At 38.9% G+C, this 72,089-nt stretch overlaps 3 protein-coding genes and 2 long non-coding RNA genes across 6 annotated transcripts; 4 read left to right on the top strand and 1 right to left on the bottom strand.

The window, feature by feature from the left end:
* The first annotated feature begins 14,951 nt into the window (after window positions 1–14,951).
* On the top strand, window positions 14,952–21,264 carry kcna2.L (potassium channel, voltage gated shaker related subfamily A, member 2 L homeolog). 2 transcript variants are annotated; one of them, XM_018244740.2, is made up of 3 exons: window positions 14,952–15,085; window positions 16,896–17,209; window positions 18,159–21,264. In XM_018244740.2, exon 3 carries the CDS (start codon window positions 18,298–18,300, stop codon window positions 19,795–19,797), a length of 1,500 nt encoding a protein of 499 aa, XP_018100229.1. In that variant the 5' UTR covers window positions 14,952–15,085; window positions 16,896–17,209; window positions 18,159–18,297; the 3' UTR covers window positions 19,798–21,264.
* An 18,179-nt stretch (window positions 21,265–39,443) lies between these two features.
* On the top strand, window positions 39,444–43,611 carry LOC121399642. Its single transcript, XR_005965232.1, has 3 exons — window positions 39,444–39,558; window positions 41,760–41,888; window positions 43,492–43,611. It is a non-coding gene; the product is annotated as an uncharacterized LOC121399642 (long non-coding RNA).
* A 3,097-nt stretch (window positions 43,612–46,708) lies between these two features.
* Window positions 46,709–59,048, bottom strand: LOC121399915. The gene is made up of 4 exons (XR_005965341.1): window positions 58,936–59,048; window positions 58,415–58,496; window positions 48,054–48,135; window positions 46,709–47,728 (listed from the first exon to the last, which is right to left on the bottom strand). It is a non-coding gene; the product is annotated as an uncharacterized LOC121399915 (long non-coding RNA).
* A 197-nt stretch (window positions 59,049–59,245) lies between these two features.
* Window positions 59,246–63,542, top strand: LOC121399914 (protein kinase C theta type-like). Its single transcript, XM_041581880.1, has 5 exons — window positions 59,246–60,161; window positions 61,541–61,699; window positions 61,805–61,896; window positions 62,517–62,579; window positions 63,190–63,542. Exons 1-5 carry the CDS (start codon window positions 60,024–60,026, stop codon window positions 63,344–63,346), a joined length of 609 nt encoding a protein of 202 aa, XP_041437814.1. The 5' UTR covers window positions 59,246–60,023; the 3' UTR covers window positions 63,347–63,542.
* Window positions 63,543–64,797: 1,255 nt separating this feature from the next.
* On the top strand, window positions 64,798–66,617 carry LOC121399641 (protein kinase C theta type-like). The gene is made up of 2 exons (XM_041581183.1): window positions 64,798–65,019; window positions 65,584–66,617. Exons 1-2 carry the CDS (start codon window positions 64,858–64,860, stop codon window positions 65,701–65,703), a joined length of 282 nt encoding a protein of 93 aa, XP_041437117.1. The 5' UTR covers window positions 64,798–64,857; the 3' UTR covers window positions 65,704–66,617.
* The last annotated feature ends 5,472 nt before the right edge of the window (window positions 66,618–72,089 follow it).

The raw sequence follows: 72,089 nt of genomic DNA, 5'->3' as shown, positions 1-72,089 counted from the left end.
GTTTTTTGATTCAGCACTCGGTGCAAAGCGAGTAGCACACAGATACAGCATCATACTACTGATGCTGTATCTGTGTGCTACTCATTTATAAAAGGAGGAGTTCTGATGTCACCAGAAGTAATATGCCTGGAATAAATAAAAACGTTGTTGGTTTGCAAGAAATCTCTAGTTCTCTAATTATTTGCTCAATCTGTCATTGGACAAGTACAGTCATATGAAAAAGTTTGGGAACCGCTCTTAATTCTCTGGAGTTTTGTTTATCATTGGCTGAGCTCTCAAAGTAGCAACTTCCTTTTAGTATATAACATGTCTTATGGGAACAGTAGTATTTTAGCAGTGCCATAAAGTTTATTGGATTAACAGAAAATATGCAATATGTATCATAATCAAATTACTTCAAATAAAGATCGACCCTCGCACACCCTTAGTAAAGTAGACAAATTGGCTCGGTGCTCGATGAATGGAGGGCACGGTAACCTCCCGGTAACTAGGACAAAAAAGAACACACCGGCACACGAGGCTTGTATCTGCAGGGCAAGCCCTTGCAAAAGATTTTTACTGCGCACCACCGCAGTAAAAATCTTTTGCAAGGGCTTGCCCTGCAGATACAAGCCTCGTGTGCCGGTGTGTTCTTTTTTGTCATAATCAAATTAGACAGGTGCATAAATTTAGGCACCCTAACAAAGATATTAATACTTAGTTGAGCCTCCTTTTGCAAATGTAACATCCTCTAGACGCCTCCTATAGCCTTTGAGGAGTGTCTGGAGTCTGGATAGTGGTATTTTTGACCATTTGTCCATATAAAATCTCTCCAGTGCAGTTAAAGGAGAAATCAACCTGTGTGTAAAAAAAACCCTACCCCCCCACCCCAGGTAGCCCTCCCTCATCCCCCCCCATGCTAACTGCCCCCCCCCCAGGGGAGAGATGCCCCATACTCCATATTTACCCCTCGGCGCAGATTTTTCCAGCGAAGTTCAATGTGTTCATCTTCCGGTTCCTCAGTAAGCTGACTGAGAGATCGTCAATATCCGTTTAATTCCGCGCATGCGCAGTTGTCGCAAACCGGCAAACTGCTCCAACTGCGCATGCACAGAAATACCGATCTCTCAGTCATCTTACAGAGGAGCTGGAAGATGGACGTGTTGAACTTCGGTGGAAGAATCTGCGCTGAGGGGTAAGTATGGAGTATGGGGCATCTCCCGGGGGGGGGGGTAGTTAGCCTGGGGGGAGGAGGGAGGGAGGGCTACATGGGGTGAGGGGGTAGGGGTTTTTTTCACCACAGGTTGATTTTTCTTTTAAATTTGATGGCTGCTGAGCATGGACAACCTGCTTCAAATAATCCCATAGATTTTCGAAGATATTCAAATCCAGGGACTGTGACGACCATTCCATAATATTGTCCTTCAACCACTGCATAAATGCCTTTGTAGATTTCGAAGTGTGTTTAGGGTCATTGTCTTGTTGGATTATCCAACCCCTGCGTAACTTCAACTTTGTGACTGATCCTTGAACATTATCCTGAAGAATTTGTTGATATTGGGTTGAATTCATCGGACCCTCGACTTTAACGAGGGCCCCAGTCCCTGAACTAGCCACACAGCCCCACAGCATGATGGAACCTCCACCAAATTTGACAGTAGTTAGCAGGTGTTTGTCTTGGAATGCGGTGTTATTCTTCCACCATGCAAAGTTTGTTCCAGAATGGTTGTGGCTTGTCTAAATGAGCTTTTGCATACTACAAACAACTTTGTTTCTCATCACCCTGCCACTGCGCTGAATTGTAGAATGATGTACAGATACACCATCTGCAGCAAGATCTTGCAGATCTTTGGAGGTGATCTTTGGGTTGTCTGTAACAATTCTCACAATCCTCCGCATATGCCGCTCCTGTATTTTTCTTGGCCTGCCAGACCTGGGTTTTACAGCAACTGTGCCTGTGTCCTTCCATTTCCTGATTACATTCCTTACAGTTAAAACTGACAGTTTAAACCTCTAAGATTGCTTTTTGTAGCCTTCCCCTAAACCATGATGCTGAACAATCTTTTTTTTTCAGATCTTTTGAGAGTTGCTTTGAGGATCCCGTACTGTCACTCTTCAGAGGAGAGTCAAACAGAAGCACAACTTGCAATTTTTTCATGATTGGACACACCTGCCTATGGAGTTCAAGGTTTAACAAGCTAGTCCAACCAATTTGGTGTTGTCAGTGTTGTCAGTAATCAGTATAGAGCAATTACATGCTTCAAATTAGCAAAAGTACAAGGGTACACAAATATTTGCACAGCCAGTTTTTCACATTTGATTTTATTTTATACAACTGAATACTGCTTCACTAAACATATTTGTTCAGAAAACCCCCCAGTACTCAGATGTTCCTGGGCAATAGAAAGACATAGCACTGTTATCTTTTTTGCTGAAAGTGGAGTAAATTATTATGCAGGCTGAGAGGGGTTCCCAAACTTTTTCATATAACTATATCTAAAGTGGTTGGTATTTCCCAGTGGTCCAGAGGATATGCACAGAACCACAGGTAATACACATTGCTGGGAGTTGTCCCTTAACTACTGGCCTCAGAAGGCACACAGTAAGCAGCATACACCTTTTTCACACTCTTTAGGTGGCACAAGACAGAGGACCAAGTGCTCAAAAGCAGGACTGCCCTTCCTAAAGCAGAACATCTGGCCACCCTAATCTCAATTCTAATGGCACCATCATGAACTTCAGGTATCCTAGAGATAAATGTGTTATAGAAGCTGATTATTTATAGGGGACAAGAAATTATATAACCAACATAATGGTTTCATTCTATCTTGTCAAAGAATGCAAAAAATACCTATGTTTAATGTTTTAACTACTGTACTTTGTTTCAAGTGCATTTTGCTAAATAAATCAAAAACATCAATTTACAACAGCCTAACAATAGTAGAAAACTCAGAATTGTTGGTACAATTTAACTTCCAAGTCAGCAGAAAAGAGTTAAAGATCTGGTTAAAGGGGAACTATTGTGAAAATGAAAATTTAATATAGGCCTCCTCATACTGAAATAAGAAACTTTGTAAATATAATCAATTAAATATTCTATACTGTTTCTGAAATAATCAAGTCTATGTTCACTCAGCATCCATTTCTCTTCATGCAGCAGTTGGGTGTCAGATATTCATCGACAGTTAGATCAAATATATCTTAGATCTTATAGGGGGAGCTTCTTTTCCTAGCAGATGATTAGAGCTCACTCAAAGAACTGATTCCAGTACAAACGAAATCTAACAAAGAAACTGCCATTTGCACAAATCCTGCATGTAGAGAGACACGATTTCTGGTGATGTATATACAGGTAAAATTTTAATTATTTGATTAAAAACGGAGTCTACAGCACGTGGCCTTTCCGTAATTCAAAGCTTTCTGGATTTTCGGGTTTCCGAATAGCAAATCTCATACCATAAAAATCTATAGTATTTAAATCTCATTTATCAAAATACTATTAAGTACAAAGTACAAAAACTGGTTCACATGTGCACCCTAAAAACACCATACAAATATCATTTGAGGCAAATATATAAATTATCTATTGGCGCACAAGTCAAGAGGAGATATCCGTTGCTTATAGGGAACATTGGCCACATTGCTCTGTGATTCTGGACAGTAAATAGTGATGGGCAAATTTGCGCCATTTCGCTTCGTCGAAAAATTTGCGTTTTTTTGATCCCGGGGCCCGTTTTTGCCGCGAATTTTCACGGGCATTTGCTTATTTATTCGCTGGCGGCGAATCGCGCAAATTGGCCGCGAATATGCACCTGGCGAATAAATTCGCCCATCGCTAACAGTAAACAAAAATAGATGGTAACTCATTTGTAGTACAGATCCAGACCACAGCAGATATACAGTTAGGTCCATAAATCTTTGAACAGAGACTTTTTTCTAATTTTGGTTCTGTACATTACCACAATGAATTTTAAATAAAACAACAGTTGAACTGCAGACTTTCAGCTTTAATTCAGTGGGCTGAACAAAAGATTGCATAAAAATGTGAGGAACTAAAGCTTTTTTTGCTGTTTGGTGCTTTGGTATAAAAATATGTATTTTACCTTTTTTGATCCGTCAGATCAAAGGAAGACAAACTTACTTTTTTCTACCTCTGCCCCCTCCAAAATGATTTAAATGTGTTGATTTTACAGTACCTGAAATGACAGACCATATGGAAGGGTCTTCATTTTAGGGCACCTATATGCCATGTGCTTAGGTAAACCTATACATGTTGGACATAAAACTGTTCAGAGGACCCCAGGCTTTCATATTTGGGGTGATTTATCCTGATACCTAATTGTATGTGGGAAATAAGATGCTGCAGGATGGAAGTTTTGAGGTGCTTTGGAGTAGAAAGACATGCATACTTAATTTGGATTTGGGGGAATGTGTACTTTCCGAAAATGTATGGTTTTCTGGGGGGAACATGCGTTTTTCTACCTTGCCCCCCCCCCCTCCAAAATGATGTAAATGTGTTAATTTTGCAGTATCTGGAATTACAGAACTAATAGCTTGAATGTGGTGTCTACATTTTGGGGCCCCTATATACCACATGCAGGGGCTTAACTATCACGGAAGCAGACCGTGCGCTGCAGGGGGGCCCCAGCAAGTATAGGGGCCCACGAGGCCCTAATTCATATACAGTTTCAATAAATATTGGTAAAATAAGTCATCGGCTAAACATTTTGGGGGCCTGAAAAATAATTTACTATGGGGCCCAGTAATATCCAGTTCAGCCACTGGCCACATGCTTAGGTAAACCTATACATATTGGACATCAAACTGTTCAGTGGACTGATATTTAGGGTGTTTTATAGTGATGGATGAATTCGCGCGATACGCCGCCAGCGAATAAATTTGCGAAACGGCCGGAAAATTCGCTGGCAAAAATTCGCCGGTGTCAAAAAAAATGGACGCCGGCGTCTGTTTTTTTGACACCAACGCATTTTCACCAAAAAAACAGATGCTGGCGTCAAAAACGGACACAGGCATCAAAAACGAGACGCCGACGCCGTTTCGCGAATTTTTCACATTTGCCCATCACTAGTGTTTTACATTTGTACCTAATGATGTCTTGGTGATATGATGCTGTAGATTGGAAGCTTTGAGGTCATTTTTCAAAAAATTCACCAATTTCTATAAAAAAAATCATAACTTTAGGAAAGAATAGCAATTTGGTAGTTTGGAGTTCATAGATATATTTACCCATTTTTGATTTTCGAGAATCTGCTCTTTCTAATTATGTGTAAGGTAAACCTACTGTACTGGAATGTTTGGCCTTGAAATCAGAAGTTTGTCGTTTTGTGGAGCGGTGCTTTGGAAATTTGGTAGTGTACAGCTTGAGGATTTTGATCTATACAAGTGAGACATATCCATAAAACTATATGTATTTGGTATTGGCGCGTTCAGGAGACAGAGATTTCTAAATCGACTGTGTTCTCGTACATAAAATAAATTATGTTTCTGATATATGTGATTGTTCTTTGTGAAACATGATTTTTTTTCATTTTATTAGACTTAGAAGCCTATATTTTTTTTACAGAAGTGGAATTACACCAAAGTTCTACCATATTTTGAAGCTCGGGTTGTTCTAAAAAAAAAAACCAATATATTGTTTTCCTGTGTAAACTAAAAGACCCCCTCAGGAAAGGCCCTTAAAGTGAAAGAGTAAATGTTCAAAATGTTCTGGCAATAAATGTTTAGCCAAATCGGCTGGCAGCGAAAGGGTTAAACTATTCCAGTGCAGTAACTATGCAGTAGTGGAAGACATATGCCCCACCCTTCATTGCTGTAATAAAGTCCTACGTAGTGTATATAATCACAACTAATATTTACAGGAATATTGTCCTTGCCGACATGTTTATTTTTAAATCCCAGCATTTTCTGTTATTAACCATTTTGCACTTTGAATTGTAAATTCAGTAGAAATGTTAATCTTTTGAAAATACATCAAAAATATAAACGTAATGCTCCAGCAACAAACAGTGTTGGCCAAATTTCAACTCCACATTCCTTAAAAATCCCTGGAAATTCAGCTGATTTATTTCAGTTCATTAAAGTAACAAATCAGAGACTCATTCATTCTGGCCATCTAATTCAATTTTTTTTTCTGCCTTGTCTCATATGTACATAAACCTTTTTCCCCATTGTTATTACCTTCTAAGCATATTACTGTTCATAACAAAATTTACTTTAATTTTGCTCTTGAACTTTGTGCAAAAATGACTCATTAAAATATGTTCTATTAAAATAATTAAAAACTGTCTTATCTGATTAGACTTGACACTATTATAGCTTTGTTTAAAACTAAGTTTTTTTTCTTAACATAACTTTCATGTGCCTTAATCTAAATGTCGCCAGCTTTTGATTCAAGACAATGACATTTTCTGGCAAAGATTCAGTGGAGTTTAAGGAGATTAAATTATTCGACAAGCATTTGAAGAAATTCATTCCATTTCTTTTCAGTGGTCTGGGTTGGCCGTAGACATTTACGGTTCAAATGTAATTGCTATGTTCCAGTACTTGGCTATATGATGCGACCATTACAGGGGGAAACTACAAACGTTTGTGAAAGCTGCCTTGTCTATAATAGCTTTGTTTAAAACTCCCTTTTTCTGAACATACCATTTATGTCCCTTAATCTACTGTAAATGCTCCCCAACAACTTTGTTTTAATGCAGTAATTCTGATGCCATCACTTGCCAAAAATGAGAAGAACCTCTTTCCTCTGGGCTGCAGAATCACCTGAAAGAATAAAGATTAATGTAGAAAACATCCTGATATTGGAAGGATTGAGGGAACCAGAATGATATAAGAATTAAAAACAACAAATAAGTAATTTAAGTTTTCTAGAGTTGTAAGTGAAAATGAACTATGGGGGCGCAAGAGCATGTTCATTAGTGCTCATCTAACAAGCAGTTTTCCCCAAGAGACTACACTCTTCTCCTTACACTAGACTGAAAATCAGATGCGAGGAGCATAGCCTCAGGAGGCACAGACCAAACCTGTCCTGCCACAGGGCCCCCTTACAGCCTGCACTTAAATACCTCCACGCGCCAACTCACACTAAAATAGTGCTGACAAGTACAGTCAGTGCTGCATTTGTAGGGGAAGCAGCAGATAATTTTGTAGCAGTACAAAAAGTAATGTGCAAAAAAATGGGGAAAAGTGCATTATGATATGTGAATGATCCTGGGAGGTCCATTTATCAATATTCTCATTTTAGTGGTTTTAGGCCATGGCCACACTGGGTTGAAATAAGCTAGGTGAAATATTCTGGAATGATTTCAACCCTACCACTTAGTAGCTTCCTCTCTCTTCAGTATTCAGAAGTGTTGAATCGGGCGCAGCTCAGACTTGCAGTTCAAATCCGCGAGTTTGCTTGCGCCACATCTGATTCAACATTTCTGATGCGGAAGAGAGAGAGAAGGCTACTGCCCGTGGTAGGGCTGAAATCAGCCAGCGTATTTCAGCAGGCTAATTTTGCCCCCCATGTGGCCCTAGCCTTAGAGGTTTTTGAAACTACAAATAAACTAATTTTCAGATGATTTCAAGCAAAAAATTTCAGAAAACCTCAAAAAGTCCCAATTAATTAAAAATGGTCAGAGAGGATAAACAAAGCTCCCATTGTATAGTACTTATATAGGACCTCGGTTTTTACATAACATTTTACTTTGTTTTACGTTTTTGTGTTTTTTTATACTTCATAAATCTTTAAAATTTAAAAGAAAACTAATTTTAAAATTGGATTTCTGATAAAATAGAAATTCGAATGTTAGTAAATAGGCCCCCTTAAGTGTTTTCAGCAGCTCAGGAACTAATAAAAGTTTAATGAGTTTGGTTAAAAAAATATAGGATAATGTGTACAATGAAAGAAAACAAAAGATAATTTAAATAGTGATAAGAATATGATGCTTACACTAGACAACAACAAAAAAAGAATAAAACAATGTGTTATTGTCTCTTTGTAAAAGGGAAATGTTTTCAAATGAACATATCTATTTTGAGTTTTAGATAAAGAGATTGGGTTTAGAAATTGAGTTTTATATCATCTTTCATGATGCCCCAAAGGAGCATCGACAAGAATCATCCAAAAGGATGATCCAAATGAGAATATCTGCTAAGAAACAAGAGGAAGGATGAATTGCTTTTATTTAGTGATCTCCCTTACTTTTATCCGCACTTTTATCCCTGATCTACTGATCGGTTTCCCTAAAAAGTCTCTGCAGGTTCATTGTCTAGATCAGGGCTGTCCAACTGGCAGCCAGTGGGGTTTTGTTACAATATTTTCATAATTTTGTATCACGAGTCACATACAGGGGCTCATTTATCAACACTGGGCAAATTTGACCATGGGCTGTTACCTATAGCAACCAATCAGATTGCTGCATTCATTGTTCTTCTTGCAGCTGGCTTTAAAAAGCTGATCACTGATTGGTTGCTATAGGTAACAGCCCATAGGCAAATTTGTCCAGTGTTGATAAATTAGCCCCTGTATCTTTTATGGAACATTGTATTAACACTATAAGTATAAGACACATAATTGTTTCACTGTGGAGTACTTAATGCACTAAAACGTTTCACTGTGCATTATGGGTAATATGGAGGTGAACATTTTGGCCCCTCCTTTTCTTGTGGGTATTTAAACACGTGGTGATATTGTTAATTAAAGGCTTGACAAAGGGCCATAGCATCCCGAAACGTTGCCTTAAGGAGTGCTGCTGCTTTTATTGATCTTCCCAGCTATAGTCAGGTGATCCCACTGGTGGCTAATAAAAGGGCAGCCAAGTTTGGGAGTTTTTCTTTGAAAGCAGCAAGTAAGTTGCAGGTTAAACTTAGTCCCTTTGTAAAATATATAATGAAGCAATTGAATTCTTAATGAATCAGATGAAAATTGAGCATAGGACTGGCCAGATATGGGATGACTTTGACGTAGTTGGCCAGCTAAAATATATTGCAATATATGGACAAACAATCCCTGTTTTGTTTAAAGGGTAAGGCATTTTTCAGTAGCAGTAAAATGTCTATGTCTTAAATATATTGATTATGGGTTGAGTGCAGAGGACTCTTGTATGTGCCAATAGTCCAGTAAAGTCATGAAAAACAAAATGTTTGAATATAAGGCCACAGAAATGAGCATATTGTACATATACAGATATAAAAGAATTGGTACAGCACTCACCAGGTTCTTTTGAATACAACAAATATAAGGATTCATTCAATGCACCACACAGTGTGCATAGTGCAAAAATATGGCCTATTGTGACCTTTGCACATTGCATGATACATTGTAAATCAGGCCTAGTGTCTTATTAGGTTAAGTCTCCTGTTTTACAGCTATCCAAGACATAAATTGCGGTGAAATACATCAAAAATGTTACTATAAAGATCTGATGTTTGAGATATTCTCATTTAAAAATGGCTCTCTAATAATTCTGTGTAAATATCTGCATATATCATAATGTTTTTTCCCAGAACAGCTAGTTTTGAAATAATATTGCACTTTTACAGCACAAGCAATGGCTGCCCAGAAGCTTTAAAGTTATATTTAAATGATTCCGAGCCTTAATAGTTTTATTGATCAACCCATACATTCTCGTTTGCAGAAGAAGCCAATATTCTGTTTCATAACTTAATATTAGGCCATGTGCAGGATTTGGCATATTCCTTAAACTGAAAAATAAAATACTGAAAAAAATACTCATAGCTAGAAAAAGTGGATATTTAAATGTACTTTAAAGTGGCAGAATACATTTGTGATGTTTAATACCGTGTGCTCTATCCAAGATGCATAGCAGAAACAATATATCTTTGTGTTCTGCTTGTCTTTAATTGCCGAGGCTGCATTTTATAGCACATTTCATTATCTCCTAGACAGGAGTGGTACATACTGTACACATAGTTCTCAATGTCACTTAAAACAAATAATTCAGCAATATGATGAGCATTTTTTATTAGGGGAAAAAAGATTAACGCTGATGTATTTGTGTCTCCTTGACAGTTTCACTTCCAATCATCAACAGATCTACTATTAATATATTAGTAGGATCTCTGCACAATTAAATACAGGTAGCTACTTAGGCATACAGTACAATTCTTATATTTATGCTGCTGATATTATTTTCCATGACAAAGAGATGTGGAGTGTTGCACTGAACACCCAGGATTTACTCACTCTGCAGTAGTGGTGCTGGTTCTCCGTTGACCCGACATGGTTCCTTAGCAACAGCAGCTTTTTGTTCACGGATCCGCACACACACAAATTTCTGCAGTGGGGAAAATTCCCCCTATTTTTTATTGATTTATATCACCAACATCAACGTTTCGGGGGGTACAACCTCCCTTCATCCTGATGTGCCACATGAGGAGTTGTGTGGGCCCATATGGCCACCATATTTCCAATATTGTCATGATGAACAAAGGGGATAGCAGCACAGTAATGTATCTACAAGGTACTGTGCCTCAAATGTAAATATTTTTAGGGTCTAGCAAACAACCCTTTTGTCCAGAGCACCCGTAAAAAAATAATTTGCTGGGTGCAGAGCACAGCATAAAAAAACCTCAAATGTGTGTAAGAGACCTGGTGGTAATAAATGCAGTAGCAAAAATAAGTGTAAAATAACATACTTCCCAACTGTCCCTTTTTTGGAGGGACAGTCCCTCTTTTTGACAACTCAACCTGCAGTCCCTCATTTGTACTGGAAAGTCTCTATTTTCTCTGCACTGAACAGCCAGAAAAAGAAACAAAGTTTCTAACTTAATTGGCTTTTAGCAGAGAGCACAGAACAGCTAACAGGTACAAATAAGATACTTTGTAACAATTTTGAGACACAAAAAAAACAGTTTAGATAAGGAGAATTATTTTCAAACTTTCATAACCTGCCAAATTTTGTAAAATTAACATGGTAATTAGGGGGTGTGGCCACAGAAAGGGGCGTGCCCAAAAATTTCATTGCGCTACGTGCAAAAAAAATTGTTGTTCCTCTTTTTACATCCAAAATGTTGGGAGGTATGAAGTAAAAATTATTTATTAGGACATAGTAGCCTAGCAAAGCAACTCATAAATACAGCTCTGCGAGTACAGGAAGAACACTGGATTTTATGCTCTTTTTTATCTATCATGCAAAAAATGGAGTTCTATCCTGGGCAGTTTGCACCCGTATAACGAATCAGTAAGTGCAAAGCCTAATGCAGGGGGAATACAGGATTCTGTTTTTATCTACCATGCCAGATAGAGTGCTAAGTGCAAAAATATGGTGGATTGCACCCCTTTTTTATGTACTTTGCACCCTGCCCTGCATGTAGTAAATGACCTTTGCTGACACTGTTTTACATGTCAGTAATTTCTTCTATTGAAATTATTGTTACACCAATTTAAACATGCCTAGAATTACTTCCATAATACGCAACACGAGGAAACTTCGGGCAACTTCGGAATACGAAGTGACGTGTGTGCCATGCCGCAGGCGATTTTTCATTTTAGCCGGCACAAGAGAGAGGTAAGGCATTTGTGGAGAGAAAAGAGGAAACTTCAAGCGATTTTGAGAGACTGGAGCGACATGTGTTTTACCACCAGCGATTCACATTATTGCCTATGGGAAAGCTTTTTACTGGAGAGTGCAGGAGATAGGTTGCCCAGAGAAGCAGCGATTTATCGCTAGCGATTAATCTCCTGGTGTGTTTCTGCCCTTATTGGAGACAATTAGAGGTCTGTTTGGTGATATCAGGGCCTATGTGACCCTTCTCTTTAAACCCAAAAGTGTTTTCATTGTCAGAGATGACCTATCTTTTGTATTAACACTAAATCCTTATCTTATTTTACTTTATAAAGATCACTGCTCCCTTCTGGGTTCATTTATGCCTTACACTTTCCAGCAAGATTCAATTAGTGGCTGTTCAGCTGATGCTATACTATCTCTGCCAGGATGTTTTACCAGCCAAAGACTGCCATGGCATGTTGGGAGTTGTACTTCATTAACAATACTGCAGTTTTACTGAATATCTGTAAAAACAAACAAACACAGTTTTGATTTGTGTTATTTTGTTTAGCCCTCCTTCTTTTAAAATAGACTGCCTGCCACAATAGCTAGAAGTGGGATTGAATATTGCCTACCAGACCAAAGAATATCCCAGAATCTATAGCACTTGCCATTCAGATTCTTAATAGCCAATTCTATAGACTCTACAGTCTTTGGGGCTAAATTTGGCACTTTTAAAATGTTATGCCTAGCAGTATTCACACTGCATTTAGTGATATCAGAACCGTCTTTTAAAAAATAATAGGAACCTTTAAACTGGGGAAGAATTGATGGAACGATACGATTCCAGTATTAATTAATATTACAGAATATTTTATTTTGCATCTTCATTTTCAAGCCCTTTCACATTCAGTGAACTGGTATTATTATGTGAATTATTTACAAGGGGAGGAAACATAAATAGAAGTAGAAAGTACATGGTGCTCTTGAAACCTTGGTGTACCCTTGAAGAGAAAATCTCTGGTTTGGGATTAATTGCATATTTTTCTTCACATTTTACACTTATTTTTAATGTTGAACTATATACTCACGACATGAAAATTATAGGGCATGGTGCATCATTAGAGATTACATATTTCTTGCCTTTCTGAATATCCATTATGACCATTATCACTTAAAATTTGTTTAAGGCATAATAATCAAATTTTTAAGCAAAGTTCACTAATCTTCATAGAGATCGAAGGGGTAATTTAGCAAGTCTATGACGAAGGGTCAATAGTACCTGGGGGTCAGGTGGGTTCACCCGCGACCTGGCTTTCGTCTTCAGTGAGCACTTTTAATAGACTCCCTCCTTCCATTGCATCATAGCCAGTGGGTAAGGGTCTATAAATACAGAGGCATGCCAGGTTATGGTCGGATGCTGGAGGGCGGGTTATGGTTGAGGATTTAGGGGAGTGCAGGAGGTACTCCAGTCAAGTGCCCCATGGAGAGACATGCAAGTGTAATTTGCAAATCAGAAAGTGGATGGGGATTCTGGAGAGTGGACAGGGTCTGGGCAGGCATGGGTGGGTTTTTCGGCATAATGGACACATCTGGGATGCCTCAGGGGCAGGGCCATGCATGTGCAGGGTATGGGTACTCAGCAGATACTCGTGTACATAATTCCTGACACCAATCCCGAAACATACATACATCACTGACAAAGTCATCAATTAGTCAGGGGCGATCCTACCCAATTTGCCGCCTGAGGCCGCCTTCGTTTTTGCCGCCCCCACGTCGCTAGGGCAGAGAGCGCAATTGAGTTCTCTGCACTAGAAGAGCAGAATTTCAGGGTTTAAAACCGTAAATGCGGCTCTTAGTTACCAGGAGCGGCATTTTAGCTGCCCCTGGCAACCAGGGGGGCACTGCCACCTGAGGCGAGTGCCTCAACTCACCTCATTGACGGAGCGCCCCTGCAATTAGTATTGCAAAAGACAATTCAGCAGCACTCCAAAAAGTGATTTATTTGTGCAAAAAACAGGCAAGGTTCCCGGGGCTTTACATCAGCCATTTATCAAGCCTAAAAAATCTGTGCAAAAATCAGCAATTAATAAGTGCATTGGGGGGGAGGGGTCACCTATCTCCACCCCACAGATTCAAGCCTAAAACTCCCATAGTTTGTCATGAGACAAAAATCGCATTTCACAATATGTTCTAATATATTCTGAAAAGCTAAGTGGGATATCGTATACTGTATACAAAATGGAATAGTGCAATAAATATATGTTGTAAACGTTATACAGGCATGGGAGCCATTATCCAGAAAGGCCTTCCCATAGACTCCATTTTATCCAAATTTTTAAAACTGATTTACTTTTTTTTCTGTAATAATAAAACAATACCTTGTACATAATACTTGACTAATATATAAGTTATCATAATTGGAAGCAAAACCAGCCTTTTAGGTTTCTTTAATTTGTACATGATTTTCTAGTAGACTTAAGGTATCAAGATCCAAATTACGGAAAGTTCCGTTATCTGGAAAACCCCAGGTCCCAAGCATTCTAGAAAACATACCTGTACAATAAAATCCAGAAAATTGTTGCACCCTCCAATGTACTTATAAATTGCAAATTATTATATTATATATTCCATATGCCTATAATTTTTCCAGTCTCTTATTCAAATCAATGCATAGTTGCTAGGGTAATTTGGATCCTAGCTACCAGATTGTTTATACTGCAAATTGAAAACCTGCTGCATAAAAAGCTAAATAAGCTAAATAATGATAAAAAAATTAAACCCAATTGCAAATTGTCTAAGAATATCACTCTTTACATCATACTAAAAGTTAACTCAAAGGTGAAAAACCCTGTTAAAGTATTCCTTTTCTGGAAAACTTCAGGTACAGAGCATTGTAAATATTAGGTCCCACAACTTTAAATGATGCATTCTAGATAATACATTCCGTACCTGCATTAAAATCATGAAATAATCGTATTCCCTCCTTCAATTGGAATACATGTATATTCAGTATATGCTACATAATATTATTTGCGGGAAGGTGAATGTTGCTCTTAATGTAGCCAGACTGCTGTCAGATAGACAAGCGATGCCACAGTGCAGTAAGGTCTTTATGTATGCACTGCATGCCTTACTGCAGAACCAATTGTAAGCTTTGCCTTTCCCCCATTAAGTGGAGTTTATCGCAAACTGGGAAAATGGATGCTTCAGATACTGAATAAAAAAAAGGGTAAATCAGATATGCCAATTTTAAAATTGCATGCAGGATTTTAACCTGTTGTAGCCTTTAATATATATACACATAACAGCATGAGAAATGTGGAATGCAAATTGCATACTGTTTGGCCCATTGTCATCAACACTGTGCATGCTGCTGAGATGAAATGAGGTTGATTTGCATGGATGGAGACAAGCTATGGTTTCACAGGCCATTGTACTGTAGATGTAAGATGCATGGAGCCTTTAACCTGGGGCACAGAGCAGCAGGGGATGGAACAAAGATGAACAGGGGGCTGCACAAGAGATGCTTCATTTCAGAGGACAGCACCAAAACACTGCTTAATTATTTAAGGGGAGTAGAAAATGTGAGTATATATTTTGCTTAAGCTAAAACCTATGCTCCAGATTAAGCCCTTGCCTTTTTTTTAAAATCATGAAACAACAAGCTTGCATATTTAGATTACAGTTATGAAAGATCTCAGACAGCTCTAAGATATTAGGCACACATAAATGGTTTATTTCAGTAGAGGCTATAATAACTACTGATGATTCTGTTTTTTTTTTTTTTATTGATGATGCTAATTCTGCATGTCTGGATAAGTGATTCCTGTAATGGAGTCTATAGGGAAACCAGAATATGCTCCAAAAATAAATGTTAGCCTGCTGGTGAGAGGAGCTGCACAAGGACTGTTCTATTTCATGTTGATGTATTGGAAAGGGAGGTGAGAATAGGAGAAAAGGGTTTGTTAGGAGTGTGTTAGGAGAAATTTCACTTGGAATAAAAATATCAGCAGGAAAATCAAAATGTATAGCGCAATAATGAAATAAAGGATCAATTCAGAAATTACATTTTAGATATTGAAAAGCACCAGACAAGAAAACCCTACCTGACCCATTTCATATTCTATAATCCCTGCTGAAAGCAGTGCTGTTTATGTAGGTGTTGTACAGCCAGGGATTGTGTTTAACACCTGCGAGCCTGAATGTGAGCAACACATTTTAAGATGTCTATTGTGAATAAACTGTATGGCAGGTCAATGCTTAGCAGGCTTTCCCAGGAATCCCAGTTGCTATATGTTAAATGAAAGAGAACGAATTTGGGATTTCCCTATTCTAACGTCAGTCCTATGACCTCAGCTGTATAAAGAAAAAAAAGCACACAGTGGTGTTTACTGCATGGGAGGTTTCTATGTTTAAACTGTCTCTGCTGTAGTCGTGATGCTGTTCCTGTTGGCACTAGTTTCACACAGGGTGAATAATGCAATAGATGGAATATTAGATTTGCTAAGATTCTTTTATGATGGACCATATGTCAGCTTGCTTCCTGCTGTCAGTAAAGGTATCCAATTGATTCAAGCCTTGATAATCAGGCAGGTCATTTGTCATGCAGAATACACTTGAATACACATTTCATTTGTCTCCTGTGACCTGGTGGGCAGGAGGCACAAGACTGTATCATGCAAATAGGGTGGAGATCAACCTCATCCCCCAAACAACAGAATGGGTGTTGGGTTTGCTATGTGACATTGTCTTAGTATTACTCCATGGAAACTTGAGAGCATCTCTGATTTAACTATGGTCTATGGGAATTTGTATTTTAACTTTTATAATGCCAAAGAACCCTGACAGGACTTTCCCTTTCACCCTAGAGAAAGTTGGCCATTGCATTCGCTCTATAACCTGAGCTTAAATGTAATATTGTGTCAGAGCAGCACAGCCACAGTATGTGTCTCCCTTTACTATCTATTTTATAATATTATGCAGTCATTTTATGTTATGTCTTACATAAAATCAGCATTTGCCATAAATTGTGTTTATTGATTGTTGTAAGTATAATGAATAAGCTCTGCATGCTATTTGCATTTATATTGTCATTTTATTAGTGGGCTCAGCTGGCAATGCACCACCTTTATAAATCTTAAGGCATGAAACACTATATAGCTTTCCTTCGACAATGCTCTTACCCTCTGTTCCATCACGGTAGCTTTCCCTGTTAATGTGGGATGTGCTCTGAATGCTGCCTCTTGCTTTGTTGCAGTGCAGAATAGTGAGGCATCATAAAAACAGACTGGCAATGGGGGAGGCTGTGACTATTGCATCTGGAAATTGGGTCTCTGCAGATGTTTCATGATGTACCAGCTTTACCTAGCTCCTGTTTTTTCTCTTTCTTACCAGGCAACGTCACACCCCCTGAGGACACCAAAGCAGTCTTTTTTTTTTTGCTGATCTTAGCATCTAGCATATTATATACTTTAAACAGCAGCATATCTGTTGTCAAGCAAGCCTGTGAGCCCAATCCTGCCCTTCCAGTAGCATGATTCTCTCTTTCCAAGGACACCTCTCATTTTAGAATCATTGCCTTTTATTTTTTATGTTTAGGACAAACAATTTATAGGATGAAATATACCCTGTTTTTGTGTCTTGCATTTCCTGGAGCACTGGATCAGCTTTGGCTTGTTACTAAGAAACCTCGAGGTTTGCTTCCGAAGGTAAGTCATTTGTATTCAATTGTTACATGTTTGCTTTCATTTGCATGAATTCCATTTTGCTATGCTGTTGCATTTTCTTGTATCAGTAGGTGCAGCTGCTTTTTTAAGGACCATGATCGGTTTTATTTGGGCAGAAAGATCCATCATTTGTTGCTGTGATTAGAGTTGTTACAACCATGGTTTAGCATAATGACATGTTGTTCCTGTCACTTAAGACTGGTCTGTCTCCTATATTATGAAGTATACATGATATGATTAGCATGATTGGGATATTAGAAGCATTATATTATCACTGGTTTATAGTCACACTTAATATGGAGATTAGCAGTGTAATAATACAATTTACAACATACACCAGAAAATATGTTCCTTTTTCTCTTGCATGCTGACATAATTCCTGGAGTGAATAGCCATACATATTTGAAATCTCCAGTAATCCCAGAAATGCTAAGAAAAAAAATCTAAACTTAAAATCTTCTCTTTGGATCATAATGCCTTGTGGGCATTTTATTTCAGACAGGCAATGTATTCACTAAGTAAGCTTTTGTTTAATTGTTCCTTTGTCCTTGGATTGTTGGAATGCTGATACTTGTATCCCTTGAGAGATTGAATGAAATTAGAAGTAGATAAGGAAACTGATATCAGGGGGAAAATACTGTAAAACTATGATCTTAAATATAACTAATAATAGTAACACACGCACATACATACACATATACAGTATCTGTTACTATACTGCTCTATCTATCTATCTTTAGCTTTCTATCTTTAGCTTTCTATCTATCTTAACAACTTTTTAATTTGTTAGGGATAACCTTGTGCATTTATTCATGATAATGTCATATGATGTACTTACTGTAAATTTTTATTACTGTTATAGACCACAAAACTCCTTTAAACCATTGAAGAAATAATCCATATATACAAATCATTTTCTTTTCTCTCCTAGGTGAGAAGCTGTATACTTCTCATCTCTTCTAGAAACCATTTCCGATCTTGACTGCACATATTTCCTGAGTGCCGGAGTCCAATCCACTGCCAACAGTGAGCCAAAAATACCAAGCAAAGCTTTTATCTGGCCCCTAGCTATGACCGTTGCAACCGGAGATCTGACAGATGAAGCGTCGGCTTTGCCAGGTCACCCACAGGACAGTTATGACCCTGAACCAGATCATGAGTGTTGCGAAAGAGTGGTTATTAATATTTCAGGACTGCGGTTTGAAACGCAGCTGAAAACCTTGTCTCAGTTCCCTGAAACTTTACTCGGGGATCCTAAAAAAAGGATGAGATACTTTGATCCCTTGAGGAATGAGTATTTTTTTGACAGAAACAGGCCAAGTTTTGATGCTATCTTATACTTTTACCAGTCTGGTGGCAGATTAAGGAGACCTGTAAATGTGCCCTTGGATATATTTTCAGAAGAAATCCGGTTCTATGAACTTGGTGAAGAAGCCATGGAAATCTTCCGGGAAGATGAAGGATTTATTAAAGAAGAAGAACGCCCTTTGCCAGACAATGAATTTCAAAAACAAGTGTGGCTCTTGTTTGAGTATCCTGAGAGCTCGGGACCAGCCAGGATTATAGCTATCATATCAGTTACGGTTATATTAATATCAATTGTCAGCTTTTGCCTTGAAACTTTACCAGTTTTCAGAGATGAAAATGAAGACATGCACGGAAGTGGAGGAAATTACTACTCATACCCCAATAGCACAGTGCGATTTCAAAAATCAAATACTTTTACAGATCCTTTCTTCATTGTGGAGACTCTGTGCATCATCTGGTTTTCTTTTGAGTTTCTGGTTCGTTTCCTCGCCTGCCCAAGTAAAGCTGTCTTTTTTACCAACCTCATGAACATCATTGATATAGTTGCAATCATCCCTTACTTTATTACATTAGGCACGGAGCTGGCAGAAAAAACTGAAGATGGGCAACAGGGCCAGCAAGCAATGTCTTTAGCAATTCTTAGAGTTATCAGACTGGTTAGAGTATTTAGGATCTTTAAGCTCTCTAGACATTCAAAGGGTCTACAAATCTTGGGGCAGACTCTGAAAGCCAGCATGAGGGAATTGGGACTCCTAATATTTTTTCTCTTTATTGGCGTTATACTCTTTTCTAGTGCAGTGTTTTTTGCTGAAGCTGATGAGAGAGATTCTCAGTTTCCCAGCATCCCAGATGCCTTCTGGTGGGCTGTAGTTTCCATGACAACAGTAGGCTATGGAGACATGGTCCCTACAACAATAGGTGGCAAAATAGTAGGCTCTCTGTGTGCAATTGCAGGCGTATTAACCATTGCCTTACCTGTCCCTGTTATAGTATCCAACTTCAATTACTTCTATCATAGAGAGACAGAGGGGGAGGAGCAAGCACAATATCTGCAAGTAACCAGCTGTCCAAAGATCCCTTCATCCCCTGACCTTCAAAAGAGCAGAAGTGCCTCCACTCTGAGTAAATCGGACTACATGGAAATTCAGGAAGGGGTAAATCATAGCAATGAAGATTTTAGAGAGAAGAACTTAAAAACTGCAAATTGCACATTAGGAAACACAAATTATGTTAATATAACCAAAATGCTAACTGATGTTTAACTGACTTTTATTTTCACCACAAATGTGTCTGGGAGAGTTTCAGAGTTTGTGTAACGCAATAATAAGTCTTATTTCTAGGTGTCTAGTTCTGCATTGGAAGCAATATCTGTGTAAGTGACGTCACACTGCATTCCTAACTCACAGAATATCTGTTGGCGGCATTACTGCAGTTGCATTGTTTCCCAAAGACGAGCACATTAGATGTAATTTGAGGTCACATTGTCAAAAACTCATGCAGGTCAGTACTAAAATGCCAAAGCTTGAGACCTCATGAGGAAAATATTTTTTTGCACTTTAGAAACCTAATGTACAAACCCAGGAAGTTACATTTCATGCTTTAATGTTTATTCCTTTGGATACCAATCCTTTAGGTCTTAAATGAATGCAAATGCAATGGTGACATGTCCAGGAGATACATAAATATATATTTCCCCAAGGGGTTAAATTGCTATTTGCTATTCTGAGTTTTCTCGAATAACATATATTTTTATGGTGTTTGTATATTAAAATGCTGATATTATTTTTAAAGAAAGAAGGAAAGCTGCTTCACTGCCATTGCAGTGTGTCTGTGCAGAAACGTGACACAATGGCAATCCTGAAATCGTATGTGCTTTATCATGCATACTCAGTGTATTCAATACCACGTATCTAAATGCTTAAAGCTGGTCGGTCTGTAGCTAGGCCTGCCACAATATCCACAACCAGTCTTAAATAAAAAGACAGGGTGAGTTTTGATACAAGAATGTATGAAGAATGTTGGTGGCACATAAGTCTAAATAGCCGATAATGGATACAGCAACAGTTCAATAATTAAAACCAGAACTAAATCAAGTGGAAGTGAAAATGTTGGGTTGCACATATACGCCTTTCCTATGTAAAATAAGTATATGCATGTTATCGGTTCTGACAGTGATTGTCTAGCAGGTGGAGAATATGCGTGTAATCATAAGGCGTCATGATCCCTATCAGATGGGAAAACTACTTTGACTCATTCCAATTATATTACTTGGGAGGGTTGTATATTATATCTTAAAATCCAACGGATCTCTAATTCCGATAGCTTTAGAGATGTCCTGTTAGTAATATTGTTATATCTACTCGATTGACATTCCATGTATTAAGCATTGCATATCAATTAGGAATGATGCATGAATATATATTGCATGCAGGCAAACATAGTTAACCACACTCTCTTGCACACACATATTTTTTTAGCAGAAAAATTATCAGCTATCTGTGTCGCTTTGTCCACTTTTATATTATTTATACTCTTTAAAGATATTATTTTGAGAATTTTCCTTATAGGAATAAATAGGTCAAATCAGGAAAAGGGACACACTGATTGTACATTTTAAGAGACTAAAGCTATTTCTGCGTATATTTTGCAGCAAGGAATGTACAGGGTGTTTTAAAATACATTGATATATATATATATATATATATATATATATATATATATATATATATATATATATATATATATATATATATATATATATACACACACCAGGCATCAACACAAATAATGTTATTTGCCATGATGATGGCATTTTATGCATTGCACAATGTATATATCTTTATGTATGTATATATTTGTTTATACATATATACATACTGTATATGTATAAGGGTGTGCATGTAGAACTCTGGTCTACATCAAGAGAACAGTATCATTTGGCAACAGAAATTTCTTATTAAAAAAAAACAAAAGAAAACTCCAGTAATTGGATAATGCTTTTTGAGGCTTATCAGTTGAGTTAATGTCAACCGCATTACATAAGTATATATCATTTTCTTGGTATAGTGCTATTAATGCATTCAGGCTGACGGTGAACTTGCAGGATGCATCGAAAGCCTGTTATCCTCCAAACTTGCAGTTAATGTTTTTATTGAAAGAAATGATGGAACAGGAGTCTGATTTAATGCTGCAAAGAAGTTAGTTTAGGGGTTTCTTCAGTTCCCTAGCACAATGTATACATGGTATATGGATGGAGTTAACAGTAAACGTGAATAACTATCCACCATGAATTTATACAGCATAACATCCATGTGGTCGGATAATTAACCAATCACAATAGTCACGCAACTGTGAGGCATGCTTATGCTGTGTAAAAAGAGGAAAACAGAAACCAGTTTATCTAGTAAAATTTAGCAAGATACATCCGTTGTTACAACTTTAGTGGTAATTCGAGGGGTCCCTCAGTGAACTGTAGCAATATGCACGGCAGCCTTTCACTCAAAATATCACACACTAAGGGAAGGTGATACCATTGCCACTATGAACTATTTAGCTGCAATTTGCACCCGATTTGTGCCAAAAAGTTCATAATTTTTTGATGGATCTATTGCATTGGACGCAACTCCCCACGTGGCTGCAATAAGGCTGGAATTGTGCAAAAAAGCATTGTGTTGTGCTTAAACCATTGCTGTTAAAAATGTTGCATTTGCACACTGCTGTTTTGGTCATAAATGGCCCCTTTTTACTTTTTTTTTTCCTAACTGGAGTTAAAGGGATACTGTCATGGGAAAACATTTTTTTTTTTCAAAATGAATCAGTTAATAGTGCTGATCCAGCAGAATTCTGCACTGAAATCCATTTCTCAAAAGAGAAAACAGATTTTTTTATATTCAATTTTGAAATCTGACATGGGGCTAGACATTTTGTCAATTTCCCAGCTGCCCCATGTCATGTGACTTGTGCTCTGATAAACTTCAATCACTCTTTACTGCTGTACTGCAAGTTGGAGTGAATATCACCCCCTCCCTTTCCCCCCCCCAGCAGCCAAATAAAAGAACAATGGGAAGGTAACCAGATAGCAGCTCCCTAACTCCCTGCCTGGTAGATCTAAGAACAACACTCAATAGTAAAAACCCATTTCTCACTGAGACACATTCAGTTACATTGAGAAGGAAAAACAGCAGCCTGCCAGAAAGCATTTCTCTCCTGAAGTGCAGGCACAAGTCACATGACCAGGGGCAGCTGGGAAATTGACAAAATGTCTAGCCCCATGTCAGATTTCAAAATTGAATATAAAAAAATCTGTTTGCTCTTTTGAGAAATGGATTTCAGTGCAGAATTCTGCTGGAGCAGCACTATTAACTGATTCATTTTGAAAAAATTTTTTTTTCCTATGACAGTATCCATTTAAGCAATGTTTTTGTAAAGCAAGGCCTCTGTGTTTGGCCAGTAATGTCTGTGGAATGGTTTTGCAGTTTGAAGGGGTTCTAATTAAAGGGTGGTTCACCTTTATGTTAACATTTAGGGAGTTAATTACTAAACTCAAATTAATCTGGTCGGGCTTTTTGTCGCAAAAAAGTTTTTTGTGAAAAATCCCTGATGCTACAAAAAGCCTAAATCCGAAAAACCAACATCTCAGACCTGTCAAGGTTATGTATAAGTCAATGGGAGATGTACCTATCCCAATTTGAAGTTATCATGGTTTCCGCTGACTGGTTTAGTCTGATAATCAGATATTTTCTGGGTTTTCGGGTAAAAACTCGAAAAAAAATCAAGCAATTTGGGAAAAAAGCCAGAAAAAATAGAACGATTTTGTTTTCATTTTATCAGGTTTATTCCCGATCCAATTCATTTGAGTTATTTTATAAATAAATAAGGCAAAATCAGGCATGGGAGTTTGGCCGAGCTTTTTTTTATTCTAATTATGAGATCATTTCAGATTTAAGTAAATAATTCTCTATGTATATTGTAGAATGGCTAATTCTAAGCATTCTTCTGACTCGTTCCATCTTTCAAATAGGGGCCTCTGACCCCATCTAAAAAACAAATGTTCTGTAAGGCTACAGATTTATAGTTATTGCTGCTTTTTATTACTTATCTTTCTATGCAGGCTTCTCATTTTAATTTCCCAGTGTCTTGTTCAAATCAATGCATGGTTGCAAGGGTAATTTGCAAACTGGAGAGCTGTTGAATAAAAAGCTAAATAACTCAAAAACCACAAAATAATAAAAAATGAAAACCAACTGCAAATTGTATCAGAATATTGCTCTCTACATCATATTAAAAGATACTTTAAAGGTGAACAACCTCTTAAAAAAAATTGGTATGCATATAATATAGATTTTTTAAACCATAAATGATTGCATATTTTCTCATTCATGAGAGTTCATTGATGTTACACGAAGGTTTCCACACCTGAGAATAATATGTGTTAACCAAATCTTTAGTTGTCTTCTGACTGTCAGCATTATGCAATTAATAAGCACAGTGTGACATCAGCTGTTAAACTCAAACCGTGTCTTCATTTAACACAAACTGTAATTAATTACCTTTTTTACACTGGAAGTAATTTAGAGACAACAGAAACAAACTTAAAGGAGAAGGGAAGCTACGGAGGCATTTTATTGCCAATAGATTAGCTGCAATAGTGCAAGCTAGAATGCTATGTTTCTTCTGTAGAAAGCTTTACCATACCTGAGTAAAAAGCTCTAGAAGCTCTCTGTTTGTTTAGGATAGCAGCTGCCATATTAGCTTGGTGTGATATCACTTCCTGCCTGAGTCTCTCCCTTCTCACTTATAGCAGAGAAGGAGGGGGGGAAGAGGAGCAAACTGAGCATGCTCACGACAGGGGCAAGGAGGTTTAAGCTGAAAACAGTCTTGATACAGAAGCCCACGTGTACACAATAGAAGGAAATACATGATGTGTTTCTTCTGCCAGATGACTCAGAGCAACATTACTTTGAGGGTTTACTGGTATATTTAGGTGGACCTTTCTGATAAGGCTTACTTAGTTTTAACCTTTCCTTCTCCTTTAAAGCATTTCCCTAAAAAAGCGATTCAAAGCTGCTACAATTAAGTGCAATTTGTTGCCAAAACTTGGTGCAGTTAGTTCCAGTTTTACATCAAATGTTGCCGAGCTGATGAGATCATGTTACACAAAATCCTGACTCAGAATGAGATGTGTGAAAGTGGGTGCCAGGTTATTGCTCATACCTGCAATTGGATGTTAAAGGGCCAGTTCACCTTTAAATAAACTTTCAGCATGACATAGACATTCATATTCAAAGTCTATTTGCAACTGGTTTTCATTTTGTATTTTTATCGCTTTTGAATTGTTTATCTTTTTGTTCAGCAGCTCTTCGATTTCGAATTTCAGAAGCGAGCTGGTCGCTAGGGCCTGCTTTACCCCAGCAACCAGGCAGTGGTTGATGAATAGGAGAGGGTCTGGATAGAAAGAAAAGTATTACAAATGAATAACAACAATACAATTGTTTTTTTGGCTGCTAGGGTCAGTGACCCCCATCTGACAGGTACAAAGGGACAGAATAAACAGCTGCACAATTCAATAGGGAATAAATAATGAAGACCAATTGAAAATGTGCTAGGAATAGGACATTCTATATCATACTAAAATGTTTTTAAAGGCGAAAACCCCTTTAATGTATTTGGTGTGCTGTGAAGTCATTTGTGATCCACTGCATGGCAACCATAGTGTAAAGTAATCTCATTCTTCCCTACAGGTCTTAAAACAACAGGAGCAGAGACCAGCAATAAACACAAAAATAGCTGATTTTTTTTAAAGGTTGCTTTGGTCTCCATCCATGTGGGTACTGACTTGAGGAAAAGAATTACTTAATTTAATACCAGCATTGTTATGCAGTGAAGCACATAAGGCTGTACTACACAATAAATGCAGTTGTGCCTTCTCTTCTTTCTCAACCAATAAACCTACCACATATCATATACCATGTTGTTTTCTGTGTGAGATGAGGCACTAACACTGTTAATATCTATATACATCTATATAAATCAGCATTGCTAAAATAAGAATCAATAAGAAAAGCAGACAAAAATTGCAGAATATTAGTACTGTAAATGACTAAGACTCTAAATCTAAAGAGGGTTATTTACTGCGATCAAAAAAAACATAACCAAACCCCAATACCCAATTTTACCTTATTTATTAGTAAAAAGATTTTTTTTTTTTAGTTTTTTTCCTGAATTGCACGATTTTTTCAAGATTTTCAGGCTAATTCCAGTGCAGACCACAGAAACTTCAAAGTAGGACAAGGGTCCAGGACCTCTGCCATTGACTGATACACAACCTTTGGCAGGTCTGAGATGGCAGATTTTTGCATTTGTGCTTTTTGCAGCATCAGGCTTTAATAAATCTCAAAAACGAGTTTGGCCCCAAAACACCCAACCAGATAAATTCAGAGTTTAGTAAATAATCCCCTAAATTTAGGATGCATGGTCATAGCTAAAGGGAAAGCTAACTTTAGTATTGACTTTTAGTATGATGTAACGCTGGCAGGGGCCCTGCAATTCTTATTTAACAAATATTACTAACACCACACTAACAGCCAAAGGTTGCTGAGGACTTGGGCTCATGTGTAGGGCATTATAGCAACTCTATTTTCTTTATTAAGATCTTGGACTTGTATAATGTAATGTAATGTATTTGCTGCAACATATACATCCATTCAACGTTATATTTCCCGCCGTATGCAAATTAGCCTGAGCGAGGACCTCTAACAAAGTTGCGCTAGGCATAATTGAACGCTAGCGCATCTTTGCTTTGATTGCCGAAGTTAAGCTAGCGAAAATTTGCCAGTGTTTGTCGCCCAGGACGCAACTTTGCATTTTAGTAAAGTAGCATTGTCTGGGCGGATTTTTGCCTGACGAAGTGTAACGATGGGTGCAAAGCCGTCGCTGGCGAATTTTTACTGCTTAGTAAATTTACCTCCTGGACTTTTGAATCTCTATTCTATCTTTTCCCAGTGACTTACTGTAGCTTGAGTTATCATGCATAATATTAAATAAGGCTCCATATTATCCTGCAATAATTCGATTTCCCAAAATTTCATAAATTGCAACTTTCAGGGACCTTCCTTCTTGTGGTATACATATTATTGTAAAGGATCTTATTTATAGCCCACAGAATCAGCCTGAAATGTACAGTTGGAGATTATCTGCATGATCAAATGTGGATCTGTCATTAGTATTAGAGAGATTCTTGAGTAAATCTTTGACTGATCCACTTGTTCTCCTGTAAGTATGTCTATATGTGGTCTCGATGAATGACTTTGACACTAATATGTTCTACTGTTGAAATGTAAATATGTGTGTGTGTATAAAGAAAAACCTGTATGTATGTCAATAAACATACATATATAGACAAGCATGCACATGTGCATATATATATATTTCTAAACATGTTAAAATAATTTTATTCTTACATACCGTTTGTAAGATTTATTTACACCATATTGGTCCATTGTAAGTATAACCTATGTAATAAATAGATACAATTAAAAAATGTATTGCGTTTGTGTATAAAATCGCTCACTTTGACAATTGATTTTGTCTTGTGTTGTAACTTTTGGTATATAAATCTTTTGACGGCACTGTCACTTTAAAATAGCCTCATTGTGGTCTGAACCAGAGATAAGGGATCTGGATGACATGCCCATATCTTAGGTTCTCAAAAATTTGAAACTGCGTGTGCTGTACAAAGTGATGTTGCCTTAAAGTTAACTTTTAGGGGGTTATTTACTTAACTCCGAATGCAAAAATCCAGAACAATTTGTGATTTTTTAAATAAAATCTGACTTTTAAAAAATCACGAATTTTTCAGAATTTATTCTAAATTCTGTTATAAATCTGTTATAAAAATGTAATAAATTCTTATAACATTTTAAACATTAAAATTACTAAGGGTTACATAAATAATTTTCCATAGTTTCCCTGTGTTGAAACTCAACCCAAACGTATTACAATCGTGTTTAGTGTCACTTGAAGACTGGTTCTTACCAATTTAAATGCTAGTTAAATTAGGGATGCACCGAATCCATTATTTTGGATTCGGCCGAACCCCCAATTCATTTGCGAAAGATTCGGCCGAATACCGAACCGAAACATAATCCTAATTTACATATGTGAATTAGGGGTGGAAAAAAAGTAATGTAATTTCCCACCCTGCACCTAGGATTCCGATTCCAATTCCGGTTCGGCCTGGCACTAGGATTCGTCCGAATCCTGCTGAACAAGGCCAAATCCTGTCCGAATCCTGGATTCGGTGCATTCCTAAATTAAACAATATTCACACCCAATAGATTAGGATTACATTTATAATTGAAAAGTCATCATTCTTAATGGAGGAACCTCTCTAGTTATTCTTGGGTTAAGTGTACTGAGCAATTGCAAACAGAGACAGCAGGGCTTATTTATAAAGGGGCAGAACTGAGTTTCTAATACCAGCACCTCAATGTATATAGTGAGGCAGCCAGATTCCTGTGCAGGTATGGGATCTGTTATCTGGGAACCTGTTATCCAGAAAGCTCCAAGTTATGGGAAAGCTGTCTCCCATAGACTCTATGTTAGCCAAATAATCCAAATTTTTAAAATGATTTGCTTTTTCACTATAATAATAAAATAGTACTTTGAACTTGATCCGAACTAAGATATAATTAATCATTATTGGAAGCAAAAACAGCCTATTGGGTTTAATATTCAAATGATTTTCTAGTAGACTAGTAGACTTAAGGTATGAAGATCCAAATCACAATACTTCTATAAAAATACAGTTTGTATTATGTAACAGAAAACTGAAAAACACAAAAAATCTCTAATTAGGTAGAACAGAGATGCAGCAACGCAGTCTCTGCTTCTCATCTGTTCTAAATTCAGCCATGGATACGATGAGAATTCTCTGGAACATGGCGATGCAGTTGGAAAGGTCAGGCATTTTCCCAGGGGGTATTCCTATGCTTTGAAGCAATAATAAAGCAAAACAACAGACAGAAGCAGCACCCAAAGCTTCATTAATCAAATGCTTTATTCATGTTATGTTTTTTTGAAAAGTATGTCATAAAAAAAGAGTTTCTTTGGGGGGGGGGGGGTTATATATTTCTTCAAGGGGGAGTGGTTGCATGAAAAACTGCAATTTATTTAGTAATGGTATGGGACTGGTTATCTAGAATGTGCAGGACCTCTTAAAAGGATTAATATCATACGATCAAGTACAAGGTATTGTTTTATAATTACAGGGATAAAGGAAATCATTTTAAAAAACGTGAATTATTTGATTAAAATGGACTGTGATGGGCGTCCTGTAATTCGGATCTTTCTGGATAACGGGTTTCTAGATAACGCATCCCATACCTGTACAATGAACTGAATCATAATAACTGTCACCGTGTTATAACAATAGATGCCATATCTACCTCAAAACAGATGGGAAATGGTAATTTTTTCCAGAAAAGCCCAATTTTTTTTAAATTTTTCCCCAAAACGTCTGAAATAGAATAGGGACCCTTCCGATTGACTTATATACAATCTTGGTAGGTCTGAGATGCCGGATTTTCAGACTCAAACTTTTTCCATCCTCTGGGTATAATAAATTTCGAAAAATTCTAGGTTTTTTTCCATGATAAAATCGGATTTATAGTAAAAAAAACTAAATTTTTTCGAGTTTTCGGAATTCAGACTTTAATAAATACCCCCCTTACTGCATGGGTAAGAGCCCCAGCCACTGAAATACTGTAGCAGTATTTATCACCCTCCTATTTGTACCTGTAAATATTCCACCCACTTAAATATACACACATTCAATGTAAGCTCTGGAGGGCAGGAATCTCCTTCCTACTGAGTGTCTTAAATTTGTCAGCAACAAACCTACTTCTTACCAAGATCTAAGCACCTACAATTATTTAATTTTAATTTCTATAAATGAAACCTTATTATATTATTCACATTATTCAGTTACAATTTCTAACTGTCTTTGCCTTAGACCTACATCATGACCTTGAAGACTTCTTTGCCTGGTCTTCCTTATTCCTCTTTTCTGACTCCTCATCCATCATTATCAGGGATTTAAAAGTATAATCAGGTGTTACAGTATCCCTAAGGATCAGGCATCTGCAGATGTCCCTGAAATAACCATACCTTTGGAGCCATGATTGGCTCCCAGAATGTTCTCGCTGTGCTGATTAAATGGCTTTATGGGCAGGCCAGGTACCATTGCCCTACTCAAGAAGTATCTGAATGTTTATTTTGAGACTGGCACACCCACTATTTTTTAGTACAAGCATTTGTGGACATGAATATTCCTTTAAACATTATCATGAGTCATATTAATAATGTCTCTGCTATGAGTAAATTCATTTCACTAACAGTATTCCACTTACATGGTGGTCTAACCCTCCAGCCTATAATTCATAAAAATCAATTGATATTGTGTTGGTCGTATTTTGCTGATTTTACAGCTTTAAATAAAGTCATCTCTAACCATCAATATGGCAACTTCTACCTCAACAGGTACTCATGCACTGCTCTGACCCTGACACATATTTATGTTTCCAGGCTCTCATAACTTTATGTCCATACTTCTTACTTACCTCAAGAAATCTTCTCTTCTTTCAATCCCCTTACTTCTCACTGCCCCTTCCAAAATCTGACTTCTGTCGTTAATATAATGCCAACCATTTATACATAAAAAAAAGTTGCTCCTCCCGTAATTTCTCTTCATGCTCATACCATCTTTTTTAACCTCTGTGTCCAAAGCCTTTCCAGTTCTAATGTTTTCAAATATAATATTATGATTACTTTATAATTTGTTAGTTTGCCTTCCCCACCATAGACTGTCACCTCTTTATAACATCACTGACTCTGCTACTCATTACACTGGGCACTGCTACCATTCAAATCACTGTAACAATGCAATTCTCAAATCATGCCACTTTTAGGGGCTGATTCACTAAGCTCGAGTGAAGGATTCGAATGAAAAATACTTCGAATTTCGAAGTATTTTTTGGGTACTTTGACCATTGAATGGGCTACTTCGACCTTCGACTACGACCTTCGACTTCGATTCGAACGTTTCGAACGAAAAATCGTTCGACTATTCGACCATTCGATAGTCGAAGTACTTTCCCTTTACAAAAAACTTCGACCCCCTACTTCGGCAGATAAAACCTACCGAAGTCAATGTTAGCCTATGGGGAAGGTCCCCATAGGTTTGCTAACCTTTTTTTGATCGAAGGATTTTCCTTCGATCGTTGGATTCAAATCCTTCGAATTGTTCGATTCGAAGGATTTAATCGTTCGATCAAACGAAAAATCCTTCGATCGATCGAACGAACGTTTAGCGCTAAATCCTTCGACTTCGATATTCGAAGTCGAAGGATTTCAATTCGAGGGTCGAATTTCGAAGTATTTTTAACTTCGAAATTCGACCCTTAATGAATCTGCCCCTTACTCTACAAATAATCAAGTACCCACCACTAGATCAACTCCTCCTATGACACATTCTTTCAAGATTTCTCATGTTGTAAATTTTCTCTGGCATTGTTTTTCATTGTGCTTTTGTGATATTGCTCCAATTTTTACCTGTAAGCAGTCAGTATATCCAGGCTGCCTAGCTTGTAGTTCTCTCTTCCTATATGAAGCATTACTTCCCCTGCTAATAATTTCCCCAGATTTAATCCAACAGACATTTTAAATTTCTATTAGATAGTTTTTCCCCCTAAATTGCTGTAATGAGCGTTTCCATTTTCACTTCTTTTACTGAGTTTGTATTATGTGTTATGCACTTTTAGAACACTGTAAAATATATTTATAATAATAACAATATTAAATGGCAAAACTAATAAGCATACATCTTTATTTGTGCTGATTCGGATGCCAGAACTAGTTATATTAAAGAACATAGTTATTTGGTGCAACACAAATATGGCATATTATATTTGGAGGATATTGATGGAGAGAGAGTGCAAGAGAGAGAGAATAAATAAACAGCTTCACAATAAATTCATAGCTGTTTTAAAATATTACTTTTTGTTTTTGGATGCACCTTCATTTATTTTAGGTATTCCAGGTTAATGCAACTGCAGATATTTATAATGACTGGTTTGAGTTTGTTATGGGGAAAAATATTGTATCAACGAATAGACCTACACACAAGCTCTAAATAAATAATTGACATCACACAGTGAAATGCATTATTAATACACTTGTTCCTCATGACCTGATAAAGATAAAAGTCACAGAACAAGATAAGCAGGAATATTTAAGAAAGTTATTCTACAACAAAGACAATCTGTGTGTGTGATTTTTGTTAGCAAAACCAAAATGAAGTGGCTAAGACACTATTTAAATACTGTGTATGCAGATGATCTTTCAGAAAAAATACAGATGGGAAATTTTGCAACTGTAAATACTCAAGGGTGATTTACCACCTCAGAAGAACAACTCTACAGAGCTTTGTCTCACTAGACTAAAGGTATGGGTCTCCGAAAAGCCATAGGTGATTCTCATGCTTCCTTTAGCCACAGCTCCACTGACCCTGAGATGAAGTTAGTAAGGGAGTCTGGAGTACCTAGTAAAGGTGAATTCTTAACAGGCACCCGTGTAGAGTATGGGTAAGCAGGTCCTCAACTTGAAAAATTTAAATCTGTTTTACTAGCAATGAAATAGGCTAAAGATCTAGTTAATTTATCCTTGGCCCCCAGTTTCTTTGAGAAATACGAGAGATGGGTAATCAGAAGTTGTAAGTAGTGATAAGCGGATCTGTTCCATTTTGCTTAGATGAACAATTAGCGAAACTGCTAAAAATTCACAAATCGTTTGAAGTCAATAGGCAACGATTTTTTTTGGCCCGTAACAAATTTTTACATGCACAGCTTTTTATTCTTGCTCAAAATGCATTAAAGTCAATGGGTGTTTTTTCTTGTGCTGACTTTTTGTCTTGCCGACTTTTTTGACTTGCCGACTTTTTGTCCAACTGGATTAAAATCAATGGGCATATATTCTTGTGTCTTGGCTTTGTTTTGACTTTTTTGATCAAATGCATTAAAGTCAATAGGCGTTTTCTCTTCGCTATCACTAGTTGTAAATGCTACTAGAATTTAGAAAATGACAACACAGCTCTGATTGATCACGAATAACCACAATAGTGCAATTTAGCACCGACGGTATGCTAGTAAATATGTTCAATGTGATTTTAGGGGTAGGGGTAAAGGTCACAATTTAGTGTTAGACAGTTCTTTGCAGACGTCAGGCGAAAAAAAATGTTGATGTCACTGCACATTTTACAAACCCCTTTGGTTACATCAACAGGCCTATCCCACCACTTCTGGTAACATCTATGACTACCCTCCATCTATCTCTGATATAACTAGAGGGGGTAGGGCAGTTTAGGTTAAAAAAGGCCAATGGATACATCAAACCATGTTGGGTACAAGTCAGGAGCTGTGGGTTTGGAGTGGGCACAGGGCAGGACATTCCTGACTCATTTAGTGCTAATCTGATCCCATTGATAACAACAATGTAATGTAACTTTAATTAAAAGACCTCCACTGCTGTGACGAGCAGGTGATATTGGTGTGCCATACATTAGCCAATACTCCACCTTATATGACCAGCTGGCTCACTGACCAAATTGACGATACTGTAGGAGTGACTATATACAGTATGTACATTGCAAACTTCTGTTGCTCTTTTCCTTTGGGCCAACATATTAAACAATCAGAAATGCAGTAAGTAAAGAGGAGCTGCAGCTTCTCTTCACTTCCTCATTGGCAGATGAACTGGGCTTGTTGAAACGGTGCTTTGACAGATGAAAATTTGACAGGGTTGCAAAATGATCTATTGAAATGCCCCCTCAACTGACATATATGTCAAGATGGTTAGGCAGTATATTCAAAATCAGCCACCCAACCAAACCTGGGCATGTGTGTACAGTATAAGGTAGTGGATTAAACAAAGGTCACCCTTTAAGGTCCAGTATCAATGGTATGTTGGAAGAGAATACCCATGTTTAATGCTTGTTTACCATTATCTCTTTTATGTGTTAATAATCTCAATTTGACTACAATTAGCTCTCATTCTCTTTTCTCAATTAGCACTAATTGTAGGCTAATTGCTTGTCATGTAAATATGTACATATCCTCAGTTTCAGATATTCACAGAAATCCCATTTCCTTTTCTACGCTATTGTTTTCTTACATTTTAAAATTTCTTTTTTTTTCTTTAATTGGTCTTCAGGTTACTTAGCCAAACTGCAATCCATTTTGATCTTGACTTTCAGATGTTCATTCTCACCATGCAGTGTGGATAAAACTTTTCTTGCTCTATAAACTAGGTGATAAGCAAATATGACCCATATTCCAGCACCATCTTTCACTGTCTGCCTTCCTTATTTGGGTAGGTCTACTCGCTAGGTTACTGTTTCTACTTGTTAATTGGTGGAAATATATACTGACAAATTAGCCTCTGTAATATGTAATATGTTATACAGGTAACTGGCAAAACACTTTCATTTACCAAAACAGTGTACAGGGCAAAGTGATAAATGTTAACGCAAATTGTCATACAGTATTTTTACTCTTCTCTTGCTAATGCCAACAGTGCTGCTTTCCTATTGGCTATAATAACTGCTATCATTGAATGATTAGCTTATAGTATATGTTGGCTGCCTTTCAGCCACTTTTTACTTTACTCACATGGCATAAACTGTAGAGTGGATTGTAAGGTAGTTGATTGTAACTATGTTTATTTTGTGGTATTCATTTTGCCACTGGATGATAGTATTGATTACATTGCAGTGCTTTATACCAATTAAATGCTGATAATCAGCTTTATGATGAAGTGAAATCACTGCACCAAGAAAGTGCAATCACTGCACCAAGAAAATGCAATCACTTGATCCACTGCTATGTGTTGAGCTTTGTGTGCCCCATCTAGTTCCATTTAAGTTCTGATTTAAAAGGAAAAAACAAGGCAGGACATTGGTTATAAAAATATTCAAAGAGTGTTTGTTGCAAAACAATTATAGAGCATAAGATGTGTGATTTTATTTAATGAATGCATTGCTTTGGGATTGCTGAAGGAGAAGGTATTGACTTGCTACTTTTGGATATGCCAGTTTTCTTTTCCAGTACAATTGTAATCATTTCAGAAGCCTTAAGACAGGAAAGGCGGCCAGCGTATCAATCACAAAACCTCAATACCGCTTTTATCTAACCAATCAATAAGAAGATGTGTTGCTCACATAGAGCCTTCAATGATTTTATGAGGCAGATCAAGTTCTACTCTCTAGAGCCTTACAGTATGGAAGACAAACAGTTTGCTATGTTAATAGACAAAGAAGTAAAATGGCTAAAATCTGGACCTGCAACATCAATTTGCAATGATTTTTATGAAATGATTTTCTTGTCCAGTGCATGGAGTCATCATTTGGAATCATTAGGTAACTACTTGGTGAGTGGTGTTTGAAATCCATTGTGTAGATGCATTGTTTGCTAAATGTTAGGGAATAGTTCAGGTCAGGGTAATATTTTAGATACTTGCAGTCTACGTACCTTTTACAAATAGATTAGTGTCTCTGATGTAGCACACAGGGCTTGGGCATCTAATCTGGACCTCCATATGAAATTAAAAAGGCTAATCACTGAAAATTTTCAGATACTATTGATTTTAAAGAGAGCCACTAAAAATGTATGAAAAGGTTCCCGGAAGGGAACTACCGGGGTTGCAGGGGTTCTACTGCACCAGCGCCCGCACCCCTCTGGGCCACACAAGCATGGAAAATGTTTCTTGGTGATGCCAAAGAAGGGCTTTGATAGTGTAATTGCTAGCTCCACATGGACTCCAAACATGCAAAAAGCTCTATTTGGAGTAAACATGTCTTTATGCCTTCAAAACTTGCATTCAAGCCAGGAATTTAAAAACAAGCACATATTTGTAAGCCACTGGGAGCAACATCAATGAGGGTGGCTATAAGAAACTGGTTGGGGACCACTAAATGGTGTGTTAATTGGGAAGGATCTGGGGATTTTGTGAATAAAAAAAATTGTGCAAAGAGGCAAAAAAAGAAAGCATGTAATTCCTTTTTTTTAAATTTACATTTTATTCATTTGTTTCAGAATTGTAAGAGACAACGCTTCTTTAAAAGTACAGATTAAATGAACAGACATCATTGCAAGTCACAGTGTCCCACGATATTGCAGGTCATATATCAGCAGCAGTATAAGCCAGCTTGCATACATTGATTGCTGTCAGAGAGAGGAGTAAAGAAGAGAGAAGAATAGGTACAGTGGAGAGAAAGAAGAGAGAAGCCTTGTTTATTGATCGAAGGCAAATCATTCTATTATAACAAATAAAACATGAAGACCAACTGAAAGTGGAATGGGACATTCTTATTATACCAACTTAAAGGGGAACTATCACGAAAATGAAAATGTAATATAAGCTTCATCATACTGAAATAAGATATTTTAAATATAATCAATGAAATATTCTGCATCATTTCTGAAATAATCAAGTTCATGTTCACTATCCCTCTCTCAGCATCTGTTTCTCTTCATTCTGTCATTCTGTCATTCTGAGAGAGGATTAGTGAACATAAACTAACGTTTAGAATGTCTCAGAAAAGATGCAGAATATTTCATTGATTGTATTTAGAAAGTTTCTTATTTCTGTATGATGAAGCTTATATTCAATTTTCATTTTCGCAATAGTTCCCCTTTAATAGTGAACTATCCTTTTAAAGCAAAATTGCTTGCTTGTTACATTTTTTCTATGTGATTTCTACCCCTGTTAGGTTGCTTTTTTGGAGGTTCTAGCAAAAAGAAAAAATAGCACTTGGACAGTCAGTTCCTGAACTCATTCGAGTTTTCTGCAGTCACCTACTTTACTTTTTTTTCCCATGAGTGACTTTTTGCAAAAAAAATAAAAGCTTGCCAGGTTTTCCTTTAGGGAAAACTATACAGTATATATTTTTTGATATTGTAAATGGGTTTGGAAACAAAGGAAAATGCAGTTGAAACATATGATTTCAAGAACAAACTTTTTCTGGCATATAAATCAGTCCTTTGTTTCTGTAAAACCCAATAAGAAAATGCACTACATTACATTTTTGGGAAAGTTAAAAGTAAAAAAAAAACCACTGGTGCTATAAATGCAATGCAAGACACATGACCGCAGTATGGCTCAATGTCATTCCAATAAATTACTCACAACACAAAATCTTGGTTGAAAAGGCCGCCACTTTTTCTATTATTAACATTGTAATAACATATTATAAGTTAACCCCAAAACATACCAACATTATAATAACCATCCATAATGCGAGGCTTGAGGTAGTACTGCATAGTCTACACCAGGGGTCCCCAAAGTTTTTTACCCATGAGTCAAATTCAAATGTAAAAAAAAGTTGGGGAGCAACATGATCATGCAAAAAGTTCCTGGGGATGCCAAATAAGGCCTGTGATTGGCTATTGGTTAGCCCCTATATGGACTGGCTGCCTACAGTAGGCTCTTTTTAGCTATTCACTAGGTTTTGATGCCACAAAATTCTAAAATAATCACCTGCTTCAAGGCCACTAGAAGCAACATCCAAGGGGTTGGTGAGCAACATGGTGCTCGCGAGCCTCTGGTTGGGGATCACTGTTCTACACATATTGTATTACCAGGCCTTTCAGATTCAGAACATATCAAAGCAGCACTCTTCTGACCAATAGGTGCCCCAGATGATCAGTAATATATATTTAAATCTCACAATACCAATTAGGAGAAGTGGAAGGAATAGTACTGCACTAAGTGGGCGGATTGCTGGCTTTATTGTGACTTGTAGAGATTAGTGTTCTGGAGCATGATAATATTAACAATAGTAACTAATAATCTAAGGCCAAGGGTACACTAAGTGGATTGTCTGTTTTCCGCCGCAGGCATTTATTCTAGAGGTGGAAGAAAGTGGATCCATTCTTATGCACACACCTCATAGCTCCAATGGTAGGCCATTGTCTGCCTGTGTGGAGTTACATGGAGTGCATATCAGAGCAAAAATGCAAATGCATACATTTTAGTGCTAATATCCACTCCATGTAGCTCCAACTCTGGGCCTGTTATTTGAGCTATGGAGATGTTCACATATTAGTAGATCCGCTTTCCTCCGCCTCCAGAAAAAAGGCCTGTGGAGGAAAATGGACAACACACTATGGGGCCGATTCATCAATAGTCGAATATCGAGGGTTAATTAACCCTCGATATTCGACTGGGAACTAAAATCGTTCGACTTCGAATATCGAAGTCGAACGATTTTGCGCAAATCCTGCAATCGATCGATCGAAGGATTAAATCCTTCGAATCGTTCGATTCGAATGATTTGAATCCAACGATCGAAGGAAAATCCTTCGATAAAAAAATCACAGGCAAGCCTATGGGGACCTTCCCCATAGGCTAACATTGACTTCGGTAGGTTTTATCTACCGAAGTAGGTGGTCGAAGTACTTTTTAAAGAGACAGTACTTCGATTATCGAATGGTCGAATAGTCGAACGATTTTTACTTCGAATCGTTCGAAACGTTCGAATTCGAACGAATTTAACCAATTCGATAGTCGAAGTACCCAAAAAATACTTCGAAATTCGAAGTTTTTTACATTCGAATTCTTCACTCGAATTTTGTAAATCTGCCCCTTAGTGTGTCCCGGGCCCTTATGCATTTAATCCATTGTTGTGCTGTTTTCTAACTCAATTGGAGTGTGCATGCAGTGATGCTAAAATGAATAAAAGCACTCCCATAGTCTGCCCCTTTCTGCAGACTTTGCCCACTAGACTACTTGTACACTACTAATATATGTATTATTATTATTATTATTATTATTATTATTATTAATAACACTTATCTATTATATTGGAAACTATTAATAGGTTTATAAATCTTTTTGACTTATTTGTGGTGCAACATGATCTAAGAACACTGTAACTGTATATAGTGGGTATTTGCACAAATGGCAGAAATGGCAATTCCCAGTGTAACTTCAAGCAGGTCTGCGCTTACGTTTTATTCACAGCAGAGTTTTTCACACAACAGGGCATTTTTCAATTTCATATGCAAACAAATTATTCTTCTAAAACCCCGAACAGATGCACATTCTGAATATCTAGGACACCTGCTGTCTGAAAGTGCCTCAGACACTAGGGCAACACAATCCAGTAGTTAAATATTTTACCCAGACTTTTGCCATTTCACCTCTAAGCTGCACCAGTCTTGCAGTGCTGGGGTCTTGAGTTTGATTCCAGCCAGAGCATTCTTTTGTGGGTTTTCTGTGTGTACTTCAGAATGCCAAAACATACAGATTAAGTGACTCCTAGTGTGTGAATGTGATAGGGAGCTTTGAAAAAAGAGCTAAAATAGATGCTCAGCTATCTATATATATTCAAAGTGGGCATGCAGGCCCTGATTTGTGGTGAGGCCACAAAGGCCCGGGCCTAGGGTGGGCATCAGGACCGCCCACCGAATCCACTATTTTGGATTTGGCCGAATTTGGCCGAACCCCCGAATACTTCGCAAAAGATTCTGCCGAATACCGAACCAAATCCGAATCCTGAAAAGGGGAAACCCTTTTTTACTTTCTTGTTTTGTGACAAAAAGTCATGTGATTTCCCTGCCCACCCCTAATTTGCATATGCAAATTAGGATTCGGATTTGGTTCAGCCGGGCAGAAGGATTTGGCTGAATCCTGCTGAAAAAGGCCGAATCCCGAACAGAATCCTGGATTCGGTGCATCCCTGGTTATTTCCAACTTGATGAATACTGATCATACTAAAACCTTGTGTATCCTATCTTGTCCTCTCGTTATGCTTTATATACAGCATAAATCTGAATGCAGGCATTGGTTTTTATCTTGCAGATGTAGAAGGTTTTGATTCAGTTGTGACAGTGGGAGAAAAATGAAGTCATCCGACTGCATCAAGACCTAAATCCAGTGGGAGACGTCCTCCATCCCAGTCACTGACATCGGTATGTCTTTCCCTTCTGTATAGTAATAGTGAAGGTCCTGTTGTATTGTAGCTGGGCAACCAGACTATATTATATCATATAATCATATTCTTTCTGTATAGTCTATGAGTATGCAAAGCTGCGCCTCACTGGAGACACCATCTGCATATTCATCTACACCTGTAACTCTTAACATAGAAACTCTGTGGTTGAGCTGCTGAGGCAACAGCCATATATTAGCAATTTAAAACTACTAATATCTAAAACAAGGCTTAAAATGTAAATTGCACAAGTTGCGAGAAGCGTACCTTTTGGGGCTATAGATGCACTTTCAGTTTCAAATTAATCATGGTGCAGTTTTTACATGGCCAAATTGTGTTTTTACAAAGGTGTTTAGAATCCTCCAGGTTGGGACTGTATAAAACTTTTACGTTAAGTCAGCAAACATAGCTTGCCTGCTGTATTCACAAAATGCCAAAGGGAACTCTGACACAGAGATTTCTTCACAACTTTTGCCTGCTTAGAGCAAGCTGTAACGGAAGGTACTTCCGCTCCTTGCTGAAGCTGGTACCTATGGGGATGGAAGGAACTGTTCGGGGTCGGACTGTGGCTCCAGTTTCAGGGCCCTCCTCCGGACTGACCCCCCTACAACGCGCAATCCCACACGCAATGTGGTTTTGCCGCGACCGGCCCGTATAGGGGAGGTCGCAGCTGGGGGAAGAAAACCAGCGCAGGGTGTGGATCTGGGCCCTGGAAGTATTCCAGAATACTACTTTGTGACTTCATGCATGCCAAGTGTACTGGTCTTTTCATGCATATGTACCTCACACTAAAAACCTTTGTAATACAGATTATGCATCACAAGATAAATATTCTCATGCAATTCCCCTACAAGTTGAATGGTCCAGGTACTGAAACTTATAATAGGTTAAACTGGGTAGAAAAAAGACCTTTCAGCCCTTCCAAATAATCTTCAGTGCACATAACATAAGTGCATATGTCTATACAAACCTATACTGACCTACCTATACACTCTCATATATAAACTATATACTGTCAGTAAAAAAACAAAAAAAGAGCCTATGATTAAGGGAATTGATCCCAAAACGCATTAGGCCTTTCCCAGCAGTTTTGCCAAAATAAATTTTGTCCAGAAGTGCCGTCTATTTGCTGAATTTTGTCGTTATAAACTATATATACCATGTCTACACTAATTGTAGATTTTAGTATCACAATAGCCTATGGTATTATGTTTGTCCAAGAAAAGGTATTAATAAAATCTGCCATCAACATCACTGTGAAGAACCACCTCTGCTGCTTCAAATAAATGCTCTGTTCCTCTAGTCTAGTGATCCCCAACCTTTTGAACCCGGGAGCAACATTCAAAAGTAAAAGGAGTTGGGGAGCAAACATGAAAAATGTTCTTGGGGTGCCAAATAAGTTCTGTGATTGGCCATTTGGTAGCCCCTATGCGGATTGTCAACCTACATTGAGGCTCTGTTTGGCAGTACACCTGGTTTTTATGAAACCAAAACTTGCTTCCAAGCCTGGAATTCAAAAATAAGCTCCTGCTTTGAGGTCACTGGGAGCAACATCCAAGGGGTTGGAGAGCAACATGTTGCTCACAAGCTACTGGTTGGGGATCTCTGCTCTAGTCTAAAGGGGTGGCCTCCGTTGTGTTGATCCTTTTTATGGGAAAAAGATCCCCAAACCACTGGTCTTGTAAAGAGTAATCATGTCTCAACAGCCTAACCTAATAATTGAACTCTTGCATCTCTTTAACCAATTTAGTTGCACGTCTCTGCACTCTCTCCAGCTCATTAATATATGTCTGGATGCCAAAACACTTCACTGCAAACTCAAATTGAGGCTTTACCAGGGACCCACAAATAGTAAACATTTTGTTTTCATCCTTTGAGTCAATGCCCTTAACAGTAGTCTAATACGGCAGCTGGTTTCACTTGCATGATTAGGCACAGACTTCTGCTAGTATTCCTGCCAAACCAGTACTAAAGCTGTCAACATTCACCTTTAATTACAGTAATACTTGTACTATGAAGCCCCGCATTGCCAGCCCCCTGTATTTTGTTTTATTCAAGATTATGAGCATTTCCAATGGGTCCGATAGAAAGAAGATAATGGTCGCAGATATACAATATATACAGTATATTAAAGCAGGATGAAATACTGTATTCACAATATATTTTTTCTACATTTTGCAGTCTTCCCTATCTAGTCCAGATTTCTTTGATTCCCCAAGCCCAGAGGAAGAGAAGGATGAACTTGCAGCCTTGGCGCAGAGAGCAATAGAGGCTTCCAAGAAAACATCTAGATCTGCCACAACATCACAAGTAAGTGAAATTCTACACGCTGTCCCCATCGCTTTAATTAGTGCTAGCCTTTCTCTACTTACATAGGATAGGTACCAGCCTTCCCACAAAGGGAAACTGGTTTTATAGGCTTGTTCTAGATTTAGGGTATACCTTGTATCATATTCTGGAACCCCCTGGCCAATGTACCTATAGTCTGTCGATTAAATGGATCACTATTCTTCTCCCCAAACACACTTATTTTCTTGCTCCCAATTGGTGTGTGTGTGTTTGGGGAGAGTGACAGAAATCCATTTGAGGGACAGAGTTTCAAGTTATGGTATAAAGCATCTCTTCTCATTCAGTTGCAGCAATTTGGTCTTCATGGCCCTAAATATTCTCATGCTTCCCATGTGCATTTCACAGCCTGTTTTCATGTGGCTGTACATTTGGTGTAGGTCTGTCTTTGGGGAGAGCTATAGCAATTTATTTGAGGCATAGAGAGACACCAACATATCCCTATTTATGGTATTAGGCTCCAGTCTTGGCCCTACAAACTCATCTTTCTCTCCCAGTACACTGTATACATATTTGGTTGTTATAAAGGCATTAGGTGTCATATACTCCCCATGGATAAACTAGATATAATGTATGCTGTTTTCTAATTGGATTTTTATTCATTGTTATTAAAAAATGTTTTAATTGAGTGGGTTGGCAGCCTGTTTCCTAATTATCACCCATGCTGTTAGTGTGCCGGTACTTTATTTAAGGACTACTTTTTGTTTAATCTTCTTGAACTTATGCCAACTTTTGGAAAGTGCAGACGACATAGTAACAAACCTTAAAGGAATAGGCCATGCAAAGAATAGCCACTCCCAGCTCACCTTCTGTATTTGTAGATCCTGCACAGTCCTCAGGCTTCCCCAATAGCTCAAATGTACTCCTCAAGGTTTGGACAGCAGCACATAATCCAATTATAGTAAAATAATAGTCTGTATTGGCTCCACATTAAATACAGGCAAGAGGATCAAGGTCTGGCGCATTTGGTTCAGTTATGCGTTTAATCATAGGCAACAATAAGGCCTTGATCCTCTTGCCTGTTTTTAATGTGGAGCCAATAAAGACTATTATTTATATAATATTATGTGCTGCTGTCCAAACTTTGAGCAGTTATAAACATTACTTGGGCTGGAAAAGACAAACTTCAATCAAGTTCATTGTTGGCAGTTTGTGCCCCTCTTTGTAAACAGATACATAATTACACGCACACGCACGCACACACACACACACGCACATACATACAAACACACAACTATGCACATACACACAGACACACAACTATGCACATACATACAAACACACAACTATGCACATACATACAGACACACACTTATGAACCTTTCATTAAAATTGTATTACACATTACACAATGATTTTAGACACATATACCAAGGTTAGTCCTAAGATATTAGGGCTTATAATTATAAACATGAGAATTACTTGTTAATACACTTGATTTTTCGATGCACTCAATGCAGTGTTGCATTGTGGGTAAAAGGCATTACAATTTCAATCTGGACTTAGTCCACTTTTCATGGCTTTTGACAGAAGGGCAGAACTAAAGAGAATTTTACTTATTTCCCAGATGCCAGATAACAGAACTGTTTTGCCACCCAAGCCAGGAGGCTTGATTGCCAGTGTCAGTTTTTCTCATGGGGCATCCGGAGCACCATCAGCATTCCATACAGTTGCCGCTGGCAGCCACTGGTCGAACTCTCCATCCTTCTCTAGTGCAGAAACAAGACAGAAAGCTGATCACAGTCAGAATTAGAGTTACAGTCACAGGTCAAGGAGCTGAGATCTATCATTGAAACCATAAAAGACCAACAGAAGTAAGTTCCCCTTTTTACTAATTCTCCTGCTTAAAGGGACACTGACTTTTATTCTGTATAGGTCAGGACCTATATATGTATGTCATATAAAAGTTATTTTGTTTGCCTGTGCCTGCTAAGCTTTCTTATGTCCTTGAGTCTCCTTGTTCAATCAGTCCTGATCTCTTACAGTAGGATTTCTGTCTTCATTTTTAGCTCTCCCCGTACAGGAATTTCTTCCATTAAGCAGGTGTCTCAGTGTCTCATTTTCAGGCATCCCATGCTCCCTCCTTGACCCTAATAGGAACTTTGTCACTTTCCATTTTGCTTTGTGTTGCAGAAATCACGTGACTCCATGTATATTGTTTTTAAAAACATGCTATTTTGGACTTCCGGGGGGCGGACCCACAAGATGGCCGCATTTTACCGAGCTCCTGCGCCAGCGCTCTGATTTTGGATTACTCTCTGCCATTTCTCCTCACCGTCGAGGTGTTTTCATAGCGGCTGGTTACAGGATATCAGAGGGGTGAAGAGCAGTACTCCATCAGCCGGCTTCTCCTCACTTGCAGCCCCGGAAGACGGCACATTCACTTCGTGGACCCGGACTGACGCGCTGCCCCCATTTCACTAGCGCCTTTGCGGCGGACACCTAGGCGAGACGATCGCCTCTTTGGGAGGGCAGTGCTGGCCACGGGAGGACGGATTACTTTCGGCGCTTGAACAGCCGGCACAAATATTGCGGCAGCCCGATGCAGGCCTCAGCCACGTGGCCGCCTGCACATACTATCACGCGCCGCCATTTCCTACACAGACACAGTGAGTACTGCGGCATACAGGGGTTACTACAGAGCCATACCGCTTACTGGCTGAGCGGTACTTTACCTCCACTAGCGGGGACCATCACCCCCCTACGGCTCTCCTTATTTACAAGCCTGGCATCTCATTTGGCGGCCACGTTTCCTTCTACTACTGGGAACTGTATTAGGCCACTCTCATCTGATATTAATGCTGAAGGATTACCGTGGGGCTACAACAACTAGCCCTATCTGTTGATGCCTACGTCTCCTGACTTATAAAACACATTTTGGCACTGCTGTACAAGTCTCAGCCTTTACTCCTCACTCTGTGTACTTTTGCTCTATGTGCCTATGCCTGCCACTTGTTTTGAAAATATTTAAAAGGTGAACGACCTTCTCGCTTTACCCTTACTCTCTCTCTACAATATGTGACATACTAGATGAACTCTATTTTACCCACCGCCTAACAGCTATGTCTACGTGATGTGATATTTCTCTACATCTGTTCAGTGGGGGTTGCCGATCTAACTGCTATTGTTGGCCTTTCCTGTGTCACGTCAAGGCTTCCAATCCCTGTTTACCATACTATGGAAAAATACTTGGGTACAACTCCCACCATGCCGCCGAAAGCAGCTAAAGCCAAACCAAAAGAGAACAAAAAAGATGCTCCTTCCATCTCTACTGATGTGGAACCCTCCACTCCCCCCTCCACCTTACAGATCCAAACTCAAGAACTTCTCTCCGCTCTGGGACCTTTACTAGACCAAAAACTTGAGGGACTTAAAGAGTCGGTAACGGAGGTCCTACACCAGCTTACGACCCATTCTCAACGGATGACGGAAGCTGAGCAGCGAATCTCTGACCTGGAGGACAGCCTAGAAAAGGCTCATACAACTCTAGACACACAACAACGTGAAATTAGTTGACGACTTGGAGAACAGGAGTAGGAGGAACAATTTACGGCTAGTGGGAGTCCCGGAAACTGTAAAGGGGTCCGACCTGGAACTTTTACTGACTGTCAAGTTGCCAGAATTGCTACATATGGAACAGTCACTTCTACCTTACCAGATTGAACGTTTTCATCGAATCGGACCTCCCCCTACGAAAGATGTTACTAGACTTAGACAGGTCATATTTAAGCTCCTAAACTACGTAGACAAAATGAACATTCTTGCAGCTTATAGAAAGATAAAGACTCTTTCCTATGATAGCCACAAATTGCTCCTATTTCAAGATTTTTCCGCCTCAGTGGCAGCAAAACGAAAAGAATTTAGCCCTCTCTGCAGAATGCTTTTCTCGTCAGGACACAAATTTGCCTTGTTGTTCCCGGCCAAGCTCAAAATAATTAATAAGGATGATGGTCGGCCAACATTTTTTGAGGACCCTATCCAAGCCATGTCCTATTACAAAAAGCTTTCCCAAGCAGCTGGACCGCAAGCTCAAGACACCTGACTGCCTTTTCAACGGATGCTTCGGTCCTACTGGAGCTGTCGGGTCTAGATCCTTTCTGGAATTTGTGGTATCACTGTTTCTAGAATTTTTTTTTTTTTTTCTGACTGGTTATATCTTTCTTCCTCAATACTTTGCATTGTGAAAGACATTATTTCGTAGCTTTTTTCAAACTTTTCAATGGGTATCTGATATGTTGACTGAATGTTATGGTTGTCACGTACTTTATTTTTCACTTGTGTATTGTTATTTTGGTTTTGCTTGCTTATTTCACATTATGCTCTGACTTCTGATAGAAGATCTCGTTATTTTTGGGATCCTTTTTTCCTTAGGCCCTGTACTTTTGGGATGAGGTCTGCTCGCTGGGACAGACTCTCCCCCACCCACAACTGCCGTACTTTCATACCCCACCACAAGGCAGGTATAGGGTAAACTATCATGGCTGACATACTTATGCCTACACAAGACCCTATAAATGCGATTTCACACTTAAAAGTGATTTTGTGGAATGTAGACGGGCTTAATACCCCAATGAAAAGACGTAAGGTACTAGACCGACTACGCAGAGAAAAAGCAGATATTATGTTACTACAGGAGACTCATTGGAAGTCTCAAGATAAACTACCTCTTAAGGCACATTGGCTCCAAATAGTTTTAGCAGCATCCTATAGAACCAAATCTCGGGGGGTTGCGATTTTACTCAACAAATCTATACACTGTTCGGTTCTGAGAACCTATAGCGACAAGAGGGGTCGATACTTGATAGCCGATATAGAGATTCAAAATGTACTGTATACTTGTTAACATTTATGCTCCTAACATCGATAATACATTCTTTTTTACAGATATTTTGCAGAAGCTTGACTCCTGGGGGGCGACTAACCTTATCCTGGGTGGCGATGCCAACGTACTTTGGGACTCCTACATGGATAAATCCGGTAAACCTACCTCACACAATGACACGAAGGCCAAACCTCTACATACTCTCTGTGAGCTCTTACACCTCTATGACTCCTATCGCCACCTACACCCTACCACCAAAGACTACACCTTTTATTCAGGAGTTCATGGAACTCATTCTAGGATAGATTACATCTTTGTCTCACAGACGCTGCTGCCTCTCCTAACTACAGCTGCAATATCCCACATAGATATCTCTGATCATGCTCTGATTTCAATACACCTCAAATTGTCACAACCACTGCTGCGCTCCTCTAATTGGAGATTTCCGGCATATTTAAAATCTAATGATGACTTTGCCCTTTTTTTGAAATCCTGTTGGGCTAACTACATTGATGATAATATTGAACATTGGGATGACTCCTCTCTGCTTTGGGCTGCATCGAAACCTGTCTTGAGGGGGCATATTATATCTTACTTAATCAGGAAAAGAAAACTTTATTCTGATAAATACGCTTTTTTACAGAGACAATTAACCCTACATTATAGCGCCTTCAAGTTGTCTAATCTCCCCGAGGACAAAAATAAATACAAAGAGACCAAGCAACTGTTTGATACTTTATTGACAGAAAACGCACATAATTCATTGACCCACACTGCAAATCTCTTTTATACTACTTTATCCCAAAACTGAAATCCCCACAAGGCTGGACTAAAGACCCCGCCAAAATTAAAGCGATTATGACGTCGTACTTTAAAGATTTCTATAAGGCCCCTTCCGATGACCCCACTGATGGTCTCAGGTTTCTGCAGGAAGCTGGCCTCCATAAATTGTCGGTCCATCACAGGGAAATCCTTGATGCCCCTATAACACAGGAGGAAATTACAAAAACGATTAAACACCTAAAAACTAATAAAACACCGGGCCCAGATGGTCTCTCAGCGGAATATTACAAATTATTAGTGAATGAAGTTTCCCCTATCCTGACAAAACTATATAATGCTACTCTGCGAGGCTCGCCGTTGTGGAGTGAAGCTAATATTGCACAAATCATTCTAATCCCAAAAGAAGGGAAGGACCCAACCGACCATACTTCATATAGGCCGATCTCCCTGCTTAACCAAGATCTGAAAATACTAACTAAAATAATGGCTGACAGGTTGCAACTTGTCCTACCCACCATACTTACCAAAAACCAAGTAGGCTTCCTTAAACATAGACAACCAGTAAAGTCCATTCGGCAAATACTGTCGGTTGTATATCATTGTAACCTAGATAAAAGGAAACAAGGTATGCTGTTAAATTTAGATGCAGACAAAGCCTTCGATAGGATCTCACACGCCCATATTAAAAGGTTGTTAAAATTCCAACACTTCGGCATACACATGCTTAACCTATTCAATAATTTGTACTCAGACCCCCGTACCTTTGTTACGGTTAACAATTCAAATTCTGATATATTCACAGTATGTAGAGGGACAAGACAGGGATGCCCACTCTCGCCTCTCCTTTTCAATTTGGCATTGGACCCTCTCCTACGTAATTTTTTGAAAGATCCGCGATTACCCGGGATATTGATTAACCACACCCAGTTAAAAGTCATAGCTTTTGCGGATGACATAATGCTTTTCATATTGACTCCGGCCTTGGAGATTCCGCACCTGCTTTCTATAATCCACAGATTTGGTCAAATAGCGGGCTTTCAAATTAACGTGGACAAATCTGAAGCACTACTACTTCATGCCTCGACGAAACAAAATTGGCTCCCAGACTTCCCCCTTAAAAAGGCCACCCATTACATTACATACTTAGGTATCAAAATACCAAAACATCATAAAGCCACTTACCAATTAAATATCCGAGCTATTATTGATAAGGTACACCAAGAAATTGTTCAATGGAAACATATAAATCTAACCTTTCTAGGTAGAATCCACTTTATTAAAATGATTCTTTTTCCAAAACTTTTATATCCCATTCAAATGTTGCCGTATTGTATAAAGAAATCTGACTTGCTACGCTTACAGAAAATGCTTCGAACATTTATTTGGCAAAACAAACGCTCCCGAATTAGTCTATATAAATTATATTTACCCAAAGACTTGGGGGGGGTCAACTTACCAAATATTAAAGAATATAATGACGCTGCATTATTACGATTTGCCGGGGACTGGCTTGCGGATCGGAACTGGTTTACTACGATAGATCTAGATGGCTCCCATTCTTGCGGACTGACTTTAAATTCTCTCCTACACTCTCCGCCCTCGGCCATTCCGCAATCTTTAAAAGATAATCCGCTTTTTACAGACACCTATAAAACGTGGCGTTCCCTTAGACTACAATACCAACTTTCTCAACGACATTCGCCATATCTTACCTGGCTGGGCAACACGGACTTTCCTATAGGCATATCGAACCCAATCCTACAGGCCTGGAAAGGGGAAGGTTTATATACAGTACGTGACCTAGTCAAAAACAACTTGGACTTGTTATCCCTGACAGACTTCATTGAAAAATTTCCGTTTACCAAATCCTTTCCTTTCCTCAGTATGCAACTGTTACACTTCGCTAAAACTGCTACTCATGATATAAGAAATAGGGGCTTTAGTAATGCGATAGACACTCTTTGGAAAAACCAACGAACATATCATTCTACCTCCCAAATCTATAGCGTAATTCGCACTAGCATAGATATAGATGAGGAAGGGGGCTCTTTGCTCAAATGGACACTCTCCATACCGCAAATTAACCCCTCGAACGTTTTGAAGCTCCATGTCCGAATGATGAAGCTGCTTCCATCCAGCCGTTATCAAGAAATGACCATACAGATCCTCCACAACTCATATTTAACCCCCGAAAGGCGCTATAAAATGGGTAATCTCCCCTCAGACTGTTGTATTCGATGTCAAACCCCCAAAGCGGATCTCTTACACATGTTTTGGTCTTGCCCTAAAATTTCTGACTTTTGGCGAGATGTCTCCTCTTACTGGACGCAGATGACTAGCAAATTGATTCACCCTACTTTAGAGTGGGCACTGTTTAGCTCGGTGAAACATTACAATACCTTCACTAGAGAAGAGAAACACTTGGCGACCCGATTGGCAGCGGCGTCTCGAAAGGCAATCTTACATCAATGGCTCTCTACGGACAGCCCATCCCTTTTACTGACCAAACAAAAATTACATTACATCTTCCATATGGACTGGCTGGAGGCCATGGCCAAGAAAGAACTACAGGTAGACAAATTCTTCTCTATATGGGGCGCATACATTAATAGCCTTCCATCTCCACTAAAATATCTGACTACGTATACCTTTCAAAACACTACTTGGTATGACTTAGAAACGCTTAGGGATAATTCACTATTACGAGAAACTTTTCAGTACATTCAGACTACTCTCTGTGGTAACGCGACAGCTCCAACCTTGCCCCCCAGGACTCAGCGAGCCAACAGGCTCTTAGCCTCATATCTACGGTAATTGACCTTGACCTAAGGAAATACTTGGATTTTGTTTTTATTTTCTTTTTTCTTATTTACCTTTCTCTGTCAGAGCATAAACTCCCCGCATGTTTGTTTGTTTTTCTTTTCTTTTGGTTTGTCACTATGTTTCATTGTTGACTTTTATGACACACATGCATTTATCTATTTGTTAATCTGCTCATTACCATGATTGTTCTCCTAGAAATGCCACTATAGCCCCTGTAGTAGTAGCCAAGTCTCCCGCTTTTTGACTTTCCCCTAAAATAAAAACCTAAAAATAAAAAGCCAATTTTGGGAGTTTTAAACTTGAAAGCAAATTGCAGATGAAGCTTGGTCCCTGTGTAGGATGTATTATGAAGTGGTAGAACTCTTGATGAATCAGATGCAGGTATGTGTGGGACTGGCCGGACTGGGAATGACTTTGATGTAGTTTGCCAGCTTGAGTGTATTGCAATGTATGGACAAACAATCCCTATTTTGTTTAAAGTTAAGCCATTTTTTAGTAGGTTAAGGCTCAAGTATCAGTGTCCTTAATATATTGCTAATGGGTTGAGTGCAGAGGACTCTTGTATTTGTCTGTATGAATGTTGTGGTCACAGGCTCATTGCACCCCTGCTTAATGGTTTAAAAATTATTGGTGAGCACAACTTTCCCTTTTTTGCTATAAAATAAAAACCTTATATTGACTATGCTGAAAAATCTAACAGGTCTAACATGCATTGCTGCTTTTGTCCCTTTAAAGACTAAAAAGATAATTTACTGAGACACAGGGGCAACATTTCACCCCGTAGAGCTCATTGTAAACTCATTTGTGTCTGGGATCAAGCTTCAGTCTGCACTTTGCGCCAGATAAAAATATGAATAATGCACACTTTGCCTTATTCTGCTGGCCATTGTGAATACAGTGTTGCTGTAGGACCAGCACCCGACCCTAAACCGGCTTGGCTTTTCCATTTAAAGGCCTACACCCGCCCCGCAAGGACGTCACTATAAATGGAGGAGCGCAAAGCCAGCAGTTTTAGTTTGCGGGCAGGGAAGATTAGATGTGGCAGCTAACCCAAACCCGCCCGACTCATGGGTAAACCAGTGGGTCCCGGGCTGGCCCGCACATCACTAGTGCAGATCTGCTTGAAAAAAATCAACTTGGATGCATTGACATGTACAAAAGCTGTGCATTGCATTGTAACTATGGCCTCTTGCAGTGTTGGTTGATATATTCCTCTCTGAAATACAATGTCTTCTTTCCCTCCTCTGTAGATGGACGTCAATGAGATTAAGAAATCTCTACGATCCAAATAAGACGATGAACAAAGAGAAGGTGTCATTGTATCCGCTGCAAGTCCTCGAATGAAACTTGTCCTAACCCATCAGCCAACAGAACTTGGTGCCAAATGTCTTCAGATTTGCCTCAAACAAGCGGAAAGCACAACAGCAGCAGCTCCACCTATCAGAGACTCCTTTGTGATATTTATAATGTGGCACATGTGACAACTTTATTTCCAGCTCATGCTGAAGTGTTCCTCCTTATACGCTCGGGTGCCAGAGGGAACTGCATGGTATTGCTTCCAGTCTGTCTGGTGCTCCGGCGCAGAGAGAAAACTGCAAATGAATAAACTCAGGCAGTGCACTTCAGAGTGGTACTTTTTACTGACAATATTTTTTTTCCATGAATAAAATGTATTTCAGATTGTCTGTTTACAAGCTTTATAAGTTCTATGTTTCTTGTGTACGACTTTTATGCCCCTCCCTCCCCAAGATCCTTCCATTTGTACGGACTGTATTCATGTGGGTTTCGTTGTTCTTTTGCTTTACCAGCTTGGAATTCGGGGTTATTTTATTATTATTATTATTATAGACATATGCAAATTGCAGCCCATGGGAAAATGCTGAAAGCGCTTCTGAAATGTATTTAACTGTGTGTAAAAAAGACTGGACCTTAAAATGCTTTGTGCCTTTCTATTTGCCTAAAGCAGAGTTGCAAAAAAAAAAAGTATTTACAGTTTATTGTAAAAGAGCGGATAGTGAGTGTTCAGCAAGCCGGTGGGTGGTGGAAAGGCCCATCCCCAGTATTATGTGGGTACACCAGTAATGTCAGTGGGACCCCCTGATTCCCTTCAATGCCTGAAGGGCCTTTGTAGCAAATAGTCATAGCAATAGTCCAAATAGCAAAATTTCACACTTAATGCAATAAAAAACATTTGATCTTCTCAATCTGTTATTCCTAGCATTTCTAATTATGGACTTTAGTGTTTCTCCATCCAAATTCTTCATATAAGAAAATCAATCCCTCTATATAGTCCTTTTCGCACTGTTAAAGAACTGAACTGCAGTCACACCAAGAGAATCCAGCACTGAGTTACACACTGGCTGCTAAGATTTTGCTCATTGATGACATCACTGTCAGCTCAATTACAGGGTCACACTGTGGTGACATTAACCTGATGACATCAGCACAGTTATAATACACTGGGGCGTAATGTTGTCCCATTCTGTTGATCACAATTTTTCTATTTATGCAGACCTGTCAACTCTCCCGGGTTTTTTTTAGAGTCAACTACTGATGTAGAAGTGGGTATGGGGGGGGCAAAGATCATGGTTAGTGTTTGACTAGGACATGCTCTGGGCAAGGCCAAATATCACCCAGATCAGAAGAGGTGGAAGTCTCTGTGAAAGCTTTTCTGAAATATTCTGAAAACTTTTTGCCAGACCCTGGCAGCTGGGATCTATTGTCACCCCTTAATTTCCGACAAAACGTCCAAAAGTTGCCTTCCTGCCGACATTCATGTAAATTGCCAGTGGAAATAATATGTATTACTTTCCATACGCGTCCTGAATATTTTTTCCCACTGCCATTTGGAGGAGTATAGCGCATCTGCCAATATTCTAGAATCATTTTTATGCTGTGTAAGTGTAGTCTAATGCAATTTTATGGGAGATTCCTTCGACCCAGACAATTTTATTTCAAATCATAAAATACCTGAAAACTTTCCTGGAACCTCAATTTTTTTTTCACTGACCAATGAATGTGGAAAGGAAAGGGGATTTTTTGCCGACCTTTGATTGATCGGCCAATGTGGTTTTGTATTTGGTTCCCAATGTTGCCCTTTAATATCATGGATACCTGCAATCATTTGGATTTAATTAAATGAAATCTTCAGAAGTTCTACATGGGTAGTTACTGGGCTCAGTTTACTTTAAGCAACCTCTGCAAACTGCTCAGCTGCCGGAAACTTGGGACATACTGATAAACTGGCAGATCTAACAGGGAACTATGGGATTGCATTGGCTCCACAGCTCCACAAGCAAAAGGACGCTCATTACCAGAAGTGTGGGCACAAAATGGCCTGTCAAGTGATCAGTGTTCTGACTTTTATTTCTATTCAATGCATTTTACTTTTCTTGTGATTTAAGAGATTATATGATATATATATATATATATATATACAGCCAGGTGCAGGTGTGATCTCTGGCACCCAAGAGTGTAATTAGGGAGGGCAATACATTTTTTTTTTTAAATAAAATTCCACCTTTTTACATTCTGTCTTTTAATGAGAAACTTGAATAATTAATGTTGTTCTTCTGTCAAAATAGTATTCAAGGTTTTTGCCCCCTTTCCCTCCCTGATAGGTGCATGCACATGTGTTGGGGTAACCCTGATTAAACATGAAGTGTTTATACTTTTTTCAGACACACACAAGAAACAAAAGTATTCATCCACAATTTCAGGCGAAGCAACAATAAATGAGCAAAAATGAAAAAGTCAACCCCTGCAATACAATATGTTGATTTGTCCTTTGAACATGACTTTGTAGTACCCAAGTTGTAAATGTAACTTTGTCCCCATTACCTTTGCCTCTTTCTGAATAAAATAGTCATGTCCTGAATAAATGTAAATTACCGTAAATCACAAGACTTAAATTTAGTTATCTAGAGTTTTTATATTTCAGTTTGTAAGTTAGAATCACAGCTCCTGGATGTAGCAAAACAAGTCAATTAAGGTAGATGTTGGTATATATAGTTTCAGTGGGTGTGTGTAGGTATGTGTGCTGGGATTTATTTGGAGGGGTTGAGCTTGATGAGCTGACAAGTGATTAATTAAAGGGAACGCCTTGGTTTGTTAGACATATCTAATGACTAATTGCTTACCCTGGGCCAGCACTCCTCTTCTTTAAAGAGTTAAAAATTCCACCAGCCCAGTGGGGCCTTAAAGGGTTGGAAAACAGGACATTACTGAATTAGAGAGGGTCCAGAGAAGGAAAATCTTAGCTATGAGGAAAGACTGGCCATGTTGGAGATGTTCATGTTGGAGAAGAGGCACTTAAAGGGGCACAGAGGAGTTAGTTAGGGGCACAGACCAGCCGACACTCAAAGCAGTCCTCACTGTCTTGACCCTAACCCGCCCTCCCTCAGCCTGTGCGCATCCGACTTCCGGGCTCAATTTATAGACCCGCGCCGACCCGCCCTACTGATGATGTCACAAAAGGGGAGAGCAGGCGTGCAGCTATAAAGTTGGAAGCCGGCTTTCTTTAGGTATATTTTACATTCAGGTTCAAACTCCTTCTTTGTCAGCAGGGGCTTTTGCACCCAAGGCAAGTGTAGCAATCCTCGCTGTCTCACCACCCCATTACCCCCATGTCAGAGGAGTTAGAAAGGGGCACAGACCAGCCGACACTTAAAGGGTGAGAAGAGGCAAGAAGCTAGTCTAATGGTAAGCCTCTCAAATACCGTGCTGTGTTAAACCAATTTTCTGAAATTTTGAACCCAACTTTTTCTTAGTACGGTTTCATTCTAGGCAGAAGCTTCTACTGTCAACCCCTACTTCTACCCCTGTTTATCAATCCCACCATGGGAAGTTGAAAGGCCCAAAGCTGTAGATGGATGCTGGAAGTTGAAACGAGAAGAGGCAAGTCTAATGGTAAGCCTCTCAAATAGTGTGCTGTTATAAACCAATTTTCTGGAATGTTGAACCACAACTTTTTCTTTGTATGGGTTTCATTCTAGGCAGATGCTTCTACTGACAACCCCTACTTCTACCCCTGTTTGTCAAGCCCACCATGGGAAGTTGAAAGGCCCAAAGCTGTAGATGGATTCTGGAAGTTGAATAATTGACTTCAGGTAAATATTTATATTTTTCTACTTTTCTTATTTTTTTAATCTTCAATTTGTCTCAGAAGGGGAAAGATGTTGCTGTTTCTGAAATGTAATGAGAACCTTGCCATAGGTAGCAATTAACCAGGGGTGGCCAAAAGGTACAAATACAGGCAGATAGAAATGCATGTCTTAATGTACATAACAAGCGGAATGGTCAGCTGAGCAGGGTGACCACAATAATATCTATGTGGGTTGTATAAGGATGCAAAAGGGTAAGAAAGAGGAGGGGGCACAATAGTGATGTTTGGGTCGGGTTTTTCTTGACCCTGACCGAATGCAACAATATTGTAAGCATTTAAAGGAATTAAAATGATTTTTATGGTGAGTTTTTATTTCTAAATTACACTGTTTACATATAATTCACTCTACAATATAACATTTCATTCCTGAACCAACAGATGTATTTTTTGTTGTTGTAATATTGGTGTGTAGGCAGCCTTCTCAGTGCATTGTGCCTTATCATGTGCTTTCAGAAAGAGCCAGCACTTTGTGATGGAACATACGGGTATGGGATCCATTATCCAGAAACCACAGAAAAAACAATTGAAACCAATTGAAAATGGCCTTGGAATACCACTCTCTACATCATACTAAAAGTTAACTCAAAGGTGAACAACCCCTTTAATGTCATTAAAAACACTTGAACAGATGTTATCTATAGAGGCAAGGTTTAATGCTTCTGATAGAGTAGCATTAGGGCAATGCCATGCTATGCTAACTATGCTAGTCTGTATTAACGTTTTTAATATTGTTCAGATCCCAAATCTATTCAGGGTATTTGATTTATATTTTAATAACTTATTCCTATTTATTTAATAACCTTTATGCTTTAGATAACTTTTTGGCAAGTAAAAAATTCCCTTATTATTGCTTTTAGCTTCTTAGAGGTTTCTGACACCAGTGATTTTAGGATGACTACACTCCATCCCTTGCACTTCTCGTAACACTCAACTTGTTTTTATGCAAAGCAAATTAAAGGAGAACCTCACCCACATATTGTTATATACAGGATATACAACAATACATATTGTTTTGAAATAATACACCAACAATATGGAAAAGTATATTATAACGTGCAATTTATAGATTTGTTAAATCATTGATTACCCCTCTCTGCCTTAAAGTGACCCTGATTTCACGATGAACCACCCCTTAACACCTAGAGGGCACCATAAAGTGGTTTAAATAATAATTTTAAATGGGATCTATTAAGTAATTAGCACTTCACATCTCAGCCATAGTACCTATATATATTATATATATACCCAAGGGTGTCTATATATACTAAATGGTTCTGGGGTCCCTGTTCAGTCACCAGGGGTGGCTAAAGTGTTGCCTGCATCAATGTTCTTACTGTGCCTCATGGCAAAAACCCATTGGAATCTTCTATACCATGTCCTATTCTAATGCCTCCCACTGGTTTCATCCCTTGTAACAAAGGAAGCTGGAACCAAGCAAGATAACTGGTTGTGTGGAAAAAAGCATTGGTGCAGTTATTCTGCTTGATTCCAGCTTCCTTTGTTATATTTGATTTAACCATGCCAATATTATTCTCTATTATATACTACTGGCGTATTCACTATAAAGAGAATTGTAAATAACATTACTTACATTATACACAACCATGGTGCATTCATAGTGCCCACAATTAGCAGTATTATGGAAATATAATATTTTGAAGATAGTATTGCAAGTGAGATTTTACTCTGTTTATTGGCATGTAACACTGGCTTCAGTTACTAGAATCTTTCTACCCTGCTGTTCTGTACCAGGCTTCAATATGGGCCTATGGTGTTATACTTAGTGATGGGCGAATTTGCGCCGTTTCGCGAAACGGCGAAAAATTCGCGAAATCGCGCCGGCGAATTTTTGCCGCGAATTTTCGCGGGCGTTTCACGAATTTATTCGCTGGCGGCGAATCGCGCAAATTCGCCGTGAATTCGCGCCTGGCGAATAAATTCGCCCATCACTAGTTATACTGTAAATGGCACAGAACTGTTGTACTTGTTGACTGCAGGCAGGTGCACATGCCACTTTGGCAGTTGGTTACTGAGGTCAGCTGATCACGTCACTGTGGCAGTTATTCAGTTGGGATTTGTTCTCAGACCAGAGCAGAGCGACTTTTACCTGGGATATTTTTCAGAGTGAAAATGGCGAATATTTCACCCGTGGAGTATAACATTCTTTTAGATTGTGTTCCTCCAGTCAGGAGTATGAAGAAAACCCCATTCCAGCCCCTTAGCTGTGACATTATGTCTGAAGAAAGGGTGAAGAAAGTGGCAAATGGGAAGATCAACATCAACATCGAGATGAAGAGAAAGAGAGATGTTGATGAGCAAGGAAATAAGCAGAAAAAAGTCCACTTTCAGAACATCATGACAAGAGAAGAACAAGAGAAGAAGAAAGAAGAGAAGAAGAAAAAGAAAAAAGAAGAGAGGAAGAAAAAGAAGAAAGAGAAGAAGAAAAAGATGAGAGAAGAGAAGAAGAAAAAGAAGAAAGAAGAGAAGAAAGATAAGAAAAAGAAGAAAGCCGAAAAGAAGAAAAAGAAGAAAGAAGAGAAGAAAAAAGCTGAGACAAGGAAGAGACCCCTAAGCATGGAGGGCTACACTAAATTAGAAGGTAAGATAAAGTTTAGTACAGAAAAAAAATTATTTGCATTTATTGTGCAATATATGAATATCTTCTGAATACAGCTATTTTGGCATAATAGTGGAGGGAGGTTGTAGAGACGTGATAGCTGTAAATGTTTACAGGTAGTGGGGAAACCATAAACTGTCTTGAGAAAAAAAAAGTATTCCATAGGTAAATGTAAATAGACCTATAATAAACATTGTTATTGTCCCATTTGTTTGAACAATCATATTGCTGCTCTGAAATACCTCCCCAATGGTACAGTCTGCAGACATTTGATTGCTTACCACTAGATATAGAGAGGAGAGGAGGGATGATGTCATTGGCAGTCATGTTTGTACTCCAATCAGGAGCTCCCAGGCACTTATTCTGAAGGGAAAAATAACAGCGAAGATTTGATTTTTTTGTGGTCACAGAATGTATATACTCTGCACATACTGTGCACATAACATTGGGTAATGATAAGGAAAAGAGACACAGCTAATATTTGTCATGTAGGCAATTTGTGCAAAATGGCTGCAGGTGCCAGTGTGTAACGGAAATAACGGACAAGTGTATCTGTGTCTCAGTAACAGCTTCTATAGAGAGGATGGGAGTGATGTTGATGTCATTGGCAGCCATGTTTGTACTCCAGTCAGGAGCTCCCAGTCACTGATTCTGAAGGGAAAAATCTCAGTGGAGATTTGATTTGCCTGTTGTCAGGCAATGTATAGAATATATAAACTGTGGACATGCTATGCATATAACAGATATGTGTATTGCTTTCAACTAGATATAATTCCCCAGAATTCCCTTGCTCATTACCAACCTAATTGTCTTGTAGGCAATTTGTGCAAAATGGCTGCAGGTTCTAGTGTGTAACGGAAATAACAGACAAGTGTATCTGTGTCTCAGTAGCAGCTTATATAGAGAGGAGGGGAGGGATGTTGATGTCATTGGCAGCCATGTTTGTACTCCAGTCAGGAGCTCCCAGGCACTTATTCTGAAGAGAAAAATGGCCACAGAGATTTGATTTGCCTGTGGTCAGGCAATGCATAGAATATATATACTCTGCACATACTGTGCACATAACGCATATCTGTGTCTCAGTAGCAGCTTATGTAGAGAGACGAGAGGAGGGATGTTAATGGCATTGGCAGCCATATTTGTACTCCAGTCAGGAGCTCCCAAGCACTTATTCTGAAGAATAAAATGGCAGCAGAGATTTGATTTTTCTGTGGTCACAGAATGTATATACTCTGCACATACTGGGCACATAACGTGGGGTCATTTGTACTGTAATTCAGGGAGAGCTGAAAACACCCATCTACATGGCACATGGAAGAGACAAAACTCCCCTGCAGGACAGTCCTGAATGTCATTAGAGAAGTCCAGGCTTTGCAGTTTAAATGTACCTCTCGGCTCCCACTTGCTGCCTGCCACTGCTTTGTAACTAGCTAATCACTGCTGGACAAGGTTTTCTTCATTTGAAGGAGAGAGGGAAAATTAGATGGCCATACATTCCACTGTGCCATCATTGATTTATTTTTTCAGGGAAATGGAGGCAGAGAGACAAGCTATGTGGGATCACTTCTTTTTAAATGATTTCTGGTTTTGTTTTTTATCAATGTATTTGGGGTGTGGCAATAATTTGCCATAATATGTGCAGCAGTTAACTGTTTCCCTCTCTGTGATATTTAAATGTTAGGCAGTGGTCTATCTGGATATTACTGAGCCCACAGCAAATTATTTTTCAGTCCCCCAAAATGTCTAGAGGTTGACTTGTTTTACTAATATTTATTGAAACTGTATATGAATTAGGGCCTCATGGGCCCACTATACCTCCTGGGCCCCCTGCAGCCACAGGGTGAACAACCCTTTTAAACACTATACTACAATAGCACAAGCTGACAACTGATGTCTATCTGCAATTTCTTTTTTCCAGAAGGAGGAAACATCCAAAAAAGACCTTGCCTTGAAGAGAAAAGGCCCCTTCAACTGAGGGTCACAAGCTACAGTACCCATGCCGTGCTGGGTCATGGCGGTTTTGGCACGGTAAGTGATTGCATTCCCAACAAGGTTATCTGTTTTTATCTGGAATTGAACTTAGAGGTAAACGTGAGACGCAATGCATGATCCTATATTGATTTGTACAGGCTAAATGTAAAGCCAATAGAGTCACATGTAAGCCCAAGTGCAAAGTCATATATTATTTTGTGTGTTCTTTAACACTATTAGTAATAATACCTGTGCCTATACACAATCTTTAACATTGGCACATCAGTGCACTGGTTCAAGCCGCTACTCTCAGGCCTCCCTTGCAAAACTTCACATTGTACTTGTACTTGAGTCTTTATAACAGGACACTGTCAAAGATTTACTCTTACTTTTGCCTCACTAATTCTCAATTTATTAATGACCTTTCAAGCCCTTCAGTTCTGACAGAATTATTTGGCTGCTAGAAAAGACACCTTAATTCAATCATTTCCAAATTGTGTGGGCTAAAGACAGGAAGGGGAGAATTTTAAAGGGGGTTGGTCAATTTGTGTTTACTTTTAGTATAATGTAGAGAGAGATATTTTGCAATAGGTTTCATTTTTTTATTACTTACTTCAGTTTTTGAGTTATTTAGCTTTGTACTCACCATCTCTCCAGTTTACAATTTTAACAATCTAGTTGCTAGGTTCCACATCACCCTAGCAACCATGCACTGAATTGAATAAGTAATATAAATAGGAGAGGGCCTGAATAGAAAGATGAGTAATTAAAAGTAGCTATACCAATACACTTGTAGCCTTACAGAGAATCTGTTTTTTAGATGGGATCAGCTTGAAAGAAAAAGGCAAATAATGAAAAAACTATAAAAAATAAATAATGAAGTTGCTTAGAATTGGCCATTCTATAACATACTTAAAAGGTGAAGCACCCCTTTAAGGTTGAATGCTTATTTACTCCTTGGATATGTCTTGAGCAATAGAAGAGTGAGTTTTGTTTATCTGTAACAGGGCACTAGCAAATGTTAAACCAAAAAGGCTGTAAATCTTCACTCTAAACATTCAATCCAATATTCTCTCACCCAGCAGTTTCTTTAAATCGGCCCTAATAATATGGCCAATCCTAACAGACTTTATTTGCCATAATAGTAGTCAGGGGCAGGCCAATTCAACCAGATGCCCTAGGCAACCTTGGCCGGCCACACTGGGGGTGTGGTGACAAGAGAAGAGAGTACCGGTGCCTTCCACTAGATCCAGGCCTGATAGTAGTAGTAATATTTGCCACTAATTTACAAGGTATTAGTTTTGCAGCCTATAAAATAACAGATTGGAATTTATATTGCCACAGAAGCAAACATATTAATTGTCCCAGAAGCATTTAGTTGTTGTGTCCCTAGAAGGGACCCTCTAATCATTTATCTTTTCTTCTTCCTTTGCCAGGTAATGTTGGCAACTTGTTCCAACAAGAGCCAACCTGTAGCCATGAAGGTGATACACAAAGCAGAGAATAGAAGATCGATTGCCAAGGAGGTGCGACTACTGAGGATGGCTTCTGGATGCCCATTCCTCTGTCACGCGCATGCAGCTTTCCAAACAAAGGTAAAGAATAGAGCCAAGAAAATTGTGCAAAAAAAAATAAAATAACCCCAAGGTTCATCCAAATGATCTGTGTTTCACTTTCTTCCTCTTTGTCTCCGTTACCAGCTGGCTGCATGCATTGTGATGGAGTACGCCAGTGGAAACAGCTTGGAGAAATTCATTAAGCGCACAGGGAAACTGAAGATGGACGCTATAACGTAAGTGACTCACTGTATGTACAGGAATGTGGGGACAATGGTACCTGAGAGAGATTCCATAATTATCTATATTTTCATACAGAAAGATTAAAATGGGTCAGGATTCTATTTGCTAAAAAATATGTGCCAACAGAGCAAAATACTTTTCCTTTCTCCTGTGGTTGCTTCTTATAAGTTGATCTAAGACCATGTTTCCAGATTATAGTCATTTATTGCACTTTGCACTGCATAGGGCATTGAGAATGACCCCTAATAAATTGTATTAGGACCCTAACTAGCAAAACACATTTTTGGGGTTTTATGCTTGGAAGGAGCATGTGAGGCCTTGGTGGGTAAACCACAAGCTAGCACACCTGAACCTTTCCCTCAAGCCACAGTTTTATGATTATATTTTATTATGAGTCTGACCAATAGAAACTCACATGGGGCTATTCTTGGTCAGTGCTGCTACTGAGACCCACTGGTCAGTAACTAGTGTACTGGATGTTATAGTACAGTGTAAGCACACTTATGGTGGTGAAGAAAGAATTTTACAAAGAGTATATCAGGAAATGTATTTATTCAGTATGAGAATGCCAACTGGCTGAATTTTTGTTTGTTTTTTTTTTTTATTTGCAAAGATTCTACACAGCAGAGATCATATGCGGCCTGCAGTTCCTCCACGCCAACGGGATTGTCCATCGGTAAGTAAAATGTATCCAATACTCTGCTATTATTTTTCTGTAACATTTATTTCTTCTTCTACATGTTCAGCTTTGAGGACTTTATAGACTGACAGTAAAGACGCAATTAGGGAAAAAATCAGTCAGTGTTGTATTCATTTTAGAATGAAAGGGCCAAGGAGTTTAAACCTAGATATAATTAATCATGTGCGATACTATTATTATTATTTTATATATTCACAGCATAGTCACAACACTGTAGAATAGAAATACAAATATTGACCAATAAAAGAGGTAATGAGGATTCTGCTGTTAGAGCTTACAATCTGTATCTGGGCATATATTAACCTATCCACTGGGCATCAGCAATATTTCTTGTTAACATTCAAAATATATATATCCATATCCATCTCTTCTATCCACTCCTCTCTACCATTAAAAGGGAATTTGTGTCCTCTGCTCTATAATTTTTGGATTTTTAGCATTCATGGAAGAGGTGTTATAATGAGGGTCACTGATTTTTTATAGTCAGGAGTTAATAGGCTTCAAGGATGGGGATCAACTTCTACCACCTGTGTTTGTTCCCTAAAACCCCATTAGCATTTCCTAAAACTTAATGTCTTCCTTGCAGGGACATCAAACTGGATAACATCCTGTTGACCGGCGAGGGACACATAAAGATCGCTGACTTTGGTGTGGCTGTAGAGGGAATGTTTGGCCAGAAGAAAGTTGTAGGCAAGGCTGGAACAGTGCAATACATGGCCCCAGAGGTGAGTTGCTCTGAATAAAATTATATAGATCAGAGGAATTAGAAAACCTGATCTCTTTGCTATTTTACATTGATTTTATCATCACTTCAACTGCTTAGTATTTAGAGTTTGTAGCATGTTCTTTAGTTTTAGGGTCAGGCTACACTGGGCGTTTTAGGGAGATTTGGTCACCAGGCGACTTATCACCTCGTTTTTGCGGCCACCAATCTCCCCAAACGCCTTCCCTGACTCTGCGCCGGCTAAAATGAAAAACCCGCCGGCGCTAATCACACGCGGTGGTTCGTTTTCCGAAGTAGCCTCACAAAACTTCTGGCGACTTTGGAAAACTAATCGCCGCGTGATTAGCGCCGGCGTTTTTCATTTTAGGCTGCGCAAATCTCCCCAAAACAACCTGTGTGGACTTACCAGTACAAATGGTCATGTCATAAGTGACAGAATCATTGTATAAGGGTTTAGTTAAATACCCATTAAGGTTTTAGCAGTAATAATCCAGAACATTCTTAAGAGTGTGGTGAAAAATAATCTGCTCTGTCTTCCCAAGGTTTTACAACGGAGAGGCTACGATGCTGGAGCAGACTGGTGGTCGCTAGGAATTGTCATCTGTAAAATGGCCACCGGCATGACACCATTCACTTCATCAGTTATCCATGATGAGCCCCTTTTCCCGAAATGTCTTGGTGCTGAAATAAAAGATCTTCTGCACAAGGTAGGTACAAGAACAAGAGTATGTCCCTAGTGCTGCTATAATAAATCTATTTCCCAGTACATAATGGCGCTCCTATTGTTCTAGTAGCAGCTCTAATACTGACATTCATGGCTGTGGGATACCCTGCAGTCTGACTGGCTCATTACAATGAGGGGATACTACTGGCAGGGCCATATTTATATTTAAACATCCGTGGGCCTGTGCCCAAAGCAGAAGTTTTAAGGGGGGACCCTTGGGTGCATATATGCAGTGTCGGACTGGCCCACAGGGTTACCAGGAAAAGTCCCAGTGGGCCCAGGTGTCAGTGGGCCCTCATGCTGCTAAACATTTGACTTATTTCATGGCCATTCCCTATTTCTATGAAAACAAAGAGGCTAAATAGATGGAATAATAGATTATAGTATGTATAACTAAAGAGACTAGGAGAATTGAGGTTGAGCGAGAAGAGGAAGAATAATAGTGGACCCCTGGTCTAAATTCTCTTGGTGGGCCCCTGGTCTATGCTTTTTGGGTGGGCCCTTGGTGTCCCAGTCCAACACTGCATTTATGGTAAAAAAATTAATTTTTAAACAGTTTTCCCGCTGCCACAAGGCTTGTTTACTAAGTCTGGTAGCAAAGAAGGGGGGAACCTAGAGGGCTGCAGAGCCCATGCATGGTGGAAAGTGACATAACGTGCATGCATATGACATCACTTCCTTCTACGTACACTATGTCACACTTCCTGCGCATGTGCATTGGGGCTAGTGGGTGGGATGAGGTCCTGTGCACTGGAAAAAAATATGTCACTGAGTAATATCAAGTACAGAGCTTCACTTCAGTAGAAATGAGTAAATATATAAATATTCTTTTTCTTCAGCTCCTGGAGAAGGACCCAGAGAAGCGTCTTGGCTTTATTGGAAACATTCGAGCACACCCAGTTTTTAATTCCATCAACTGGGAGCAGCTGGAACGCCAGGAAATACCACCACCTCTCTATCCTGCAGAAGTAAGTACCTGACTGCAATATGCAAAGACAATGCATGTACTGTGTAAAAGTAATCTTGGGTAAAGTATCAGTATATTTTGCTGTGAATCTTTTTTCAGAAAATAATGAAACATTTTTGGAGTTAAAAATAAGAATATAATTCCCCTAAGTAATTTGCTCCAAATATTTGTCAAAACTGGGCTCAATAAATTGAAGATTGGTAGCAAGAGATAAACACCAACAACTCCCCAATTTGTATTATATATATATGTGTGTGTGTGTGGCAAGGCAGCAATCTCTTTGCCCAGGTACAGACTGTGTTCCTCCCGGCATATAAAGTGAAGAATAAACTGGACTACAATATTACTGGTTCCCCAAAACTTTTCAAAACCAAAAATATATAGTAATGGAATTAGAACTAATAAAATCCATTTGGCAATAATATCTATATATGATATTTGAGTGTTTAATACTCAGCAATATGAAATCATGTGAATTGAATCTAATGTGATAAAATCTTTAAACTGATCTTTAATATAAAAATGTGCATTCAATAATAACAGATAAATGTTTTCTTTACTACAGTTAACACTAGACAAGAAATATTTCAAGCAGCCGAGGATGCTCATGGAAGAGGCGGGCAGCGATTCTTCATATGAGAAAAGCATGGAGTTATCATATCTGAATGACAGTTGGAAGAGCTGAGCCACTTCAAGAAAGTCAGGTTTCTTTAGCTATATTTACCAACCATTAACATCATTTAACCCTGTCATTTTATTCTATCCAGTCTCCATTGAAGAACAGTCAAGATGAAAACATCTGAGCATTTGAAAAATCCAGCACCGAGGACCACCTGTCACGGCTTCGTATGGGTACATTTCTACAGACAGCCATTTTTACCTCTTAGAGCCAGCCACCATCATTGCCTCTAACTCTGGCCCTTGCCCATCATCTTTTGGCCTCCATTTCATGTCCATAACATCAGTCCCTATGATTGCCCCATCTCTGCTTTTCTCCATCGGCACCCATCTTTGGCCCTGTCTATTAGACCTAGATCTGGTCCTTATCACCACGCCTCCATCTTTGGCCCTTGTCCATCTGTGACTCTTACCAACAGTCTCCATTTCTTGCCCTATTTTTGAGTGAGCCCAGAGTGCAATTGAGATCAGTTAAGTTTCTTAAGTTCTTAGACCCCCCTTCCCCTGCTCTTTGTGCACCACCTCTGTTTACTCCTCCCTGCCGCCACTCTCCACTTGCTGGCAATCCTGAGTGCTCTCAGCAGACAATCAGCTCCTCCACTAGCCTCCATCTTTAGCACTCATGACTTGCCCTATCTTATATATTATATATATATATATATTTTTGGCCTAAAACATTGGCCCTTATCTGTTGCCTCTCAGTGTGCACCACTGCTGCTCACTTTCACCTGCTACAACTCTTACCACTTGTTGGCAGTTCTCTCTGCAAGTAATCTGCTCCCTCTTCAGTCTCACATCCAACTGTGGCACCTGAGGCACTTGCTTCTGCCTACCCCTAGATCCAGTGTGGCCCTCACCTTCAGCCACACATCTCATACATCCCACTGTCACAATTAAAAAAGGACCAAACCAGTGCTAATAAAAAACCCTACCCCCTACCCTACATAGACCCCTCTCCCTGCTCCCCCAGCCTAGATGTTACCTTTGGTAAATGCCCCTCACTCTTTACTTACCCCTAGGTGCAGATTTAGGGCATGACAGTTCACAGGTGCCATCTTCTTCTCTTCAGTAATATTTGGATCTTATTCTGGCGCTATGGTAAATCCCGTGACTTTCGGCGCATGCGCAGTTGTTGCGAAACAGCAGATTGCTCCAACTGCGCATGCGCCAATATGACGCTCTATTCCCATAGATTACCGAAGAGAAGAAGATGACACCTGTGAACTATGATGCCCTGACTCTGCACCGAGGGGTAAGTAAAGAGTTAGGGGCATTTACCAAAGGTGCCACCTAGGCTGGGGGCAGCAGGGAGGGGGTCTATGCTGGGTAAGGGGGTAGGGGGTTTTATTAGCATGGATTGGGTTCTCCTTTAATATCAATATTTCAGGACACAACATTGAGCAACTCCTGCTTTCTTTTAGCCCATTACAGGTTCTACATCTCACCTCTCCTTGGATCCAACTCAATTTCCATCAGGTACATCTAATATGTTCGGCCAAGGGATATAACTAAAGGGCTCTCACTTAATAACATGAATACAATCAGATTATAATTGTAAAGGATAGTTTCAGGCAATATAAACAGACACTGACGCATAAAACTGATGACAAGGGGATATGGTGCCAGACTGAAAATAGGTTTTCTACATTTTTCATCTATGGGCAATACCAGTTGCCATATTGGAGCCAGGAAGGCTTTTCCACATCTGAGCCATATTGGAGGTAGATGGCTTTTGCCTTCCTCTGTTTATAATACTTGTACGAGGGAAGTGTTGAACTTTTTCAACCTTATCATTCGTGGTAATAAATCAAAATGGGAGGAAAGATTTATAAACAGAATAAGATGGCAGGATGTAGGAGTCATAAAAGCACAAGTCATATCAATAAAAACAGAGTTACTAAAGTGATAAAATGTAAGGGAAGTATAGGAGAAACAGCATAAAACAAGTATAGACAGACAGACGGAAGGATGGACAGAGAGACAGACTGACAGACTGATGGACAGACACATAGACAGATAAATAGGATAGATAGAGAATATTAAACCTGGGACTATCCTGTGAGGATTAGTCCCTGAGTGAGGAAGGATTTTTTTTCCCAATCTGATCCATGTTGGACACAGATGGGTTTTTTTTTTTTTGCCTTCCTCTAATATTTAATTGTTTGGGGATTCGTTTGTGTAGGTCAGTGTAGAACTGACAGAGTTAAATAGAATATTATCTAATAATTAGGATAGAGTAGGTTAGGGTCCTGCTCAGAGAGTCTACCTTGACGTGGTGGCAGGCTTGATATCTTTTGGCCAAACATACTGTATATATATATATTGTCATTACATTAACAGAATAAATATGCAAAGCCATTCAGATAAAAGATTTCTGATTTTTTTTGTGATTAATACAATAGGCATAAAGTATGTTCAGCACAAGCCTAATTCACTGAAGAAGAAGGTATTCTGTTCCTTTAAATAAAGGTTTATTGTTCCTGCTTTGTTATATGGGATACTGACTATTAGTCTGAATGTGAAATCACTGCCATAAAGCAAGTTCAATTATGGGTCAGAAACAGTGCGTAACTAGATGTTGCTGGGTCCCACATCAAATAAATTTTAGGGCCCCCAACATATCCAGTGTTTGTCCTGTTTTACCAATATATGTTCAAATTGCTCATCAATGAGAGCCTCATGGGGCCCCCTGTACCTCCTGGGCCCCCCTGCAGCCGCAGGGTCTGCTTCCTCTGTAGTTACGCCCCTGGTCAGAAAAGATATGAAAAGATATGAGAACCTTGAAATGGATTTCTTTGTGTGTAATCATTTAGTACACATGCTGTCCAGTCGGCCTCATTTCTGGTGTTTGGCATAATAATCACGCATGCAACTAGTTATTTAGAATGTTCAATTCTAAGACACTTTTCATATTCCAGTCTCTTATTCAAAGCAATGCATGGTTGCTAGGGTATTTTGGAGCGTAGCAACTGGATTGGAAAATGCAAACTGGAAATCTGCTAAATAACCCAAGAACCACAATAAAATATGAAATCCGGTTCCAAATTGTCTCAGAATGTCACTCAACCCCTTTAATAAACTATAGAACTGTCTGTTACTGTCTGTCAGTGCCATACTGTGTGTGTATATATATATATATATATATATATAATGGCAGATTGTTAGAAGCTGGGGCCACTTCTAAGATGTTATATGTAAAATATTATGTCACCAATTAGAATGCTGCAAAAAAAAACTTAAAATTTCTGCATAACAATTCAAAAAACATATTCAGAATTTAACAAAGAGAATGCAGCGTACTAAAAATTTAAATATAGATGCTAAAGATTTAACCAATGAGAATGCTTCTGAAAAATAATTTAAGTTCAGAATTCACCAATGAGAATGCTGCTGAGCGAAAAAAAATGAAATTCCAACAGCAGCTGCAATGAGCTGAGTGGTGGGCCATGGCTGTTGGACCAATGGGGATCCTGCAGTCTAGGGGGCAAATTCACTAACCTACGAAAATTCGCCAGCGACGGCTTTGCTCTCATCTCAACACTTCGCCAGGAATAGATTCGCCAGGACAACGCTAATTCACTAAAATCCGAAATTGCGTCCAAGGCACCGAACTCTGGTGAAGTTGCACTATCGTTACTGCGCCAAGCGAAGTTGTGCTAGCATTGGCTAATTAGCATACGGCGGGTAGTTAAAGTGGAATGGACGTATATGTTGCAGCAAATACATTACATTACACAAGCCCAGGGAACCTTAATAAAATAGAGTTATTATATTGTCCTACTCATGAGCCCAGTGTTTAGTTTATGTGCCATATGTTAGAAAATGTATGGTTGAAGCCCGGCCTATAACCCTGAAAAACTAACAGACACCAGTGTTTTAAGAAGCCCTATACATTCCATTTCACTTTGCCTGGTCTGAGCAGGCAAAGGCAAGTCTGGCGGGACAGTGCTGTATGGCACCTAAATACTGTGGTGTAATACAGCCAAAGAAGCCAGAAGTCAGGCAGGAGTAAATATAGGGTAGTCTTCTCATACTTTCAGTCTATGCGCCTATAATTAATGACCCGTATATATTTACAGACACATATTTGAAGGAGTAGGGTCACATTTGGCTTTACTGGTAATTTCTGTTATATGTGCCCTTAGGATTATTTTATAATATTATAACATAATGAGACAGAATGTAAAAAAGGGTGATTATAGCCAAGGTTTGTGCTTGTCCTATTCACTGAGTAAATCATGTTCCATATTTGGCATCACATGTACCAATCAGAGTGGCAGCACCTATGCGTGCGCCAATGCATTGAAGCGTGCATCAATTAGCCAGGAAAGGACATGTTAGGCTAACAGCAGTAACTATTAAGACAAGATCGTACAATCACTCCAATACGTAGTGGTTTAACTCAATCAATAGCATAGTGAAAATAAACAATGTTTTAGGGTTGGATTTCAGCCATGCTTCATGAGACACTTGACGTCCATCCATAACGCAAGGCTTGGGGTTGTACTGCATAGTCTACACCAGGGGTCCCCAAAGTTTTTTACCCATGAGTCAAATTCAAATGTAAAAAAAAGTTGGGGAGCAACATGATCATGCAAAAAGTTCCTGGGGATGCCAAATAAGGCCTGTGATTGGCTATTGGTCAGCCCCTATATGGACTGGCTGCCTACAGTAGGCTCTTTTTAGCTATTCACTAGGTTTTGATGCCACAAAATTCTAAAATAATCACCTGCTTCAAGGCCACTAGAAGCAACATCCAAGGGGTTGGTGAGCAACATGGTGCTCGCGAGCCTCTGGTTGGGGATCACTGTTCTACACATATTGTATTACCAGGCCTTTCAGATTCAGAACATATCAAAGCAGCACTCTTCTGACCAATAGGTGCCCCAGATGATCAGTAATATATATTTAAATCTCACAATACCAATTAGGAGAAGTGGAAGGAATAGTACTGCACTAAGTGGGCGGATTGCTGGCTTTATTGTGACTTGAAGAGATTAGTGTTCTGGAGCATGATAATATCATTAACAATAGTAACTAATAATCTAAGGCCAAGGGTACACTAAGTGGATTGTCTGTTTTCCGCCGCAGGCATTTATTCTAGAGGTGGAAGAAAGTGGATCCACTCTTATGCACACACCTCATAGCTCCAATGGTAGGCCGTTGTCTGCCTGTGTGGAGTTACATGGAGTGCATATCAGAGCAAAAATGCAAATGCATACATTTTAGTGCTAATATCCACTCCATGTAGCTCCACACCAGTCCAACTCTGGGCCTGTTATTTGAGCTATGGAGGTGTTCACATATTAGTAGATCCGCTTTCCTCCGCCTCCAGAAAAAAGGCCTGTGGAGGAAAATGGACAACACACTTAGGGGCAGATTTACAAAGCTCGAGTGAAGGATTCGAATTAAAAAAACTTCGAATTTCGAAGTGTTTTTTGGGCTACTTCGACCATCGAATGGGCTACTTCGACCTTCGACTACTACTTCGACTTCGAATCGAACGATTCGAACTAAAAATCATTCGACTATTCGACCATTCGATAGTCGAAGTACTGTCTCTTTAAGAAAAACTTCGACCCCCTACTTCGGCAGCTAAAAGCTACCAAAGTCAATGTTAGCCTATGGGGAAGGTCCCCATAGGCTTGCCTGTGATTTTTTGATCGAAGGATATTCCTTCGATCGTTGTATTAAAATCCTTCGAATCGTTCGATTCGAAGGATTTAATCGTTCGATCGCAGGATTTGCGCTAAATTGTTCGACTTCGATATTCGAAGTCGAACGATTTTAGTTCCTAGTCGAATATCGAGGGTTAATTAACCCTCGATATTCGACCCTTAGTAAATCTGCCCCTTAGTGTGTCCCGGGCCCTTATGCATTTAATCCATTGTTGTGCTGTTTTCTAACTCAATTGGAGTGTGCATGCAGTGATGCTAAAATGAATAAAAGCACTCCCATAGTCTGCCCCTTTCTGCAGACTTTGCCCACTAGACTACTTATACACTACTAATCTATGTATTATTATTATTATTATTATTATTATTAATAACACTTATCTATTATATTGGAAACTATTAATAGGTTTATAAATCTTTTTGACTTATTTGTGGTGCAACATGATCTAAGAACACTGTAACTGTATATAGTGGGTATTTGCACAAATGGCAGAAATGGCAATTCCCAGTGTAACTTCAAGCAGGTCTGCGCTTGTGTTTTATTCACAGCAGAGTTTTTCACACAACAGGGCATTTTTCAATTTCATATGCAAACAAATTATTCTTCTAAAACCCGGCCGAACAGATGCACATTCTGAATATCTAGGACACCTGCTGTCTGAAAGTGCCGCAGCCACCAGTAGTTAAATATTTTACCCAGACTTTTGCCATTTCACCT

The sequence above is a fragment of the Xenopus laevis genome, chromosome 2L (assembly GCF_017654675.1).
Source record: "Xenopus laevis strain J_2021 chromosome 2L, Xenopus_laevis_v10.1, whole genome shotgun sequence".
NCBI classification, from domain to species: Eukaryota; Metazoa; Chordata; class Amphibia; order Anura; family Pipidae; genus Xenopus; species Xenopus laevis.
This window is presented reverse-complemented; position numbering and strand designations above follow the sequence as displayed.

Coding starts and splice junctions, on each gene's coding strand:
- kcna2.L (XM_018244740.2), top strand. CDS start 18,298: ATGACCGTTGCAACCGGAGATCTGACAGATGAAGCGTCGGCTTTGCCA.
- LOC121399914 (XM_041581880.1), top strand. CDS start 60,024: ATGTCTATCTGCAATTTCTTTTTTCCAGAAGGAGGAAACATCCAAAAA. Junction 61,700..61,804: donor ATGCAGCTTTCCAAACAAAG/GTAAAGAATAGA, acceptor CTCCGTTACCAG/CTGGCTGCATGCATTGTGAT. Junction 61,897..62,516: donor CTGAAGATGGACGCTATAAC/GTAAGTGACTCA, acceptor TTATTTGCAAAG/ATTCTACACAGCAGAGATCA.
- LOC121399641 (XM_041581183.1), top strand. CDS start 64,858: ATGAGTAAATATATAAATATTCTTTTTCTTCAGCTCCTGGAGAAGGAC. Junction 65,020..65,583: donor CACCTCTCTATCCTGCAGAA/GTAAGTACCTGA, acceptor TCTTTACTACAG/TTAACACTAGACAAGAAATA.